Raw genomic sequence first — 60,948 nt, 5'->3', positions numbered from 1 at the left:
ACTATAAAAACCTAGAGGAAAGAAAAAATAATGTAGAAGAAAACAATAAAGCCCTGGAAGAAAACAATAAAGCCCTGAAAGAAAATCATGAAAAAGCAATGAAACAGATGAAGGAAACAGTCCAAGATCTGAAAAGAGAAATAGAAAAAATGAAGAAGACACAAATAGAGGGAATGCTGGAAACTGAAAATCTGAGTACACGAACTTCAGATGGAAGTATAACCAACAGAATGCAAGAGATGGAAAGAGAGGATCTCTGGCATTGAAGATACGGTAGAAGAGATAGATTCATCAGTCAAAGAAAACACTAAAGCCAACAAAGTCATGAACCAAAATATCCAAGAAATTTGGGACACCATGAATAATTTCGGACCCTACAAATAATAGGGATAGAAGAAGGAGAAGAATACCAACTCAAAGGCACAGAAAATATATTCATCAAGATCACAGAAGAAACCTTTCCCAACTTAAAGAAGGAAATGCCTTTGAAGATACAAGAAGCCTATAGAACACCAAACAGAATAGACCCCCCAAAAGAGTCCCCTTGCGACATAATAATTAAACAACTAAACACACAGAATAAAGAAAGAATTTTTTTTTCTTTTTTGGTTTTTCGAGACAGGGTTTCTCTGTGTAGCTTTGCGCCTTTCCTGGGACTCACTTGGTAGCCCAGGCTGGCCTCGAACTCACAGAGATCCACCTGGCTCTGCCTCCCGAGTGCTGGGATTAAAGGCGTGCGCCACCACCGCCCGGCTGGAGAGATGGCTCAGCCGTTAAAGGCTAGGCTCACAACCAAAAATATAAGAAAGAATTTTAAGAGCAGCAAAGGAAAAAGGCCAAGTGAATTATAAAACCAAACCCATCAAATAACAACCGATTGCTCAATGGAGACTTTGAAAGCCAGAAGGACCTGGACAGATGTAATGCAGACACTAAGAGACCATGGATACCAGGCTAGACTAATATACCCAGAAAAACTTCAATCATCATAGACAGATTGAACAAGACATTCCAAGACAAAGTCAGATTTAAATAATGCTAATCCACAAACCCAGCCCTACAGAAAGCACTAGAAGGAAAATTCCAATCCAAGGAAGTCAGATACACCCTCAAAAACAAGGCAATAGATAAAGCTTTAGTAGTAAACCCCAAAGAAAAGAAGTACACACACACTACTACCAAAAAATAACAGGAATGAACAATAACTGGTCATTAATATACCTTAATATCAATGGACTTAATTCATCTATAAAATACATAGGCTTACAGAATGAAGATGAAAGCAGGACCCATCTTTCTGCTGCATACAAGAAACACACCTCAAATTCAAATGTATACACTACCTAAGAAAAAAAGGCTGGGGAAAGACTTTCCAATCAAACAGTCTTAAGAAATAAGTGGGTGTAGCATTCCTGATATCCAGCAAAATAGACCTCAAACTAAAATAAATTAAAAGTGATCAAGAAGGGCATTACATACTCATAACAAGAAAGATCCACCAAGATGAAGTTTCAATTCTGAACATTTATGCCACAAACACAAGGGCACCCACATATGTAAAAGAAACATTACTAAAGCTTAAACCACATATAAAACCCCACACATTAATAGTGGGAGACTTTAACAACCCACTTTCACCAATGGAGAGATCTCCCAAATAGAAACTTAACAGAGAAATAAAGGACTTAACTGATGTCATGACTCAAATAGCCTTAATCAATATCTACAGAACATTCCACCCCAACAAAAAAGAATATACCTTCTTCTCTGCACCCCATGGAACCTTCTCTAAAATCGACCACATACTTGGCCACAAAGTAAATCTCAACAGACACAAAACAATTGGAATAACCTCCTGTGTTCTATCAGACCACCATGGTTTAAAGTTAGATTTTAACAACAACAAAAACTACAGAAAACCTACAATCTCATGGAAACTGAATAATGCTCAACTGAATCACCAATGGGCTAAGGAAGAAATAAAGAAAGAAATGAAAGACTTCCTAGAGATCAATGAAAATGTAGACACCACATACCCAAACCTATGGGACACTATGAAAGCAGTGCTAAGAGGGAAATTCATTGCATTAAAGGCCCACATAAAGAAGTTGGAGAAATCTCACACTAGTGACTTATCAGCACACCTGAAAGCTCTAGAACAAGAATAAGCAAAGTCTCCCAGGAAGAATGGATGCCAGGAAATTATCAAAGTGAGAGCTAAAATCAGTAAAATAGAAACAAAGAGAACAATACAAAAAAATCAATGAAACGAAGAGTTGGTTCTTTGAGAAAAACAACAAAATATACAAACCCTTATCCAAACTAACCAAAAGACAGAGAGAACATCCAAATTAACAAAATCAGAAATGAAAAGGGGGACATAACAACAGACATTGGGAAAATCCAGAAAATCATCAGGTCATACTTCAAAAAACTTTACTCCACAAAACTGGAAAATCTAAAAGAAATGGATAATTTTCTGGATAGGTACCACACAGCTAAGTTAAATCAAGACCAGATAAACTATTTAAATAGTCAAATAACCCCTAAGGAAATAGAAAGAGTCATTAAAATCTCCCCACCCAAAAAGTCCCAGGACCAGTTGGTTTCAGCGCAGAATTCTACCAGATTTTCAAAGAAGAGTTAATACCAATACCATAAATTGTTCCACACATTAGAAACAGAAGGAACATTCACAAACTCTTTCTATGAGGCTACAATTACCCTGATTCCTAAACCAAACAAGGATACAACAAAGAAAGAGAACTACAGACCAATCACCCTCATGAACATTGATGCAAAAATACTCAATAAAATACTGGCACACAGACTCCAAGAACACATCAAAACAATTATCCACCATGATCAAGTAGGCTTCATCCCTGGGATGCAAGATTGGTTCAACATTCATAACTCTGTCAATGTAATATACCATATAAACAAACTCAAAGAAAAAAAACACATGATCATCTCACTAGATGCAGAAAAGGCATTCATTTGACAAAATCCAACACCCCTTCATGATAAAGGTCCTGGAGCGATCAGGAACACAGGGAATATACCTTAACATAATAAAGGCAATTTAAAGCAACCAACAGAAAACATCAAATTAAGTGGAGAGACACTCAAAGCAATTCCACTAAAATCAGGAACGAGGCAAGGCTGTCCGCTCTCTCCATACTTATTCAATATAGTACTTGAAGTTGTAGCCATAGCAATAAGACAACATAAGTAGATTAATTGGATACAAATTGGAAAGGAAGAAGTCAACCTTTCCCTATTTGCAGATGACATGATAGTATACTTGAGTGACCCCAAAGATTCAACCAAGGAACTGATACAGCTTATAAACACCTTCAGCAACATAGCAGGATACAAGATCAAATCAAAAAAATCAGTAGCCCTCCTATATATAATTGACAAACAGGCTGAGAAGGAAATCAGAGATACATCACCCTTTACAATAGCCACAAATGATAAAAAAATACCTTGGAGTAATACTAACCAAGCAAGTGAAGGACATATATGACAATAATGTTAAGTCCCTGAAAAAAGAAATTGAAGAAGATGTCAGAAAATGGAAAGATTTCCCATGCTCATGGATAGGCAGGACTAACATAGTAAAAATGGCAATCTTACCAAAAGCAATCTACAGATTCAATGTCATCCCCATCAAAATACCAACACAATTCTTCACAGACCTGGAAAGAATAATATTCAACTTCATACGGAAAAACTAAAAACCCAGGATAACCAAAAGAATCCTGTATAATAAAACAGCCTCTGGAGGCATCATGACCCCTGACTTCAAGCTCCACTGTAGAGCTACAATAATAAAAACAGCTTAGTACTGGTATAAAAACCGACATGTGGACCAATGGAATCGAATTGAAGACCCAGACATTAATCCACACATCTATGAACATATAATTTTTGACAAAGAAGCCAAAAGTGTACAATGGTAAAAAGAAAGCATTGTCAACAAATACTGCTGGCATAACTGGATATCAATGTGTAGAAGGCTGCAAATAGATCCATATGTATCACCATGCACAAAACTTAAGTCCAAGTGGATCAAGGACCTCAACATAAATCCAGCTACTCTGAACCTGTTAGAAGAGAAAGTAGGAAGTAGTCTTGAACGAATTGGCATAGGAGATCACTTCTTAAATATAATACCAGTAGCTCAGACAATGAGAGAAACAATCAATCCATGGGACCTCTTGAAACTGAGAAGCTTTTATAGAGCAGAGTATATGGTCAACAAGGCAAAGCAACAGCCTACAGAATGGGAAAAGGTCTTCACCAACCCCACATCTGACAAAGGACTGATATCCAGAATATATAAGGAACTCAAGAAATTCGACATCAAAATGCCCAACAGTCCAATTAAGAAATAGGCTATAGAACTAAACAGAGAATTCTCAACAGAGGAAACTCAAATGGCTGAAAGACATTTAAGGAATTGCTCAACATCCTTAGTCATCAGGGAAATGCAAATCCAAACGACTCTGAGATACCACGTTACACCTGTCAGAATGGCTAAGATCAAAAGCACTGAAGACACCTTATGCTGGAGAGGATGTGGAGCAAGGGTAACTCTCCTCCACTGCTAGTGGAAATGCAAGCTTGTACAACTACTTTGGAAATCAATTTGACGCTTTCTTAGAAAATTGGGAATCAATCTCCCCCGAGATCCAGCTATACCACTCCTGGGCATATATTCAAGGAATGCTCAATCATACCACAAGGGCACTTCCTCAGGTGTGTTCATATCAGCATTGTTTGTAATAGCCAGAACATGGAAACAACCTAGATGCCCTTCAACTGAAGAATGGATAAATGAAATGTGGTACATGTACACAATGGAATACTACTCAGCAGAGAAAAACAGTGACATCATGAGGTTTGCAGGCAAATGGATGGATCTAGAAAAAATCATCCTGAGTGAGGTAACCCAGACTCAGAAAGACAAACATGGTAAATACTCACTCATAGGAGGACACTAGATGTGGAACAAGGATGACTGGACTGCTACTCACAACTTCAGGGAGGCTACCTGGAAAACAGGACCCCAAGAAAGACACATTGATCACCCAATGATGGAGAAATGGATGAGATCTACTTGAACAGCCTGGACGTAAGTGGGGGTAATGAAGGGCAAGGGTCGAGCAAAAGAGAGCTTGGGGAAGCGGGGATCCCACCTGGATCAAGAACAGAGAGGGAGAACAAGGAATGTTCATGGTAAATGAAGAGCACATGAGAATAGGAAGAAGCAAAGTCCTAGAGATGCCCACTGAAATCCACAATGATGCCCCCACAATAGACTGCTGGCAATGTTTGAGAGAAAGCCCAAACTGACCTACTCTGGTGATAGGATGGCCAAACACCCTAATTGTCGTGCTAGAAATCTCATCCCATCACTGAGGGAACTGGAATCAGAGATCCATGGCTAGGCCCCAGGCAGAGCTCCAGGAGTCCAATTGGCAAGAAAGAGGAGGGTTTATATGAGTGAGAATTGTTGAGACCAAGGTTGGATTAAACACAGGGACAATTAGGCAAACAAATGGAAACACATGAACTATGAACCAATGGCTGCGGGGCCCCCATCTGGATCAGGCCCTCTGAATAGGTGAGGCAGTTGATTGGCTTGGTCTGTGTGGGAGGCATCCAGGCAGTGGGACCGGGTCCTGTGCTCAATGCATGAGTTGGCTGTTTGAACCCTGTGGCTTATGCAGGGATGCTTTGCTCAATCTTGAAGGAGGGGACTGGACCTGCCTGGACTGAGTCTATCAGGTTGATCTCAATCCGCAGGGGAGTCTTTGCCCTGTAGGAGATGAGAATGGGGGTAGACTGGGGAGAAGGGATGGGGGCATGAGTGGGGAGAACAAGGGAATCCATAGCTGATATGTAGAATTAAATTATATTGTAAAATAAAATAAAATAATAATAAAAAGATACTTCCTAGTGTCTCTTCTGGTATGTTCAAATACAAAAAGGAATTTGGGTTGTATTCTCTCTTTTCTGTTGTAGACATAAGGAATTTCCTCCATAGTCTCCTTCATGCCTATATCTCCTCGGTATTTTGATGTTTGGAATGTTAGTTCTGCAAGAGAAAGATTATATAATAGAGGATTGAGAGAATATTTGATGGGATTCTAGAAGTCTAGACATGCTCCTGTGAGAAGGGATGATGTCACTAAAGGTAGTAACTAGCAATTTCCTTGTGTGAGGCTATAGTAACAAATACTGTCTCGATTGCTGCAGAAGATTACAGAGCATAATGTAGGAATTAGACACTGGGAACTACTCCATGCATTAGAAATGCTTTCATCTGTCTCAAATCCTTCATCTAACATTTAATATTTGTATTATCTGATAATGTACCATGTTCACCTGTTTGTTGCATATATAATTTATCCCATGTATATTTTGCTCATTGTTATGAGTGTGTTTCTGTGCGCACATTGACTTGATTGGGACTCTGAAAGATGTTTCTAGGCATTCTCAAAGAAGCAAGATTAAGGCATAATGTCAGACTAGTCAGCTTGAATATATTCGGTCCTGCTAAAGAGAAATAATCAGGTATGTTAGGTTTTGAAAGAAGTCGGGTATATTTTATCCCAGGATGACATGCCATAGCTGGAGGTAACTATATAATAAGTATCAGAAAATGAGAAGTGCAGCTTACACTCAAGCCTGTACTCATCAAAGGCAACATGGAATATATATTCAGGAATTAGGTTGGAAGCAATGGATGGAAACCCAACTAAAACAAATACAGGACAGATGGATTGTTGTCCATGTGACATTACTGTGACTGCTGAAATATGACTGTGGAGTAAGTGAGTGGGGAAGAAGAAAAATGTTCAAGTGTGAAATGTCATTTGACATAAAGGATATTGTGAAAGGTTTAGTGTGAAATGGACTTACCAAAGGTAGCCAGGAAAATTTAAAATTTTTAATTTAAATAAAATATTCTATGGAAGAGTCAACTGGCTCCAGGGAACATTGCTTACTTCATGCAAGGTTAGAGTGCTGTATGGTCTACCAGACACTGGATCTTGCATGCTAGGAGACTCCTCTGCTTTACAGCAGATGGTGTCCCTGTTCCTCCCTGTTCCTCCTCTTCTCCTCTGCTCTCCAATCCCAGCAGCTCAGGCACCACTCTGAATCAGCCTGAATCTCTCCTCAGGTTCTACAGCAACAATCCCATGCAAGCAGAGATCACACTTGCAATTACATGATCTCTCTGTGGCTGGCTTGTCTAACATGTGCAAGAAGAGAGTGCTTTGTCAATGTGATTTGATCTCTGTGAAGTCAGAAAGAAACTAAAATAAACTTTTAAAAGCTATAAGCATTTAACATATTTGATTAGACAAGCCATTTTCAATTTATACTTTCAATAGAGAGTGAGACATTTGCAAGCATATGCACTTCAAGGCTCACAACCACTTTCATGCTTTTGATAAAACTTTTTACATAGGTGTGAGGAACTATGTGTGTAATTTGAAAGAGCAATTGTTCTGTCATTCTCCAGTTGAATTTCCTCACTGTGACTGAATAAGCATATTTTTCTTAATTACCATAACTACAAAACACCATAAGTCATAGAGCTAGCATTATTTTATATGACACTAATTTTGTATAATCTAATTTTCTAATTGGATTTTACTTTAATGTCAAAATTAAGAAGATAGTAAAGAATATTTGATAGGTACTGAATAATGTCTAATAGGTACAATATATGTCTACCATTGGATTAAGGCAGATTAATCTACATAAGTACATGTTTATGTTCTATGGTGATATTTTATTTGTACTGAAATGTGATTTTATTTATATGTTAATAAATAAAGTTGCCCGGGGGTCAGAGCTATTAGCAAGCCATAGCACAATTTGGGTGGTGGTGGTGCATGCTTTTAATCCCAGCACTTGCTAGGCAGAGCTAGGTAGATCTCTGTGTGTTCAAGGCTACAGCCTTTAATCTCAATATCAACCATAGAAGACCTGGAGGTCTGTACAGACTGACAGTGACTAGGAGGTCATGTGGTTGGGTTTATAACCAATGAGAAGGCAGAACAGAAACTCTATTAAAAAAAAGACAGACACAGGAACTAGGTCTCTTTTGGAGAGGTACAGCAACAGTGAAGGGTAAGGTTTTTAGATCTTAGCTATTGCTCTGACCTCTTGGCTTTCATCTCTGTATTGGCTCTGTGTTTCTTATTGAATAAGATGGTTACTTCTACAATGTACACTAATAGAATCTTTATGCATGGTCATTAATTTCCCTGCATAGTAATAATGACAGTTTTCCACTCTGTTTGAGTACTTTTCCTTAACACTAACTTAAAAATATGGCTGACTTAGTATGTTCAAGTTGCATTGTCTCAATTATGTGTACATTTGTATATTAATAACTTGAAACAATTGATGTATTAAAACAATATGAAAAGTCAGATTTTAAGATTTTTATTCTATTTTACTGGGGATATATTTCAATTGATACTTTTTTAATTAAAAGACATAAATATCTGCTCACTGGCCATTTAAAACTATTTTTACAAGGTATTATTTATTTTAATATTTATATTATGTCACACTTAAAGTGTAAAATAACACAAACTTTTAGTTGTACAAGGTCTATTTATCAGTTATCAAAACTATTTTTCAGAAATGGAACAGCTTTCATGCTTTGCTCCAAAACTATTTTCTTTAAGCTTTGCATTGTCATAGTTATCAGTAATATTTATACATGTTCATTTATCATCATGACAATGGTATCAAGGGGCTAGAGGATGATAATTCATCATATATAAATATGTGCAGTGATTAAACTATAGAATTTAACATATCTTTCTTTTCAATTTTATTCGTATTAATTATCCATTTTATAACAAGCCATATTTTATCAGAACCAAGCATCTTACTGGATATCATAGTGGTGCATGCCAATAATCTGAGCATTTGTGAGTCACAGAAAGATCAACCTATGTTTTCAAGGCAAGCATTGACTACATAGAAATTCTGGAACATGCAAATACATATATTGAGTACTCTTTGAGAAATACCTTTTCAGATTCTCTTACTTTACTAGAACTATTAAAACAACATAGTTTGTAAAAAACTTTCAGTGAAAAAATTCATGTGTAATAGTATTTCGGGAAGATATATACCCCTCTTGAGTTACCCACAGTGTGTTTGAATCTTGGTTCCCAGGAGAACAAAATGCCAAGCTCTAAGTCTGTATTCTCACAATGAGATGGAAAACCATCATCCCATTTAGTTTTGCATTGTTGTGTACATAGTGCATATAAACATAAAGGAGTCCTTATTGAAATCCTCCAGGCTCTGTATATGTAAAATGTTTTTAAACTAATATATTTTGTATTTAAATTATCTGCTCACAATTTTGAGCTTCATATTCCATTGGTGCCAGAATGCTCATATTTTGAGGATATTTTGAAAGTATTGTTTTATGTTGATGTATTATTTAAGGCTGCTGTGTGCATAGTGGACAAAGAGTACTTTCTGTAAATACGTTCTCTATCTAGAGGTTTACAAGTCAACCAGGTTTGTAAAATATAGAGTTAAAACTGACTTATGATGTCATTTATCTTCAGAATACCTCTATTTACTTTTTTCATGTTACCTGTCTGTTGCTGAAAGTGGAGTATTGAAATGACCCACCATCTCTGTGCTGGGGTTGATCTGTGCTTTAAATCTAAGACTCTTCAATTAGTAAAGTTGGGGCCTCCTGTATTTGATGTGTACAAGATTAACATTGTAATACCCTATTGTTGGATTTTTCATTTAATGAGTACAAAATATACTTCACTGTCTCTTCTTAATAGGCTTTGTTGGAGTCTGGCCATCACTTCCCTCACATCTAGTAACCACTTATGAGTGAGTACATAGCATGTTTGACTTTCTGAGTCTGAGTTACCTCACTCAGGATATTTTCTAGTTCCATCCATTTGCCTGCAAACCTCATAATGTCATTGTTTTTCTCTGCTGAGTAGTATTCCATTGTGTATATGTACCACATTTTCTTTATCCATTCTTCAGTTGAAAGGCATCTAGGTTGCTTCCAGGCTCTGGCCATTACAAATAATGCTGCTATGAGCATAGTTGAGCGTGAGTCGTTGTGGTATGATTGAGCGTTCCTTGGGTGCACATCCAAGAATGTTATAGCTGGGTCTTGAAGGAGATTAATTCCCAATTTTCTGAGAAACGGCTATACAGACTTCCAAAGTGGCTGTACAAGTTTGCAACTGGTCTGTGTGATGCCTGTATGTGAACCAGGACTTCATGAACCATGTCTGAGAAAGCCAGATCAGTCAGGAAGACAAGAATAAATAATAATCCATGAAGAAGCTGGGGACTGGCACACACTCTTATACACACAGGGGTCCCAAAAGAGGAAGATGATGCCTCATGTGTCTCTAAAGCCCCAGGACTCTTCCCATGATGCACTTCCCTCATTCTCATGGAAATTCACTTTGTTCAGTTGGCTGCTCCATTCAAATAGTGTGTGTGTGTGTGTGTGTGTGTGTGTGTGTGTGTGTGTGTGTGTGTGTGTGTGTGTGTGTGTTTGTGTGTGTGTGTAAAAGAAAAAAATGTAATAAAATCAAATAAGGGAAAATTTTTTTAATCTCATCATGGAAGCTGCAGTGTGAGACAATGATTCACGAGGTGAACCCCTTTTTGCATTTATCTTTACTTGTAAGGGTTCATTGCAAAGAGTCATTAGTCTGGTTCAAGGCCTTTGGTTTCTACTATCTTATCAATGCTGGGCCCTAACTAGGGCTCCTCCTGGATATCCTGTTGTTGCCCTGTGTTTTAGAAATCTTGAAACTTTAGGTCTACAGTCCAGGTCCCTTCACAAGCTCCAGCAGACCATAGATGGGGTGGATTGTGGGGCAGGCCAAGTCCTATCCTTGGGTCTGGCCCTGGGAAGCTGAAGGATTGGTCTACCAGATGTCAAATGGGGATAACTGTTCCACGTTTACAACTTTGTGGCTGGCCCACACATACCTGCACTAACAAGGATGGATCAATTGTGAAATGCAGGGCCTGCTATCCCAAGTGTCCCAGCTGGTGGGGGTCAGATATAGATCTCCTATGATATGACCACAAAGCCAGCTGTATCACTTGCCCCAAATATTGATGGGCATAGGGGAAGAGGGTAACGCTCCTCCACCGATGCTACCTCAAGACAGATGCACAATTGGGACAGATCTCCCATGCTCACAATTTTTCGGCTGTCTAATCCACAACCACACTAACAAGGTTGGCTATAGTCTGCTTTTCTCATGAAGTATAGTATTTGCTCTCCCAAGTGTTGCAGCTGCTGGGTGTCACGGATAGTTCTCCCATTCCTATGACCACAGGACATGCTCTGCCTAGTACCCATCTGTCTGGTGTTGGCATGGGATGGGCATGATCTTGCTTCCTCCCCCTTCCCTCACCCAGCAATGCCTGGTTCATGTGGAAGAGCTGGCCCTGTGGTCTGAAGAGCTGGCCCTGTGGTCTTAAGCACTGAAGGCATTCTTTTAATTGATGTCCCCTCTTCTCAGAGACTTTAGATGTGATGACTCAGATGTATCAAGTTGTTAGGAAACTATCCAGCACAATTAACATCATATAATTTGACACACAAATACATCACTACAAAGCTACCTTTCCTTTCCCATTCATCCCCAAGATCTCACATTAAATTTTAAGTAGGGGCTGGAGAGATGGCTCAGCATTTCACAGCACTGGTTATTCTTCCTGAGAACCCAGGTTCAAGTCCCAGCACCAACATGGCAGATCACAACTGTCTGTAACTTTAATTCCATGGGATCCAATACCCTGACACAGATAAACATTCAAGCAAATCACCAATGCATATAAAATAAAAATAAACAAGTATTTTTAAAAACGTAAGTAACTTTACATGTCCCACAGTTTTAAAAGTTCCACAATGGAACACACTAAAATTTCACTCAGAGGTTAAGAGTACTGGCAGATCTTCCAGAGGTCCTGAGTTCAACTCCCAGCAATTGCATGTTGGCTCACAACCAGCTATGATGAGAGTTGGTGCCTTATTCTTGCATCCAGAAATACACGCATGCAGAACACTATACATAATAAATAAATCTTTTTTAAAAATGCAGTCCTACTGGGAAGTGGTGGCACACACCTTTACTCCCATCATTCAGGAGACAGAGACAGTGGATCTCTGTGATTTCCAAACCATTCAGATCTACAGAGTGAGTTCCAGGCCAGCCAGTACTAAGCAAAGAAACACTGTCTCAAAAAAAAAAAAAACAGAAAAATCAGTTCCTTTATCATATCCAGTCTCTTTTAAAACCCAAAAATGTTTTTAAACGTTTGAAATCTCCCAAGTGTTGTCTCCTAAAAAATAAAAATTAGGTTAAATAATTCCTTACTTTTAGAGGGAAAGGCACAAGGCAAAGTCTTTCCAATAAATAAAATCCACTCTCCAACTGTGTAATAGTTTGATTTCCAATGTCTGGATCCACTTACTATCTTCTGGGCTTCTCCAAAGGGCTTGGGTCACTTCTTCAGCTCCATCCTCTGCAGCACACACAGCTTGCCTTCCAGTCTCAGGATGGCTCCACTCTATAGCTGCTTCTGTTCTTGTCAGTCACCCCACAGTACTGACATCAACCAAAATGGTGGGTCTTCTGCTGCAACATAACTGCACTTTCATCAATGCCTCTCATGGAATCTCTTCATGGTTCCAAGTCTCAAATTCTCTGTATGACTCCTTTAATTCTGGACCTTCAAGTGCTAGTGTACTTCCACCTTTACCAATGGCATCTCCTGGCTTCTCACAGTACCGAGCCTTCACTTGAATCCATGACCAATTCATGCCTTCAAAACCAGTACCACCTGGGTGACTCTCACACCACCAAATTTGACTGCCAGCATGAAATGCAACTGCCTCTGGGACACAGCATCCGTGTGCCCTCAGGAACCACTTCTGAGAAGATTTCAAGTCAGCAATGCTGGGCTCCTCTTTTTTTGAATTTTTTTAGTTTGTTTTTCAAGACATTGTTTCTCAGTGTACTTTTGGTGCCTGTCCTGGAACTCAATCTATACCCAGGCTGGCCTTGAACTCACAGAGATCCACCTCGCTCTGCCTCCTGAGTGCTGGGATTAAAGGCATGCACCACTGCCACCACTGTGGGCTCATCTTAATCACCACTATTTTCTCAACTCCAGCCCACCAGCATCCAGTATCTCAGTAAAACATATGTTTCAATTTAGTAGTTCACATATTTTGTTAATCATAGCTGATTATTCAGCCCCAGCTAACCTGGGCCACAGAATCTTAATTCAAAATAACAAATCGCCCCAACAGAGACTTCAAAATTCCCTCTGAAACTTCATAAGCCATGTTCCCATCTTCTGCATTACCCTCAACATTCTTATATTCCAAGCTACTACAGAACAGCTCACCACTAGGTAAACACTCAAAGGATTTTCTTACACATTGTTTCAAAGTCCCACCAAAATCCTCCTACAAAACAACATGATCAGATCTGTCAAAGCAAAACCCCACTCCTGGTACCAATTTGTCTTAGTTAGAATTTCTATTGCTGAAATAAAACAACATGGCCAATAACCAAGTTGGAGAAGAAAGGGCTTATTTTGCACACACATTTACATTTGAGTCCATTGTAGATGTATCCAACCTTCTTATTAAATAAGAAACACAGAACCAATGCAAAGAAGAAAGCCAAGAGGTTAGAGCTAAGAGCTAAAACCTTACCCTTCCTCCTACGGTGGTCCTACCTCTCCGAACCAGAGCTACCCCTGTGTTAAAGTCTTTATATAGAGTTCCTGTCCTGCCTTCTCATTGGTTGTAAACCCAACCACATGACCACCTCCTCACGGCCTGTCTGTATAGGCCTCCAGGTTTTCCATGATTGGTATTAAGATTAAAGGCATGTGTATCCAATAATGGCTGTATCCCTGAACACACAGAGACTTACCCAGCTCTGCCTACCAAGTACTGGAATTACAAGCGTATGTCACCACTGCTCTGCTTTCCTATGGCTTGCTAATAGCTCTGACCCCCAGGCAACTTTATTTATTAACATACAAATAACATTTAATACAAATAAAATATCACCATATTTCCCCTTTTCTATTTTAATAAAAAGGAAAAAAAAGAAAAAGCTTATAACTAATATAAGGAAAACTATATACAAAAGTACAATAACTATATACAATATATATAAGTAATAAATACCTAAACAATGTCTAGTCCATTTGTATTTGACAAATTCAGAGAAAATAATTTCATTATCTAGCCTATTTTGGTAAGTCCAAAATGTATCCTAATTAATCTTCAACTATAACTAACTAACCTTCAACTATAACTAACTAATCTTCAGCTATAACTAACTAAACTTCAACTATAACTAACTAATCTTCAACTCCCTCAGAGACCCAAGAAGGAAATAATATTAGCTAACAAAAATAAAAACAGGAAGTGCATGCAAGCAACTTCCAAAATATTTGTGAGTTGACAGAAACAGCCAGCTGTCTGAACAGTCACCTGAGATTTCTCCGCAGTGCTGGGGCATCATCTTCAGCCTATAGGCTTAGCATATCTGACAGACTCATTTGTGAAGTAGGATGTACACAAGGTCAACAGTTCAACCTCACATTGAGTGAGAGTAGTCCATGTATCAGAAACACCTGAATTCCACTAGTGTCATGTCATGATTCAGGATTTTAAATTCTGGAAATTGTTGATGGTTTTTTAATTCAGCTGTCCATTCTCTTGGCTGTGTATATATGGCTTCATCTCAGCATCCCATTCTTCTCCACATCCCTCTATCAAATGCCAGTCTACTATTGAGAGGCATGAGCTTAGTTACTCTTCAAGAATAACTGTTTCAGCTGCTGTTCCATTGCACATCAGAGGCCATCGGCCCACTGCCTGTTCAGCTGCCTTCGAAGAAAAGGGCACTGTACCTTTTCCGAATTGCGAAGGCCACTTCAGGGATGGTGCCATACTGTCCTGGCCTCTGAAGATGCCTTTTGATAAAGCCATAACTACACTTGTTTTGGCAACAATCAGTAGTCCTTTGTTTTATGTCCTGTCTGTCCATTTTGTCCTGTTGATTCGAGGATACTTTGTTGTCCAGTGGCTAACTTTTGCCACAATGAAAGTTAACTCCATATGCAGTTTCTTCAATGCCCATATTTTCTCTGAAGTAGATTGGTACTGCCAGGAGCCGACATGTCTCATAGTCATAACAAAAAAGAAAAATTTTCTAAGTTATTAAAACATTTTAAATGCCATATTCTGTAGATCTCTGAAGGGTTTGAAGATAACCTGTCTATCTAAAATATATCTACTCAATCTTGAAAACATACCTAATATAACTACAAGTTCTATTATAATGTCTAACTACTAACTTTCATTTCTTTATATCCTAATAGTTGGTAATAACATTCAAGGATCAGAAAATTGCATTACATTGTTAGATGAACTGTACAATTAGAAAAATATATATAACATTTTCTAACAATATCAATTTCAATATATATAATTTGTATACAATATAAAACAATCCAATTCAATGTAAAGTATTTACATTTTTCTTTTCTTTCTTTTTTTTTCTTTTTAAATAAGAACCTTAAATCTAATCTCCTTTGCTTAGCCTTTTTCCTAACCCTTGACAACAACTTGTAACCAACCCCCCTAATCAATGAAAATTATCCCAGACCCAAAACCCATTAAAAGACCAAAAAAACCAATCGCCCCACACAACCTCTTTGGGAATGTGGGCATCGTATTCTTGAAATTGCTTCCTGCTGGGTATGGGTGAAGGTATCTTTATCCTGAAAGAAAAATTTTAGGTTAATTGTCAAATTCTAGGAAAGGTAAATATATCCTTTGTTATCCAGTCCTTGTATAATGTCAAAATTCAGGGTTTATCTCAAATCCTTATTCAAGTAGTCTTTGAGACTGGATCATCTCAGCTAGCTCTCTCAAAATTGCTCTGAGCACTTTGTAGTTCAAAGCTGATCTGTAGATGATGTTTGTCAGCTTAGTGATGTTATTATTGTCCACGTGGAATTGTTGTTGTGGGGCCCCATCTTCTTCCTGGAGACTTCAGTTGATGTTAGGCCTGACCGTGATTTTCTGCAAAAAACTGATAAGAGACTCGAACACAAAGACTATATATGCGACTTTTTAGAATTAGTTAGTACTCTATATATAAAATTCATACTTTAAGAAAAGTTTAAAGAATCAGAATAGAATCAAAGAGTTGAGATTAGTAATAGAATAGTCCCTTAAATAATTTGGCTTTTCTCCTGTCCCATAGCAGAAGATGGCTCTTTTCTTTTGGCATGATACATTGAGTTTGCATTTTCCTTTTAACAACATGCTTGAGTTTAAAGAAGGAGAGAGCCATTCTCCAATTCCAAAGTCAGCTTTAAATTTTAATTGAACTGGGACTATTAGAAGTTAAATATGTTAAATCTTTAAAGAAAAGCAGAACCAAACATTTAGGAAGACATAAAATTTTTTTAGATAACATACCCATACGCCATTTCACTCTGTTTCTTAGGATAGATGATTTGTCCCGTTTCTTCAGTTGTCTCATTTGTCCAGTGTTCTTCAGATTCCTTAATCTTCATTCTCCTAAAAGACAAAAACAAAAACCTTTCCCCCAGGTTTTTTGGGGATGTTCCTTTTTGACAAGTTATCTGATTAAATGAAAAGGCATGTGTTACTGGTGTAAGTTAGTTTAAATTGGATATTTATGATAGTTGATGAACTATCACCTCCTCTAATTAAGAGGTCTCTCTTGTTCAAATTGAACCTTTATCAATTTTGATGGTACCCACAGCTTATCTTCTCCTGTAGAAATAAAAGCAAAACCTCGTCCCCAATGTAACACATATCCTGGTTTCCATTCTGAGGTCAGCACATCCTTAAAGTATATAGGTTGATTTAATTCGGTAGTTTTTTCTATTATCCAATGTCTCTCTGCAGCTGTTGTTCCTTTCTCATTGGCATTAAGAAAATTCAAAGTTAATAGAGCATATGCAGTCTATTTCTGGGGGTTTTTGTTACCCCTTTCTATTTATTTAGCATATCCTTTAGAGTTCTGTTTGATCTTTCTATAACTGCTTGACCTGTAGGATTATGTGGTATACCTGTAACATGGTTTATATTATAATAAGCAAAAAACTGTTTCATTTTAACAGAGACATATGATGGAGCATTATCAGTTTTGATTTGTGCAGGTATACCCATAATGGCCATAACTTCTACAAAATGAGTGATTACAGAATCAGCTTTTTCAGAATTCAAAGCAATTGCCCATTGAAATCCTGAATAAGTATCGATAATGTGGTGTACATATTTCAGTTTTCCAAATTCTGCAAAGTGAAACACGTCCATCTGCCAGATTTCATTCCTCTGAGTACCCTTTGGGTTACATCCTGCTGGTAATAGTGTTTGATTGTAGAAGGAACAAGTAGGACATTTCTTTACTATTTCTTTGGCTTGTTGCCAGGTTATGGAAAAATCCTTTTTTAAACCTTTACTATTTACATGATGTTTTTTATGAAATTCTGAGGCCTCCAGCACATTTCCTATCAATAATTTATCATTCTCATCATTGCCTTGTGCTAGAGGGCCTGGCAGACCAGTATGGGATCGGATGTGAGTTATATATAAAGGATGACTCCTTTTTCTGATTGTATCTTGTAATTGAATGAATAATGAAGTTAATTCTGAAGCATCGTGGATAAATTCTGCAGTCTCAATATGTAATACTACTCTTTCAGCATACTGAGAGTCAGTTACTATATTGAGAGGTTCTGAAAAATCCATTAATACCAACAGAATAACATACAATTTTGATTTTTGAACTGAATTATAAGGACTTTGAACCACTTTACTTAAATTTTCTGATTTGTAACCTGCTTTTCCTTGTTTGTTGGCATCTGTATAAAATGTACGAACTCCAGATATGGGTTTTTTCCTCACAATTTGAGGCAAGATCCAATCAGCTCTCTTTATAAGATCAATTCTATTGCTTTTGGGATATTTGCTGTTAATTTCTCCCAAAAAAATTACTACAAGCTTTTTGCCAAGCTTCATTTTCTATCCATAATTTTTCAATGTCCTCCTTAGTTAAAGGTATGACAATTTCTGCTGGGTCTATTCCTGCTAATTGACAAAGTCTCAATTTTCCTTTCCAAATCAAGTCAGAGATTTTTTCCACATAAGTTTTTAATTTTTTATTTGGTTTATTTGGTAAAAATATCCATTCCAATATAATATCTTCCCTTTGCATTAATATTCCTGTTGGGGAATACCTAGAAGGTAAAATAACCAAAATGCAATCCAGCTTTGGATCAATACGATCTATGTGCCCTTCATGTACTTTCTTTTCTACCAAGGCCAATTCTTTCTCAGCTTCTGGTGATAATTCTCTTGGACTATTTAAGTCCTTATCACCTTCTAAAGTTTTAAACAAATTATTCAGTTCATCATTTTTTACCCCAACAATAGTTCTTAGATGAGAAATGTCTCCAAATAATCTTTGAAAGTCATTAAGAGTCTGTAGTCGATCTCTCCTAATTTGCACTTTTTGAGGTCTAATTTTTTGAAGTTCTATTTTATATCCTAAATAATTAATAGAATCTCCTCTTTGTACCTTTTCTAAAGCAATTTGTAATCCCCAGCAAGGCAAAATTTTCTTTACTTTTTCAAACATTCTTTCTAAAGTCTCTGCATTTGAATCAGCTAATAAAATGTCATCCATATAATGATAAATTATAGATTTAGGCAATTTTTTACGTACCACTTCTAATGGCTGTTTTACAAAATATTGGCACAAAGTTGGGCTATTCAACATTCCCTGTGGGAGAACGCTCCATTGAAATCTTTTAACCGGTTGAGAATTATTATAAGTAGGCACTGTGAAAGCAAATCTTTCTCTGTCTTTTTCTTGTAAGGGTATTGAAAAGAAACAGTCTTTTAAATCAATAACTATGAGAGGCCAGCCTTTTGGTAACAGAGTAGGTAAAGGAATTCCAGATTGTAAAGAGCCCATTGGCTGAATTACTGTGTTAATTGCTCTAAGGTCTGTTACCATTCTCCATTTACCAGATTTTTTTTTATAACAAATACAGGAGAATTCCAAGGGCTGGTTGATTCTTCAATATGCTGAGCATTTAACTGTTCTTCCACCAGCTCTTGTAAAGCCTGGAGTTTCTCTGTTGTTAAAGGCCATTGCTGAACCCATACAGGCTTGTCTGTTGACCATTTTAAAGGTAGAGCTGTTAATGTTTTTGGAAGATTATCAGTTGTTGTGCCCTGTTCTTGTATGACATGGATGGCTGGTGAGCACTCATTAGAATAATATCTTTTAATATTTCTCTCAGAAACATGTACTAATTTATGATTTGTTTCTGAGATTGGAGGGATATTAATCTGAGTATTCCATTGTTGTAACAAGTCTCGACCCCACAGGTTCATAGCTATGTTAGCCATATATGGTTTTAATTTTCCTTTCTGTCCTTCTGGACCTATACATTCAAGCCATCTTGCACTTTGTTTCACTCTAGATAATGTCCCAATTCCTAAGAGTTGAATGTTTACCTCCTGAAGAGGCCAAGTTGGATGCCAAAATTCTGGTGCAATTATGGTAATGTCAGCACCTGTGTCTACCAGACCAGACAACAAAACACCATTTATTTTTATTGTTAGTTTTGGTCTTTTTTCATTAATAGAAGTTTGCCAAAAAATTTTCTTTATGTTTTTTCATCTCAACTAACATGATTTATTCCAATAGACATTTGGTTATTTAGTTGCTTTGAGTAGGGGTTTCCTCTACAACTGCAGGAAAGGTTTGAACTGGATTTACTGTAGGGGCCTGCCTGAGGCCCCTCTGGGAGTTTCCCAAAGCTCGACCCAGAGGGTTACCCTGTTTGTCCCTTGTTGATCTACATTCGTTGGTCCAGTGTTTTCCCTTACCACACCTTCTGCATACTCCAGAAGGAAGGGGCATTCTGTTGCCAGTGTTCCTTGAAGAAACATTATTTCTAGGAATGACCTGTTTACAATCCCTGTTCAAATGTCCTTGCTTTCCACATCCAAAACATCTAACATTGCTCAAACCTTTTGAAATTGCTTTTCCTACCCACATATCATCATGGTCATAAGCCTCTACATTAACTGTATCTCTAATCCAATCTTCCAAAGGTGCAGATCTTGCCTTTAACGGCCTGATTATTCTTTTGCACGCTGCATTTGCATTCTCAAAGGCTAAAGATTCAATTATTATTTGACTAGCCTCTGAATTCGGGACCATTTTCTGTACTGCTGAAGTCAATCTTTGTAAGAAATCTGTGAAAGATTCTTTGGGGCCCTGTATAACCTTTGTAAATGACTCAGTTTTTTTTCCTGGTTCTTCAACTCTGTCCCATGCATTCAAAGCTGCCGTTCGACATAGAACTAGGGTTTGGACATCATATGAACATTGTGTTTGTACTGAAGCATATTGGCCTTCTCCAATAAGCTGATCCTGGCAGACTTGTATTCCGCTATCCCTCCATTGTCTTTCTATATTTTTAGCCTCATTATTGAACCACATTTTCCACTGGAGATTTTGTCCGGGTTCAAGAACAGCCTGTGCCAATTCCCACCAGTCCTTTGGTAGAATCCTATTACAAGTTGACCAGGTGTTTAACATTTGCTTTACATATGGGGAGTGCATGCCATAAGATGCTATTGCCTCCTTAAATATTCATAAGTCTAACATTTCAACTGGAACCCAAGTATTTTGTTCATTCTCTTCATCAGGTAGCTGCTGTACGGCTACTGGATAAATTAAGGGTGATTGTGTGAAAACTGGCTTTCTTTCTGTAACCTTATGATCCAATTTTGAAACAACTTCACTATTTATTTCTTCTGTCTGAATTTGAATTTCTCTATAATTCATTTTTACCGGTTTAACAAGTTTTTCTAAGACTGTTATCCTGGCACTTAAGTTGATGATCTTTTTAAATAGTAAAATGAGGATAAGAAAAGTAATAAACTGAATAATTCATTCAATATTAATCTTTTCATATAGTTGTTCCATTGTCAGAGTGCCTAAAAATTCTCATTTAAATAGATATGTTAATTGACTTACCAAGTCTGGGTAGAACAGTAGAATCCCAGGGAATTTCACAGCCACCTGGTGTTTGAGGTGTGAATCCAGCTAGAGAGAAAGAGAGAGAGAGAGAGAGAGAGAGAGAGAGAGAGAGAGAGAGAGAGAGAGAAAGCGTAGCCACTTGAGCCGAGTCAAGCCTTCGCTTTACAGGCAGGGGCCCTGTTCGGCTGGGCAGGCCTGAGTTGTTTGTAGCAGTTGCAAGTAGCTCCAGCTGCAGGTCAGTCAGGCCTGGGCCCAAGCTAGGCAGCCGGGCCGCCCAGGCCGGAAACCGGACCTGCTGCCAAGCCAAGCCAAGCGGTTTTTAATGAATTCTTGTCATGTTGGGCGCCAAATGTAGATGAATCCAACCTTCTTATTAAATAAGAAACAGAACCAATGCAAAGAAGAAAGCCAAGAGGTCAGAGCTAAGAGCTAAAACCTTACCCTTCCTCCTGCGGTGGTCCTACCTCTCCGAACCAGAGCTACCCCTGTGTTAAAGTCTTTATATAGAGTTCCTGTCCTGCCTTCTCATTGGTTGTAAACCCAACCACATGACCACCTCCTCACGGCCTGTCTGTATAGGCCTCCAGGTTTTCCATGATTGGTATTAAGATTAAAGGCATGTGTATCCAATAATGGCTGTATCCCTGAACACACAGAGACTTACCCAGCTCTGCCTACCAAGTGCTGGAATTACAAGCGTATGCCACCACTGCTCTGCTTTCCTATGGCTTGCTAATAGCTCTGACCCCCGGGCAACTTTATTTATTAACATACAAATAACATTTTAATACAAATAAAATATCACCATAGTCCATCATTGAAGGAAGCCAGGACTGAAGTCAAACAGGGCACAAACCTGGAGGTAGGAACTGAGGCAGAGCCCATGGTGAGGTGCTGCTTACTGCCTTGCTCAGCCTGCTTTCTTACAGAACTCAGGACCACCAGTCTAGGATTGTCACCACCCACTTTGAGCTGGGCCCTCCCAGTCAATCACTAATTAAGAAAATGCCCTGTAGCTGAATCTCATGGAGACAGTTTCTTTTGGTGGGGTAGGAGGCATCAAGACAAGGTTTCTTCTTGTAGCCTTGGCTCTTCTATAACTAACTCTGTAGACCAGGCTGGCCTCAAACTTACAGACATGTGCCAGCCTATGCCTCCCAAGTGCTGGGAATAAAGTTGTGTACCACCACCGACAGCTGAAAAACATTTTCTTAATTGAGGTTCCCTCCTCTCAGGTGAGTTTAGATTGTGTCAGATTGACAAAAAAACTCTCCAGTGCAGGGTACTTGAGATGAAAGGAGAAGTGGACAAAGGCTTCATTCTTAACCCAGAAGCAATATCCAGTTGATAGCCAGCTGCTAATGAAAGTTTAGTTTCCTCCAAGGGAGTCTCACTGGGGAAACCAACTACTTTAGAGGGTAGGGTGCATGAGCAATAGTAGATGGCCATCAGAAAATGAACTCAATGGCTTCTTTGGATATGTCTTGTCTCACAATATCATGTTGGGGTCTTTTATTTTCTTGTTTGTTCTTTGTTGTTTTTAACCTTTTTTGTTGTTTTGTCTTCTTATTTTTTTCTGCTCTTACTTTACCCTATTAGTTTCTTTGAGTATACACAATGGCTACCACTTTAATTTTGATGGGATTGAGAATGTGCAACCAAGTGGGTCTCTGATTCATCTGAGTTTTCTTGGGCTACTTTCTTTCTCTTTGTTCTTTTTGTTCAATCTAATGTGTTCTTTTTTGTTTTATCCTAGTATATTTTCTGTAATGTATTTTATATTATTATTATCCCATAGAAACCTCTTTGCTTTCTAGTGAGAGACAGAAAGGTGTTAGATTCAGATGTGTGTGTTTGTGTGTGTGAGATGAGTGTATTGTTATGTGCATGTGTGTGTATAAGTGTCCTTGGAGGCCCTAAGAGGGCATTGATCCCTCAGAGCTACCATTACAGATGGTGTGAACTACATTTTATGAGGGCTGTGTATTGAACTCATCCACTCTGTAACAGCAGCACACGATTTTGTCTGCTGAAACATCTCTCAGGCTTCTGCAACATTCTGCAATATCTGTTTATCAAAACATCCCTCTATCTCATGAGTTCTACTCCAGTAACTCCCAGGATGCATCAGGATTCTCTAGTCTTCCCCCTATAAGGGCTAGCATTGTTTTGCCTTCATCTGCAAACATGAGTTCACAAACTTCCTTCAGATTCTTTCAATATTCATGTGCTGTCAAAGTCTTACATTCACTAAGATATCAAAAAGAAACCTCAGATTTTATTTCAAATCTTATAGTATATACGAGACAAATAGAACATTACCCCAATGCACTAATGTAGAACAGCCATGTCTTGTAAAAATAAGTGGCTAAGTGGAAGATTGTGGGAGACAATGTAGATAAAAACAGTATACATGACACTGATAAACAAAACCATTAGAAGAAACAGTGAGAGTCGCGAGCTAACGAATAATCTTTCTTCATATCCTAATAGGTTGTTCTGTACCAACTTTGCATGTGTCATTTAAAATTTATGAAATGTGAGTTCTGGAAGATGATCTCTCCCTTAACTTTTGAAGAGAATTTCTCTCTGGTCTTAACAAAATGATGTAGCACTTGGGGACAAAGACACATCCCAACAAGCCTGTACTGGAGGCTAAGATAGAGAAGACCTCCACAGCCACCATGACCTTGCCCTTGGTGCTGTGGTAGACAGGGAGAAAAGTGACCCAGACGCTGCAGAACAACAGCATGCTGAACGTCAAGAATTTGGCTTCATTGAATGTGTCTGGGAGATTCCTGGCCAGGAAAGCTACAGTGAAGCTCCCTAGGGCCAGAGACCCCAGGTATCCTAAGACAGAATAGAAAGCAGTTACTGAGCCCTTGTTGCACACAATGATGATGTGGCCATGCTCAGAGTGTGCATCAATGTCAACAGAGGGAGGAGATGTTCCCAGCCAGATTGCACAGAGAATAATTTGGATGATGGTGCATATGGGAATAATGTAGTTAGGTATCCCTGATACCAGGAGCCACTTTATCCTTCTTCCAGGAGTAGTGACTTTGAAAGCCAAAACCACAGTAATTGTCTTGGCCAACACAGTGGAAACAGCCACAGTGAATGAAACACCATACGTTATTTGCTGCAGGATGCAGGTGACTGAGTTGGGATGGCCAATGAAGAGCATTGAACAGAGGAAACAGAAGATGAGGGAGATGAGCAAGATGTAGCTGAGAGTGAGGTTATTGGCCTTCACAATGGGAGTGTCTTGGTGCTTCACAAAGATCCCAAGAACCAGAATGGTAAATGCAGACAAACACAAGGCCATACTGGACAGAGTCATCCCCAAGGGGTCATCAAAGGCCAGAAAGGTCACATCTTTGTACAGGCAGTGGTTCTGCTCTGCATTGGCATACTGGTCCTCTGGACACTCTGTACACTGAGCCATATCTGAAGCAGAAAGCAAAAGTATTGTTAGTGCAACTTCAGCATTTCTTATGGACAGGTCATGCCAGTGTATTTTGGGAACTTTACAACATCCACATACTTTATTGATAAAGATTTGAGACTTTTCTGAAGAGCAATGCTTCCATTTCATAATGCCTATCTTCTACAAGGACAAACACAGATCACTATAACATGTATCTTTCTGTCTGAATTAGAAGTGATGCCCTCATGAGAGATGGAGATTTGGTCTTATCCAGGATTAAACTTCTTATAGCTTTTTTTATTCCCATATTATCATCACCAAACACATGAGTACCTGAGCAACAACAAATAGAATCTATTGTGTGTGTGTGCATGCAAGTGCATGTGTATGAGAAAGCAGTAAATGAAAAAGAATGTTTGAAAATAATAAATGAAAAAGAGCTCATGAGTTTGAGAGATTTTCTTGCATGTGGTGTGTTGGAAGGAGAATGAGGAAACAGTGAGGTTTTATAATGACATATGAAATTCTCAAGAAAAATTAATGAAATATAATGCCCTTAGTTGTATCCTCATCAGGAAGTAGGGATACCCAGCAATGTATAATATGAAATAACCCTGCTGTTAAGGTGGAAAACTCTATACACTCATAGCACCCAGAAGTCTTGTATCTCATATAATCACCTTTGTGAGCACAGAGCACTTACTTCCTTCCCTAATTTCCTTCTATATGAGACCTGTGTGGGGACCTGCCACCACATTTTCCCCCTGGGTATTCTTGGGGAGTGAGGGATAAGAGATTTAGATAGAAATATAGAGGGAAGAGAGAGAGAGAGAGAGAGAGAGAGAGAGAGAGAGAGAGAGAGAGAGAGAGAGAGAGAGACAGGATAGCATCAGAGGCCTAGATCTTAATCCACCAGCCGTGAACTTTATTCCAAAGGGCTTTTTATATCAATGCCAAGGGGGGAGGCAAAAGACATCCCACTTACTAGATACAACTAAATGTAGACGCTACCAAATACCTAGTACCCAGGCCTGAGGTCCAAACATCCTCTTATGCCGCCCTACTGGGAAAGCAAGCACAGATATCACTAGGAAACTTCTGTGGGCTCCAACAGACCTGGGTTCTACTAATGTACTCAATGGTGAAGTAGTTGTTGGTAAAACAGCAGGAACAAGACAACATGAGAACTCTCAAGTGAGAGTGGTAACACAGAATATTTGAATTGAACAATAATACCCCATTCATAAGTTGCAATTTCCACCACAGCAAATAAGGGAAATATGATTGTAATTGTGCTAAATTGTGTATAATAATGGAGAACAATAAAGTGCTGTCAGGATTTTAAGTCACTCCATGAACAAAACCAACCTAGCATTTATGGCCAGCTATGATTACATTTTTTGTTTGTTGTTCTTTAAGGGGCTGGAAAGATGGCTATGTGTTAAGAACATGACCTGCTCTTACAGGGGGCCTAAGTCCAGTTCCCAGAACACATGAAGAGCCATATTACTACCTGTAACTCTGGTAAAAAGGGCATCAGATGCCTCCAGTGGCCATCACATGGACCTGGCCCTGTATGGACTTACTACTCTCTACATATGCCTAATTCAAATATATATAAACATAAAGTTTTTGTTTATTTTTGTTGGTATTTATTATTATAAATGCCCTTAATAGTTATTACCTTAAATCAATTTTATTACATTCTGTTTATTTTTTACACATATGTGTGAGTGTTTGCGTGTGTGTGTGTGTGTGTGTGTGTGTGTGAGTGTGTGTGTGTGTCTGTGTGTGTGTGTGTGTGTGTACAGTACAAAGTGTCAAGAGGGCGTCTTGTAGGAGTTGGCTCCATCTCATTTCAATGGGCTTCCTAAGATGAATTCAGGTCATCAGAATTGTGGTAAGGGATTTACCTGCTAACTCTCTCACTGACCCTAAATACCCTTTTTTTAAGATTTAGTTATTTATTATGTATACAGTGCTCTGCCTTCATGTATGCCTACACACTAGAAGAGGGCACAGTACAAAGTGTCAAGAGGGCGTCTTGTAGGAGTTGGCTCCATCTCATTTCAATGGGCTTCCTAAGATGAATTCAGGTCATCAGAATTGTGGTAAGGGATTTACCTGCTAACTCTCTCACTGACCCTAAATACCCTTTTTTTAAGATTTAGTTATTTATTATGTATACAGTGCTCTGCCTTCATGTATGCCTACACACTAGAAGAGGGCACCAATTCTAATTACAGATAGATATGTGCCACCATGTGGATCTCAGAATTGAACTCAGGACCTCTGGAAGAGCAGTTCATGCTCTTAACCGCTGAAAGACCTCTCCAACGCCCTAAAGGTCTTCTTTAATTGTTCTTTGCATTATAGACAATGACTGGCAATAAAAGTCAAAAACAAATCTGGCCACACCTTTGAATTTGGCCATCTCCAAATTAATAACCAGTTGACTTATATGGATTATGTATGCCACACTATAACTGGAATAACTGTGGCTGATTCTTTTCACTACAAAACTATTTTGTTTATTATATTGTGACATTATTCATTACTACTGTGTACAAAAATCTTTAGTAGGACACCTGTCTTTCTCAACATCACGTGTCCACACTTTCCCCTCTTTTTTGATATGAAATTATATTGACCTTGTAAACAGGAACACTAGAAAATGCATGGCATAGAGCTTTCTCACTATAGCTTTATCTAGTAATTTTGCCCACAATTACTAATCTTTAGTCACAACAACCTATAATGGCATCAGTCTCAAAACTCTCTTAAAACCTCCCTCACGTGGAAGTAACAGCACTTGCATCATCACAGAGTTTCCTTTTTGCATCCTTATGGTACCACCCTGAATTCACATCTTCATGCTGTCTTCCCCACTCTCCTGTCAGTTAAGTGACAACACAAAATACTAGCCATTCATCCAATGCTGTATAAAGGGCATGCCCACCACCACACAATACTTATTTACCATCCCAACACACAGTGACACAACATCTCCCTTTGTCAGCAATGTTTGTGGACAGTGGCAAAAACAAGTTTTGTAGCATTCATGACTTCAGTGGCAGGAGATGACTCAACAGTTAAGAGTGCTTAAAGCTCTGCAGAGAACAAGGGTTTGGACTCAGCATCCATGTGGAAGCTTATACCTGTCTGTAACTCAAGGTCCAGGGGCTTGTATGCACTGTTTTGGCCTCCACAATCTCCTGCACATCAACTCACACAGAAACACACACATACATTCAAGGAGGATAAATGAATAACCAAATATTTATAAAGACTCATGACTCCAATCTAGTCTACATGTACCTTTACAGGGACATAATCATTGGGAAAGATATAGGGTGGAATTACATCACAGGGCTGTTTGATTTTTCAAAACACTTTCTTTTACAAAATACTAACAACAATGATTTTACAGTGAGTCAAAGATGTATGTGAAGGCACAGGTTTTTCTTTATAAGGACATGATTATTGATCACATACTTGGAAAAACAAAATTAAGAAAGGAATAGATTTTATTTGTGCAACTAAAGGGCCACAGAACTTAGTAGGTCCCCAGAACCTCCCTAGCTCAACTGACTCCATGATAGAAGTGCCACTCAGACTATAAAACTCACCACCAAGCAGAAGCACCTGACAAACTGAAGTAAAGGCCAAATCCATCATACTCCTTATAGTTCTGGGAAAGTCTCAAAATGTACTAATCTTGTTTTTTAGCTTCTGTAGATCTGCTTTTGGCTTACTGTCCTTGGTAACTGAAGTATGTCAACCCAGAACATGGTTCTTTTGCTTCATATCTCACCCTGAGAAAGGCTCAGTGCTACACTGGGGTCCTGAACATCAACTGTAGATGACATCCAGCTAATGAAGACATTACTTGGCTTAAACCTATGTCTGAGCAGTCTTCTCTTGCGAATATCACACAGCAGTGCAGCACCCTTCCAGGCCCCTTCGAAAGTGCAGTTTGGATAGCAGAAGTCATATCACAGTTGGATAGAAGAAGAAAGTCAATCTAAAGGATTTCTCCCTACTGTAAACACTTACCTGTCTCATTGGAAATCTCATTTTCTGGGCAGGGGTTGCAATCAAAACAGCAGGCTGCCATTCCTTCTTGATGAATTTTTCTGAATCCAGGGGGACAATCAACACTGCACACAGCAGAGGGCATCTGAGGAAAAGCAGACAGATGCTGGGCCAGGAGTTTGACTACTCCTTCAATAGTTATAGCATCTCATCATGTTGAGTAGTTAACAAGTTTTCTTTCTATACTTGACCTGAGTGAACACATTTCTTTCATTACATTGTACAAGTCCACACATGAATATATGAGAATAAATTGATGAAGTGTTGAGGTGCATCTGAACTACTAAAAGTTCAGGAAGATCTAGGAGTATATGTTGTGTCACCACTGGAATGCCTGAAGTGAACACCCCACCCACCCACTGTGTAGCTTAGTTTTGTCAACTTGACACAAAGCAGAGCTACAACAAAAAAGAGAGACTTAATTGACAAGTTGTCTCTGTCTAATTGGTCTTTGGTCATATTGTTGACTAAATTTTTAGTTTTTCATTAATTCTGAGAAACACCACCACACTTAATTCCATTTCTGAATTTAGTGGAAATGCTTTAAGTTTCTCTCCATGTAGTACAATATTTTCTATGTTATGTTTTATAAAAAACTTATTTCATCAAAAAATTTCCTTTCTATTTTTCAAATGTATTTTTTATGTTTCTTTGTTTGCTTTCTCGGAAGGGATGCTAGACATCGCTCAAGACCTATTCTGTATCTTTTTCAAAGAGCATATAATTTCTGTCCTAGCATGTATTTATGTGACATATTATAATTGATTGATCTGCATATGTTAAGCCAGCCTTACATCCCTGTAATATAGTCATTTTGTGTATAGGGATTGATCTTTCTGATGTGCTGTTGAGACCTGTTCGCCAGTATTTACTTGAGAATTTCTCCATCCATGTTCATTGGTTGGACTACAGCTTTCTTCTTTCTGATTCACTTTACCTGGAATGGTCTTTTTCCTGTACTGCAGAGACTCTATTCTTTTTTATGAGTGCACTAGCAAGACAATATTGTTTGATTTTTTTAAAAAAATTTCCTTGTCTGTGTCCTTTGATTAGAGAGTGAGATTCTTCAAATTCATTTATTAATGAAAGTTATTTGTGATTATTGTCAACTTGTGTTTTTGTTTGTTTTGATGTATTTCAAACCTTTGCTTTTCTGTCTAGTAATCTAGTGTAGTCTACACATTCCTGTGACATTTACTGATTAACTTAATATTCATTGTAAAGGAGTGTGTAATGTGTAAAGACACTGTGGGAGTGTCTTCCTTAATGATGTTCCAGTAGCTAAATATTCCTGCAATTTGGGTTGACCATTACAAGTTTTTCTATCTTCCTGAAATTATGAAGGATAGTTTTGTTGGGTATAGTAATTGAAGTTGAAAATTTTGTCTCTGTTTGAAACACATAATTGATACTCACTCATTTTAAAGTGTCTATGATTAAAGCTACTGTGATTATGATGAGGACTTTCAATGATTTTGACCTTCTGTCTTTTAACCTAAAATTCCTCTGTATTCTGCATAATGGAGATTTTAAGTAATATTCTAAAAAGGCAGGTCCTTTTATGAACCAGTCTGTTGGGCACTGGGACTGTCTCCTGTATCTGAATGGCCATATTTCCCCAGCATTTGGTAAAATTTTGGCTGTCATTTTATTAGAAATACCTTTGGTCCTTTCACATGTTGTCCTGCTCTTGTGCCTGTGCTTTCTTAATTTGGTCTTTTATTGATGTCCCCTAAGTCTCTTGTGTTTTCTTCATCCTTCCTTATTGTTTTATCTTTGTCATCATTTGAATTATAATTCATCTATCTTCTTTCAAGTCTCAATAGCCTGTCTTCCACTTGAGATATTCTCTTAGTAACATGTTTTGTACACTTTGCTGCGTGAATTGTTGTGTCTTTCATTTTCAGAATGTTAGTATGAATTCTTCATCACTATTGTAACTTTATTGAATTTTTGTCAGATCTTCACAAAATTCTTTATTATTTGCAAGTGTTTGTGACCTAATTGGATTGTCTTTAGATGTAATTTGTATGCTCTTTGATTTCTAGATCATTCTTATAATTATTCTTTGAAGTCTTTGTTTAGTATGTCATTGAGTTCACTGTCATGTAAGCCTAAGATTGTATCATTTGGAGTCTTGCTTCCTCACTGTTTCAAGTTTTATTTCTGCTTACAATTTGCATATCTAGAATACAGCACATATTGGTCTATTTTTAGTCCTCCCTATCCTTTTGGTGGATGTTTTTGTAATGTTCATTCAACTTAGGCCTGATAGAAGCAGACTTGTGATTTCATTGCTCACCTCTGATCTAGTGGTACAGGCTAGTACCTAAACTTCAACCCTAAAGCTTAAACTTCAACCCATTTGGTCTGTTTTCTGAGAATAATTTTCTCATCACTGTGAAAATAGAATATTAAATCTTGATTAAACTCTATCATAGCAACTTGAGATATCACTTCAGATTAAGGTTCCACTCTTTCTAGAAGTAAACACCTTTCAAATGCAGCAAATAATATTGTAGTAGGCAATGTAGTTCAGATACTATAAAACTAGAAATATCAGAATCAATAACTATGATATATCTGGGGACACATAATGGGATATTTTATTTTTATATTTTCTCAAAGCCAAATTATAATTATGAGTGCCTGTCCAACCAAAGAAAAATACAATACAAATCTTTCTGTTCATTTTTTAATTTGTTTATTTTTTTTGAATAGTTATGCAAGAATTAAGGTAAAAAAACAATGCTCTTCTAGTGAATTATTCATTTAGAAATTATGATTGAGGGCTGGAGAGGTGGCTCAGCAAAATATCACAATTGCTGCTCAATCCACCAACACCTACACACAGGCACAAAATGGTCTTCAGTTCCTGGGTATCATAACCCCTCTCCGGGCATACTGACATACCTAATACTCATATGAAACAGATATATACAGGCAAAACATCCATATACATAAAAATTCTAACAAACAAATTTTAATTAATAAAATATCTAAAGTGGCCCGTGAAAATATGAATGCATTGTTAGACAAGTAGGCACTTTAGGACCTCCTAGTCAATGTACTTGAATACATTTATAGAATATAAATTAATGACTTGCATATCTGTTTCTAGTTCCAAATCTTTCCTTACAAATAGCTTCAGTCTTTCCAGCATGTGGATTAGAGATTCAACAGAAGAAAAGAAAATCAATGGGCAGCAATCAATGGAACCAAGAGAATATTGATAAATTTACTGGAAATAATATCAAATTTTAGTCATATCTACTTTTATATTTGTATATAAATCATAGTGTTTCTGATATGATAAAAATATATCATATGTTTGTCTTAGATTTTCAAAAACTTACCCTCCAAAAATCATATTTTTAAAATCTGAAGGGAAGAAACATCATCTAGACGTTTAAAATTGAGTCTTTACATGACCATCCTTCTAATTTCACTAAGTCACAGAGCAACCCAAATGGCCTCACTTAACAGTGGCTACATCTCTGAAGTGTACATCAATACATTTTGGTCAGACCCACCTGTCTACTTCCTGTGGACCACTCTATCATATCTTCATATAAATGGAGCTGGTGACCATGTGGAAAATATGGCTTAAACTCTCCTATTTTCACCTTAAGTCCAACACCATGGGGGAAATTAGAAATGTGGTAAATGCCATAGTCTGCTTGCAGTTTTTCTTTCTGATTCATATTTATTACTTCTCCAACAGGATTAACAAAGTGCATCTTCTTCAGAAATAGGTGAAGCTGAAAGATAGGCAATATTCTTTATTCTATATTCCTTTAAGTCTGAAAATGATTTTATTTTATCCTAAGGCAAATTCACTGAAGCTGCCCAAGGGAGAAACTCAATGAAAGCATGTGAATAAATAAAATCATTGTGTTCCTAGAATTTTAGTTCTCTCAGGGGAAACCATCAAACACAAACAGAGACAAACACACAAACATCCAACATAAATATGCACCATAAACACACACACTCACACAAACAAACAATCAAACACTTCCACACAGACACCCATGCAGAGGCACACACATAACATAGCCACACTCATTAACACACATACACACTAACACACACATACAGACAGACCTAAGCAATCAAATACTGACACAAACACAGAAAAACATAGGCTCATAAAGACAAAAACACACACAGAGAGACACACACTGATAAAAACATTCACAAAGAGACACACAGAATAAATATATGCTCAGATACACAGTCATGAAAAAACACAGGAGAGAGATATTCATACATGCAAAGTAGCACATCTATACACATGCACACAAAGTCACAGAAATGTGTCTAGGACACCCACAAAGACACAAACAAGTACACAGAAACAAACACAAATCATACAGAAAATCAGTCACAAATATACTTCCACACACAGGTACACAAGTAACTACTAAACTGAATCAGCAGTGTATCCTGTAATATAGCTATCAGAGACTCATGACAGATAAGGTCCCCAGAGCCTACAGTGGTGTCAGAATCAGGTGAGTACACTTATGCACACCATCCCTTATAGTGAACAACATATACATGACAAATATTGATTTCAGCATGTGAGACACTCTTTAAAGATTATAACATTGATGACACCAAGTACCATCCATTGAAAGATACAGTACCTGTGAGCAGTCAGAATCCAGTTCTCTCAGAGTGTTGATTGGCTGGTTTTCTACTTGTTGAAGAAGCATTTCATGGAGAGCATGGGCCACAGCATACACAGCATTGTATATATCATAAGCATCATCACTAAAGGCCATGTCAAAACTCTGTAGCTTTAACCATTCCAGTGAGGCAATGAATGAGCAGTTCTCCAGTATTTTACAATTAGATGTGGAGGCTTCACAGCTAAAGTACATCCACCCCAGTTGTGCCAGGAATAGGTCTGTGTATTTGGAAGAGTTCAGTGTCTGAACAAAATTTTTAAAACCAGAAATCTCAGCATGGTGGTGTGCAAAAGCAAGAGTCCCATGGAATGAGTCAACTGTGAAGTCTCTCTCACTTGTAGTGACATCCCACTGTGAGGTGGTGACCCATATTCTCTGTATACCCTGTGATACCCACATTCTGAAGCACACAGCTAGAGTACTGTCTGTGTCACCATAAATGATAACAACATTTGTGGATGATGTCTCAATTTGGTTGTTATACACTTCAGCTCTTGACATGTATAAGTCCATGTTGACTGGGATCATGATCACAAAGGCTAAGCAGACTCTTTGGACTTCATTTTCTCCTCTCAGATCTGAGAGAAATTGGAGACCCTGGTCATCATCTGAGATGGCCAGCCCTACCCAGTTCCAGTTGATGCGAATCATCAAAGAGACCATGGCCAGGGCCAGAGCTGTGTCCTTGGAGGCCATCTGATACAGACATGGAAATAGTTCACGATCACTCAGGATAGGATGGAAAGGTCCATAGGTGAGCTGAAGGACATAAAACACAGGGAGCAGCATGAGGTAGAAGACTGTCAGAAATCTCAATGAGAACCTTGAGGTGTGTGAAACACCAGTTGGAAATGACAGGAAGGGCAATTTTTCCCTATTACTACAGTTATACTACACTGTTAGAAACCTGCAGAAAATCACCTTTCTACAATTTGTTCAAGGAAAATCACCTTGACTGCTAATTCTTCTTCTCATCTACATATTAAATGATGATTTGGGAATGAACCATTGAGTGGCTGATTAATTACACTTGAACTTGATTTACATTAATGTGAAGCCAATCTCCCCCTTATGCTCTCCTCAGCATCAGGCTTAGCCAAAAAATGAGAAATATTCATACCTTACCACCCAAACAACCTCACCTGTGGATATCTGTAGAGTTCAAAAAATTGTGCCAGGCTCATGGATGGTGTTAACATTGGTCCTGTAATCATTACACGACATTTGGTCTTATGTTTACAGATGTAGTTAAGAAGAGGTCTATGCCTTTTTGCAGTAATGTATATGAACTTTTGAAATGCTTGTTTATCATGAAAAAGGTCTGTGAAGAAGTAAAATATGAGAGACACATTTGGTAGAAGATATAGATTCCTGTTGATTTCGTCCACAGCAAAAGCCAAAGGCAGAGCAAACTGTTGGTTTGCAGGTGGTATTCTGAAAATAAAGGCATGGGTTTTAGTATGGATCAGGCATGATAGATGAATGCTTTGTAGTTAATACAAGGATTATCATGCATTCGATGTCATTTTCATATATAGCTTGACAAATTCCCCTGTGTTGTAAAGTTGGAAAAACAGGAGATGCTTGAGAGCTTGAAAAAAACCTAAATGGTTGATGAGAGTGGATGTCACAAAAATGAGAAATGTGTTCTTGTCCACTTTGACAGAGAATTTGATCTTGGCAATTTGAGTAATGGATTCACATTTGATAAATGATATGTGTGTGTATGTGTAGGAAGCTTGAGAATGCAGTTTTCTGGGGGCCAGAAGAGGAAGCTGGATCCTTGCAGAGCTGGAATTTTAAGTGATTTTGAGGTGCCTTTCAACATGGGTGGTTGAAACTGAACTCAGATCCTTTGACAGATCAGCAAGTGCTCTTAACTAATGACTCGTGTTTACAGCCCCAGTTTATTGCTACTTTCTATATTCTAGATATTCTTCAGTCCAGTATGTAGGTAGAGTTTTCCTGCCTGACCCACAGTCAGGGCAAATCTCTCTCACCTGCCAGTCCCACAGCCGTCAGACCCGACCAAGTAAACACAGAGACTTGTATTGGTTTCAAACTGTATGGCCATGGCAGGCTTCTTGCTAACTGTTCTTTCAGCTTAAATTAATCCATTTTTATAAATCTATACCTTGCCACATGGCTCGTGGCTTACCGGCATCTTCACATGCTGTTTCTCATCGTGGCGGCTGGCAGTGTCTCTCTGACTCAGCCTTCCACTTCCCAGCTTTATTCTCCTCCTTGTCCCGCCTACACTTCCTGCCTAGCCAATGGCCAATCAGTGTTTTAATTATTGACTAATCAGCAACACATTTGACATACAGAACATCCCACAGCACCAGTACAGCCAGTAGATATTTTTCCTCCTGTGTGTGAGCTGCCTCTTAACATCCTCATAACATATTTGAATGCAAACAAAATTAGGTTTATGCAATCACACTTGTTAAAATGTGGTCTTATTTCCTGAGTTATTCTATATATTTAGAAGTTTTCTCCATGTTTTCTTTATCAGATTCATGATTTCTGGACTTACACTAAAGTGTTTGATCCATTTGGACTTGATTTTGGAACAGGACAATGGTTGGAGATACTTCTTTTCAACCTCTGGTTGGCAGGTTTTCCACTAGCATTTCTTGAGGAGGCTGTCTCTTCTCCACTTTACCTATGTGGGGATTGCCTATTAAATTGAATTTGTTCCTAGAGTGTTTTTTGATAATGTTTTTCTCTTCTCCCAAGTACTTCTGGGTCCTCCTCAACTACCTACCTACCTCCCTTTATATTGTTTTCTCCTCTATTTTTCTTTAAAAACAAAACCAAAAAGAGGAGAAAAGTGGAGAGAGAATACCACAAGGGGGTTTAGGGATTTAGCTTAGTGGTAGAGCACTTGCCTAGAAAGTGCAAGGTCCTGTGTTTGGTTCTCAGCTCTGAAAAGAAAAAAAAGGAAAAAAATGCATAAAATGAAAATTAAAATAAACATCAAAAACCAAATAGACATCTCTTTCCACAAGTTGATGTGTGAAGTGTCTCTTATAACAATTGGTCTAGACATCAGTTTATGACTATAAAGGGATACCATTTGGAGTCATTCCATGGACTTTTTTTTCCATTCTTGTTTGGATCTATCCTAGGTCTCTGGGATATCCTGATTCTGAGTCCTGGTCCTCAAGGGTTATTACCTCTCATGGTATGGGTTTCCAGCTGTTCCATTTATCTGTTGGTCACTCCCACAATTTCTGCACCACATTTACCCCAACATATCTTGTATGTGGGACAAATTGTAATAGTCAAACATTGAACAGAGCATGGGGAATACTGCAGAAGAGGGAAAGCAAGGATTGTAGGACCTAGTGGTGTCAAGACCACCACATGAAATCCCACAGAATCAACTAACCTGGGCTCAGAAGGGCTCACAGAGACTGAAAGGACAACCTGGGAACCTACACAGGACTGACCAAGACTCCATGCCTATATGTTACAATTATGTAAATTGGTCTTCAAGTAGGACTCCTAGCAGTGAGAGCAGTGGGATGTCTCTCACTCTGTTGCCTGCTTTTGGGACCCACTTCTCCTGCTGAACTGCCTGATCCAAACTTGGTGGAAGAATGGTTGCCTGTTCTCACTGCAGCTTGATGTACCAGGACTCACTGATATCCATGGGATTCCTTCCTGTATCTAAAGAGTAACAGTGAAGGAAGATTGGATGTGGTGAGATTGGAGAATAAAGGAGGGGAACCTAGGAAGAGGGTAAGGAGGGGAACCTTTGGGTGGAATGTAAAATCAAGAAAATAAATAAATAAAATATAATAATAAATATAAATATTGAAAAATAAACAAATACACAAAGAAGACAAAGGGAAGAAAATTAAGACAAAAAAAAGTCTACAAAAACACCATTCTCTCCATTTTGTGTTATCCAGCTACTTCTGTGCATGGGACTGGTCCTAAAATGTGTCTAATAATATGCTCAGTGAGACTCCACTGGAGAAAAAATATTTTCCCTTTCAAAGCAAGCATCAATTTCAAATAGCTTCTTTTTTAGGGGTGAGAAGTTGTGTGCACTTGCTCCTCACAATTATGAGACACCATATGAACCTGTATCATTTGAAACTCAACAGGCCTTCAGCATGCTCATACAGTCTGGGTGAGCTTATATATGTAACAGTGTGTGGAAGACACTACTTCCTTGGAGTTATCTACCACCGTTGACTCATAATTTTGTCTGTCTCCTCTTCCACTTAGATCTCTGAGCTTAGAGATGAAGGAATTGATGAGACAACTCACTGAAGACAATGTGCTCCAAAGTTCCTCATTCTCTGTACACTGTTCAGTTGTGGATTTCTGGGTTAGCTCCCATCTACTACAAGAAGCATCTTCTCTTATGAGAGTTGAGTGATGCACTGATCAATGGTATAGCACAATATCATTAGAATTCAATTTATTACTGTGTTCCTTAAACAGAATAATAGTACGAGATTTCCCCTATGTCTTTGACATGTATACTCTGAGGTTCAGGGAATCTTTATCCATGTCAGGTCGAGTTCCATTTCATGGAGTGGACTTTAAATCCAGTCAAACATTGGTTGGTTAAACCCCTAGTATTTATGCCATTATTGTACTTATGTATCATACAGGCAGGTCATCACTGTAGATCACAAAGTCTGTAGCTGGATTGGTGGTTACAATTCTCCTCTGGTAGAATGCAGAATATCTTCCAGTACTATGAATGCAAGTCAGTGGTGGTGAAGGCTTTAGAGAGCACTAGCTTGACTTCTCCATGTTCATTGAAATAACAAGTGGTGTCTTCTGCAATACAGCCTTAATAGAAATTTATGTAGAGTAACCCATAGCCTTGGGAACAGCCAATGATGTTTCGTAGTTTCGATGGATCCAATTTGGCTAATGACTCAACAAGATATGTAACCTGTTCCTGGCATTAGATAAATATTTGGTGCAGAAAATGTCTAGCTGGGGCACTGTTCCCCCCTTTAGTTGATGATTCCATTCAGACTCCTTTACACATGTAAATACTTTAGGAACCTTCCAAGTAGCAGTTTATAAATAATTATTTATTATTTTATATCCTGACCACTGTTTCCCCTCCTTCCTCTCATCCAAGCCATTCCCCAATCTCATTTCTTCCCCTTCACCATCCACTTCTCCTACTTTCCTATTCAGAAAGGGTCAGGCCTCCAATGGTTATCAACAAATTATGTGATATCAAGTATCAGGAAGACTAAGCACCTCCCCTTGTTAAGGCAGCCCAGGATAAATAGTAGGGTCCCAATGCCAGCAAAAGTGTCAGAGATAGGCCCTGTTCGCACTGTTAGGAGTCCCACAAGAAGACAAAGCTACAAAACTGTCACTACCATGCAGGCTCCCTGTTGTTGGTTCAGTCTCCGTGAGCCTCTATGATCCCAGGTTAGATGTTTCTGTGCGTTTTCTTGTGATGTCCTTGATCACTCTGCATCTTACGCTCCTTGCTCTCTCTCTCTCTCTCTCTCTCTCTCTCTCTCTCTCTCTCTCTCTCTCTCTCTCTCTCCAGTAGGATACCCCAAACACAGAACAGTGTCTGATGGTGGGTGTAGATGTAACCAACCATCTTATTAAATAAGAAACATAGAACCATAGAATACAAAGAAGAAAGCCAAGAGGTCAGAGCTAAGAGCTAAATCCTTACCCTTACTCCTGCGGTGGTCCTACCTCTCCAAAAGAGAGCTACTTCCTGTGATAAAGTCTTTACATAGACTTTCTATTCTGCCTTCTCATTGGTTGTAAACCCAACCACATGACCCCCTCATCACTGCCTCTCTGTATAGACCTCCATGTCTTCTATGGTTGGTATTGAGATTAAAGGTGTGTATCCAATGCTGGCTGTATCCCTGAATACACAGAGACTTACCTAGCTCTGCCTACCAAGTGCTGGGATTAAAGGCATGCGCTACCACCGCCTGGCTTTCCTATGGCTTGCTAATAGCTCTGACCCCCGGACAACTTTATTTATTAACATACAAATAACATTTTAGTACAAATAAAATATCCCCATAGGTGGCCCTCTGGCATTGTTCAGGAATTCCTTTAAAAAAATAATTACAACTGAAAAAAAAAAATCTCATAGTCAAATGTGCTATGATATCATTATCCATTCCTCAGTTGATGAGGTTCTAGGATGCTTACAATTTCCAACAATTATAAATAAAACAAGAGTGAAAATGATAAATAAGTGTCTCTGTAGCAAGATGCAGAATACTTTGAGTATGTGCCCAAGAATAATATCGCTGGATCTTGAAGGAGATAGATTCACAACCTCATGAGGAATTGTCACACTGGTGTCCATAGTGGCTGCACATGTTTTTTACCAGAACAAGCAATCGATAATGTTCCCCACTCCTGGAATCCTCACCAGCATGTGCTGTCATTTGTTTTATTGATCTTGGCCATTCTGACTGATGTAAGGAAATTTTCAAAGGAGTATTTATTTGCATTTCTGTGACGGCTAAGAATGTTTTCTTTAAGTGTTGTTCAGACATTTGTGTTTAATCTTCTGAGATCACACTGATTAATTCTTTACCCCATTTTTAATTTGGCTATTATTTGCTTGATGTTCTTATACATTTGAGATACTAATCCTTAATGTTCAGTTTCCTATAAATATTTGTTGAGGAGACTGAATCTTCTACACTGGTTGTTGCTGAAAAAATTGTCAAAGCCCAGGTGACTATTCTCATGGAATTGAATTATGAGTTTCCCATTTTGCTTTCTTGAAATATTTATATAATATGGAGTTAGCACTGTGGTCCTCTGTTGCTATTGCCCTAGGTTATAACATTGTGATAACTCCAGCATTGTTTCCTTTCTTCACCTTTGCTTGGTCTATCTGGAGTCTGATTTTTATGGGAAATTTTGCTTTGATTTGCCTGTTTTTTAGTTATGTTTCAATGGAATTTTGATGGAGATTGCATAGAATCTTAGATTATTTTGGTAATGTAACCAAGTATTAATGTACACATTGATTGTGCAAACCCATCAATATGTCAGATAGTTTCATCTTCCATTGTCTTCTCTTTCTTTCCTTACAGTTACAAAATCTTCACCATGAAGACCCTTGAGTTCCTTGGTTGCATTTTTCTCAGGTATTTTATTGTGGGAAGCTATTGTAACTGTGGTTGCTTTCTTGACTTCTTTCTCAGTATCATCATTCCTTGCACACAAAAATGATATTTTGTATTTTGATTTTGTATTCTCCTCTATTCCTGATGGTGTACTTTAGGTCTAAAACACACTCAGGTAGGTTGACGACCTCATGTACAAGTTCATACTATCTACTGGTAAAAAAGTTTGACTTCTTTTCTTGATTCATTCAGTTTTTTTTCTGGGCTTATTGTTTTAGCAGAATATGAACAAGACTTACTTTTGCGATACATGAATGAGCATCTTTCCTCCTTCTGTGTTTTTAAGGAAAGGTTCTCAGATATCCTCCATTTGGTATAATGCTGGACATAGGTTTGTCCTGTGCAGACTTCATCCCATTGAGACATTATCCTTCTATCCCTAAAGTTTTAGGGATACTGTAGATTGTCAGATGCCTTTTCTGCATCTGTTGAGATGATCATGTCATGCCTGCCTTGTCTATTAAAGCTATCTGTGACATTCACTGAGTTTTGGTGTTAAACCATCTTTCCAACCCTGGAATAATGCTACCTAGTCCACAGTCGATCTTGCTGATACATACTTGAATTCGGATTGCATGTATTTTCTGGAGAATATTTGGTTTCAGTACATCAGTAATCTTTGCCTATGATTGTGTTTTCCTTTATTCTGTTTTAATGATTCCTTATCTGGTTTTGGTGTCAGGGACATACTGAGTTTTTAAAATATCATTGTTTCTATTACTTTCCTTTCAATTTCTGAGAATTGTTTGAATGACATTCTTGTTGCATTTTCTTAAGGTATCTGTAGCTGGAGTTTTTTTGCCTGGTCCATTGTCAGGACAAATCTCTGTCATCCGTCAGTCCCACAGCCGCTCAGACCCCACCAAGTAAACACACAGAGACCTATACTGTTTACAAACTGTATGGCTATGGCAGGCTTCTTATTATCTGTTTTTATATCTTAAATTAACCCATTTGTTTAATCTATACCTTGCCACGTGTCTCATGGTTTACCGGTACCTTACAGCTCACTTGTCATGGTGGCAGCTGTCAGTGTCTCTCTGCCTCAGCCTTCCACTTTGCAGAATTTTCCTATCTGCTTGTCCCACCTATACTTTCTGCCTGGCCTCTGGCCAATCAGTGTTTTATTTACTAACCAATCAGAGAAACACATTTGACATACAGAACATCCAACAGCTGGTATCTGTTAGAAAAATTAAAGCAAGATGTGGCAAACACCTTAAGCAAATCTGCTCTAATGATTGAAACAGTAATAAAAAATCATCTTCCAACTAAAAACCCACCAGACTAGTAGTAGTCACTACTAGATACAAATAAATCTTCCAATAACTAACACCAATGCTATTGAGCTATTCAATTAGTCCATTCAACAGAAACGAATGAAGTACTTTCTAAATATAGATATGAAGGCAGTGTTGTTCTGATATCCAAACAAGATTTATACAAAACAAAACATATGATCATTTAATAAAGCGCTCTTATATCTTTTTGAGACAGGGTCAGTTATGTCTTCCTGGCTATCCTGTAATTCACAATGTAGACAAGGTTGGTCTTGAAATCACCAGAAACTGCTTATGTCTGCCTCCAGAGTGCTAGGATTACAGACATGCTCCATCATGACCAGCTATTTGTAGATTCTTAATATAGTACTTTAAAACCAATTAAAGAACACCTTAGAATAAATCATTCACTGTGATCGTAGGCTTCTTTCCAGAGATGCAACAATGGATCAGGATAAGGAAATCTATAAATGCAATGTATTGCATAAACGGCTTAAAAAATGAATCACAGTGTCATCTGCTAGATGCCAAAAATACTTGGGACAAAAATTCAACCTCTTTTCATATCAATGAACACAATAGAAACCAACAACAGGCTTCCATATTTGAGATCCTAAACACTCCACAGAAAATAATTTACATCAAAGTGACAGAATACAAAATTACCACAAAACTCAGTTGCTTCCCTACATACAAAGACCACATTTGGTGAGAAAGAAACTAAAGAAACCAAGTTCACTATTGCCTCAGAAATATGGTAAAATAAGCTTAATAAAAACTTGAAGGACATCAATAATGAAAAATTTAAAATAATGAAGAAACTGAATATATCATTAGTAGATGGGGAAATCTTACACACACACACACACACACACACACACACACACACACACACACACACACATATATATATATATATATATATACATACATATATATAATTGGAATACTCTATATTGTGAAAATGTTTCTTTTAAAAACTTAATTGAGAGAACATACGAGAACGGCATGGTCAAACTGGAAATGGGAAGGAGTGGGAGAGCAATGAAAGAGATACCATGATAAAGGGAGACATCATGGCGATAGCTAGAAACTGAGTACTGGGGAAATTCCCAGGGTTCCACAAGAATACCCCAGCTTAGACTACTAGCAATAGTGGAGAGGGTGCCTGAACTGCCTTAACCCAGAGATCACATCAGTGAATATCATAACTGTCATCATAGAGCATTCATCCAGTAACTAATGAAAGCACTTGCAGAGATCCACAGCCAAGCACCAGGCCAATCTCCAGGGCTTCAATCAAAGAGAGAGAAGAGAGATTCTATGAGCAAGGCGCATCAAGATCATGATAGAGAAACCTACAAAGAACACCAAACCAAACTAGTGGGACCTCATGAACTTTGCCCAAAAGCTGTGGAGCCTCCATGAGACTGGACTACGCTCTCTGCATAAGGCAGACAGTTGTGTAATGATCTGATTAATGGGCCCCCTGGCAGTAGGATCCGGATCCATCCCTGGTGCATGAGGTGGATTTTTGGAGCACACTATAGATGATGGAACAACTTTTACAGCCTTGATTCAGGGAAAGGGCCTTGGGCCTGCCTCTACAGAATGTACCAGGCTCTGCTGATTCTCCATGGAAGACACCTTATTGGAGGAGGGAATGAATAGTGGTTTGGGGAGGGGAGAAACCTGGAGGTATGAGAGGAGGGAAGAGAGGGAGTACATGGTTAGTATGTTAAATTAATAAAAAAAAACTTCCTTAATAAAAAATGAATCAAGAAAAGGAAGAATAGAGGTGAATGTAAGTATCAGAGAATAAAACATTTAGACTTCAAACAGCAGACACACACAGCAGACACACACATCATTTGACAGTAGCAGAGATGACCCAGTGTCTCCATCCCAGTTCTCAAACTTTGACAACTACCAGCAGGCAGCACCTGTCGCTCTAACAAGTGAGAAGGGGAGTAAGGAGTCACCACTCTAAGTGATATCCTAGCTTTTTCTGCATGAAAACACAACATTTGAAATGCAGACATTCCTTTTTGACTTTGAAGACAGAGACAGACTTGACCTTTGCAACCCCTAAAAGCCTGTGACTGTGCATGTGTTCAAGTGAGGGAGGACAAAGGACACACCCAAATACCTGACAGTAGACAGATCTCATACATCCTTCTCATCACAGCTTCAGAGGTATGGAGTGATCACATACAGAGTATCTGAAAGCTAAACGAAATGGTTACATGGATACTCTCCCAAGTGAGGAGTGGCACAAATATTAGAGACCCTGCCTCTACACTAGGAGTCACACACTGATACAGGTGACCTTAGAAGTCTCGGAAAGAGACTTGAATTCACCTTGTGACTGCTGAACTCATTGTAGTTGTCTCGAGTTTCTTGTCTTAGGACACCACTGTCTACCTCACAATGAGCACCTGTGAAAAGGAAGACTACCTATGGTAGAACAAAGGAAAGAATGCTGTTTTCAACTTAGCTTTCGGCCTTGTAACTGGAGACTAATTGGAAAAAAATTTAAAAATCTCACACCTTGATAGTATAAAAACAGTGACTATTGAAAATCAAAACATATTTTGCATCAGATCTTGGAATAAGATTGGGAGAAAAGGATGGACGATCACAGCATTGCTCTGCCCATTCACGCACCTATCACTGCATTATATATCATGACATTTATATGAAAAATCCAAATACACTTACATCACATCCAGGGCATAAGTCTGAAATAGACCTTTTAAGTCCACATCTGCACTTCACTGCTCTGCGCTGCAAGAAGGTAAAAGACACAACCTGCCACCACGTCTCCATGCTTGTCTTCATTCTGCTTCATTCTCCAAAAGCACTTGGGGATGAGTGAGGTTGGACAGTGAGGAGGGGGGATGTTCACGAGCCAGAAGAAGAAATGCAGAGTGAGCATCAGGTCCTGCTTCCAAATCTCTAAGCCGGTAGTGTGGTCTGTGGATGCAGAACCGTTTATCAAATGGATAACCAGCGTATACACATCTGCTTTTATGTCTGCTACCTAATGGAGAGTTCACTTATGTGGATGAGATGCCTTGCTCTCCAGGTGACTCCACTACCCTGGAGAAATGTCAAGCACTCCCTGACCTAGGGCTCTACAGTTGCGGTCCACAGCAGATGTTAAAAAATATGGGTTGGAAAACAACCTGAGGACATCTCAGCCTCAGGTCCTATGACATCACCTCATATCCCTGGGTATTGAGGTCCATGGGAGAAAGCAATGTTGGGCAGATTGGTCCCAGGACAGTGTCAATGAGTTATTTGTTAGAACACCATTAGAAATGATCTCAGTAGAACATATCAGAAGATCGACACTTAGGTGTGAAGGTAAAGAATTGAAACGACCCATGACAGTCAGAGTTCATGTGGACACACTGTGTGTTCTATTCCCAAGTGCAAAGAAGAGAGACTCAGTCTCATGTGTATGGCATCCACCATTCATAGATCATGGGCAGTATGGACCATGCTACATCAGTCACAGAGACAAAATAACCAACCAGTATCCCTGCTCTCCATTGTGTGATGCTCCAATAATCAGGTCAAATCCACAAATTTCTTGGCTTATACTGTGTCCAGAAATGCCCAGGCCATCATTCTCCATGAGAAACTAAGTTGAGTATTTGGTTATAAAACATGATCTCCTTCTCTGAATTCAGTTCCTTCTGGTGACCTATTTCTTCAACTTTATCCTTCATTATGTATTTGCTCATGCTTATCTCAAAACTGAGTAGTGACTCCAAAGCACCACTGTGTCCAGTAGCTTAGAACACATTAGTAACTGGGAATGAAGCCTGTATTCAATGTGTAAGCTGTTCTTATTCCATTGTCATGCTCATAGAACTTTAGCTGCATTCTAGAATATGTATTGCCAGTGGGAGAGCTCATTGATTTGTGTGGGCTGAGGAAACACCTTTAGATTATATGGACCATAAAGCAAATAGCACAAAAGTACGGCAATTACATGGTGTGAGGATGGTAGATGTTATTTATTACTGGCGATGAGGTACACAGGGCTGCTATTCTCTGGATCTTGTGGAATATTTAAAAATCAACATTTAACACATGCATGGCCCCCTGGTTCTGTGTGATGAGCTGCCTAAGACTGTGTAAGATGTGGATATAGACAGATGTGATGGGAGAAGATGTTCATATGATAATGAGAAAATTCATGTTTCAAAACTGAATCTGTATTGATCACAGCATTCAGGATTAATGCTTTCTATCTACTAATTATTATTAGTTTTTAAATTAGAGCATAACATAATGGGGACTTAGTGTGGCATTTTCATAGGTGTATACCAGTGTACTTTACTGGTGGTTGCTCCTTTATTACCCACATTTGTCACTCATTTTACTATTGATTTTTTTACTCAGCACAAGTAGCTGTGTTCTGAGTTCATGTCATATGTGTGTATGTGTTTCATATGAGAGAATATGTGGTAAATTTGAACATTGGAGTGTTACTCTGTTGTTTAAAAATGACATCATCAGCTGGGCAATGGTGGTGCATGATTTTAATCCCAGGACTCAAGAGGAAGAGGCAGAGGGATCTCTGTGAGTTCATGACATCTAGGTCTACAGAGAAATTTCCACTTCAACCAGAGATACACAAAAAGACCCTGTCTCAAAAAAAGACAAAAAAAATGGCATCATGAAATTTAGAAGCAAACGGATAGAACTAGAAAAAGAAACATCTTGACTGAGATAACCTAGGCCCAATACGATAAATATGGTATGTGTTCCCTTATGCGTGGGTATTAGCCATTAAATAAATGATAACCTACTTATAATCCATAGACCCAGAGAGCTTAGGTATAGAAAAAGGCTCTGGGAGAATGCATGAATCTTTCAGGGGGGAGAAATAGAATAGAATTAATGGGTGGAATGAGGGTGGGGGACAGGAATGGGGTGTCAGGTGGGCAGGGTGAAGAGAAATGGGCTTGAGGAAGGGAATCTGGGGAGAGACAGCTGAAATTGAGGAGCAGTTGATGGATGGTATAGAAACCTAGTGTATTGAAGACTTCCTAAAATATATGAAGGGGATCCTCATGAGGTCTCCTGATAATGGGGGGAGACTAAGTCCCTACTGGCGTGGCTATATCTTGTTACTAAACAATGTAACAATAATCTTTTTTAATATTTACTTTATTGGGGGTGTGACATTGAATTTGCAATATCCTCTAGGTATGCTGAAAGTCATACAGACCTGCTCAGCTCATCATTTACTCTTTAGTTAAAAATTTTGGACTATCTAACCATTATAGTTTCATCCAGTGGAAATAACAAATTTATTTTTCCCTTCACAATAAAATTTTCTTTTCATTACCTGATTAAATTAGAGTGTTGGGTAAAAGTGGAGATAATGGGAATTCAGGTTCTTTTCCCCAATTACCCCAAGTTGTTTTTGTTGTTACCATTTGATCATTTAGCATGACAATTTTTCTGGTAGGTTTTTTATGAAAGACTAAGAAATCACACTCTTAATATTGTATGAATTTTAATTTTTTATTATGTTTTATTTTGTGTGTATGTGTGTGTGTGTGCATGAAAGCACACATTTGTATGTCAATACAGACACTTAAAGTGTGGGTGTGGAAGTCAGAGTGTAGTTCTCAGAATCTATTCTCTCCTGTCACTGTGGGATCCTGGGGTTGGTCTCAGAGCTTCAGGTCTATCAGTGTCTCATGCCACCAAGACATCTTGCTGGCCTTGGAATAAGTTTTTAGTACATCTGCTGTTGTTACTAAGAATTGAAGTTGATCAGAAAGATGGCAGCTTAGAAGCCATGCTAGAACCACCAATTGATTATAGTTAGGGAAACAAAGGGAATAGGAATACTTCAACACTCCATCATCTGCTTCTCCAGTCCCTAGGATATAATTACTCAATATCCCAGTATCAACAGTGTCAGCACTTGTTGCCAACAATAGTCTGAAAATATTTAATGGAAAAATCCCAGATATAAGTCATTTGTGAGTTCCAAGTTAGTGTCATTTTAAGTAGCATGATAAAATACTGTGTCTTTTCATTCTTTCTTACTTGAGACATGAATAACTTTGTCCAACATGTCCATATTGGACAAACTACCCACTAATTAGCGTCTTGACTGTCAGACTGACGGTCATGGCATCTGAATGCTTGTGTTCATGTAACACTGACTTCAAGTTTTTATTTGAGAAAAATCAGAGTGGCTGGCATTTCCTCTAGTCATCAATTTTTCTTTTCCTCTAGTCTCCAATTTTTTTTATGTGGTTGTATTTATAGATTTTCTGTTCTGAGAATTCTAATTCCTCTCATAAAGGAAAGTGTTTAAAACTACATAATAGTTATATTAGGATTTTTAATGAAAAATTAAGGAAACCACGGTCTCCATTTCACATTTAATTTAATCATTTTCCCCATTTTTTGTATTAAGAAATTTTCTACTCACCCTACATACCATCCACAGGTCCTACCTCCTACCTCCTCCCACCCACAGCCCTCATTCCCAAACCATCCCAGATCTCCATATCCTCCAAATCAAGGTCTCCATGGAGAGTCAGCAGAGCCTGGCACACCCAGCTGAGGCAGGTCCAAGCCAATTCCCTCCTCCCAAGGCTACACAAGGTGCCACAGAGCAGGCACTGGGCTCCCAAAAGTCTGTACATGCACAAGGCACCAATCCCAGTTCCCCCTGCTGGTTGTCCCCCAAAGAGTTTGAGCTAAACAACTTTCTCCCATATCCAGAAGGTCTAGTCTACACCCATGGGGGCTCCAAAGCCACTAGTCCACAATTCATGGATCTCCACCATTATGACCGGTCATCTCTGTATGTCTTCCCATCATGATGTCCCGGTCCACCCCTACCCAAGGAATCCCTCCTCTCTCCCACCGACTGGATTCCCGGAGCTCAGCCTGGTGCCTGGCTGTGGAACCCTGCATCTACCTCAATTAGTCACTGGAAAAAGGTCCTATGATCACAGTTAGGGTATTCACTAGACCGGTCACCAGAGTAGACCAGTCCAGGCACCCACTCCATCACTGCCAATAGTCCAAGGTGGGGTTATCCCTGTGGATTCCTGAGAGCTTCCCCAGCACCCTGCCTCTTGCCACTCACATGATGTAGGGCAAGGGATGGCAGACTGCAGCCTATAGCTTTGGAGAGGCTAGCTGACAGGGAGGGACACATGATTCGTCCAGCAAAGAAGTGGATGGGATCTGCATGAGTGGGCTAGGGGTGGAAGGAGTTATGGAGGGCAAGGAAAGGAGGTGAGAACAGGGAAATGGGAGGGTCGAGCTAGAGTGTGGACTGAGTGGGAGAGCAGGGAAGGAGATACCATGATGACTTGAAACTTTAAAGAACTTCATGAATGAGAAAATTGTCTCTGGAAGAAATTAATCCTATAATTAAATATTATTAACTAGAAACTATGCCTTATATGAAAATAAAAATATGGATGATTAGACTAATATCTCATCTTTTATTGAAAATTCAAAATTCAAAATTACTGATTGTATTCTCTTAAAATGCCTCCAGCATTTTATCCTCTGTATTTTATGTAAGCCACTGTGCCCTATGTGTTGCCCATACACTACTGGCTGTGAGGTCATTTACTACAACATGGTTGATCTAGCAGGTGCCATACCTTTAATAAAAACTGATTCTCCTTCTGGAGGCTTTCACAGTTCAGTAGCTTCTCAGTTAGCCATGGGGATTAAGGAGCCACTCCCATCTCCATTCCTGGTTAAATGGATTGCTCATCTACAGGCTTTGTTCTGGCAAACACAGTGGTATTAGTTCATGAGTACCACAGTCCAATTTGGTACAGAAGATATTGTTTTGATCAGTTGATTCCTAACCTCTGATTCTTGAAAACCTGTTCTTGTCTTCCTTCATGGTGGTCCCTGAGCCTATGTCAGTGGGTTGATATATATTTCCAGATGTGGCTGACCATTCTACTGTCACTTGTTCTCTGCACTCTGATGACTTCTGGGTATCTGTGTTAACGACTGTCCACGGCACAAATGTGCTTCGCTAATTAAGTGTAGAGTTGTACTAACCAGGGGATAAGAAGATGAGTTTAGAGCACTGTTTGATACCAAGTTCACTTAGATAATTAATGGGAGTGATTTGCCCTTGGGGATCTTGGCCAGAATATGTCACCAGGCATGTATTTCTGTCTACTGAGCACACCTTAAATCCAATAAGAAAGCAATTGCTTACCAATATAACGTTTGTGCCACAACTACAGATAAGGCATATCCTGCCTTGCCAGTTGTTACCATATCTAACCTGCAGAGGATTACTTTCATTTCTATGTTGATGACTTTGATTTTAATTCATCGTTATATAAATTTAAATTTTCTAATAAAAGAATAAAATCAAACACAAAGAAATCCACAACCCCTCAACTATGTGTGAGAATCATAAAACAATTACCCTTTCCATGATAAAATTGCTTACTTTCTTGATCTCTTTGAAGCCTTATACACATAACCACGGTTATTATTCATTCATGTATGTAGCAACCATGTGATGTCTAGGAGCTAGTCACATTTGTCTTCTCACACTGATAGACGAACTTGGTTTTAGGATACATATGACTGAACATGGAACATATTATCGAGTTCTGAGAGCTAAAGTTAAACAGCTAATTTCAAACTCCAAACAGGAATGCAACAATAACAACAAATGTCCCATATTGTATTGAAGGAATTGAATAAGGCATGTCATTCTCAAAATCAGTCTTTCATGAACTCACCCATTTATTTACTGATATTCTTTTTCCAGCATGATTTAACACAGAATTAAAAATTTGTATCTTCTTACAAAAGACGATAGACCCCATGATCCTGGAACATTGAGAATAAAAAGGTTTCACTGTGTCTTTTATTCTCTGAAATGGATGGAGAAAGAATTGTCTTTTCGAATTCACTACAGACAATCTTAGACACACTTGCATTGTTGTTACAATACTTTATTCTTTATCTAAGCCATGAAATATGCTGTAATTTATTAAAGAAACCAGATAATGTGAAGCCCATCCACAGTTTACCTATCCTTATTTGATTACTTCAAAAAACAACCAATATCTAAAGAAGAATTATAGGATACAAGGGATTAGATTATTATTAAAACATGCGGTGAGACACAATAATCTTCCTCAAGATACAGGAAACTGAATGCAAGGTGACAGTTAATGCTGAGTGTTTTTCAGAATAAGAACCCTCTCACCATCTGTACACAATGATCTATAGAGAAGCTGCTGTAGTGTTCACTAGGGGAGGAATACCATCTGCATTTTATTTTATTGTTCTGCAAAAGAGCCAAAGGAAACTTTTACCATCGTGTCATGGAACAAAACCCACAGACAACCTGATCTCAAATAGCAAAAATCATGAAGCAACACCACTGATGTCAAGAAGAGGACAGAGATGCCCACTATCCCCACTCCTTTACAAAACTGTGGTTGGAGTACTACCTGGAGCAATAAGGCAAGAGAAGAAAGCCAAAGAGGGCACAGAAAAAAAGAAGTCAAACTATCTATATATGTGAATGACACGATGCTATACATTAGATATGCCAAAAGTTTTACAGAAAAAAATCTAGAAGTTACCAACTGATTCAGCAATTTGGGCATATAGAGAGTCAACTTGCTCGAATAAATATCTTTTCAATACATAATGCACCGAGAAGAAATTCATAAACATGCCCCCATTTACAAGAGTCTCAAAAACTATCTAGTAATAAATCTAACCAAAGAAGTGAATATACTCTATGACAAAAACTTTAAACCTCTTCAGAAAGAAACCGAGAAACACAATATAACCAGATATTCCATGCTCATGGACTGGTAAAATTAACATTGTAAAAATCACCGTTTTACCAAAAGCGATTTGTAAGAGCACCCCAATTAAAATCTGCATCTCCCCCTTCACAGAAACAGAAAAATATTATCCTAAAATTCATATGGACCTCAGACAAAAGACCCCAGATAGTCCAAATAATTCAGAAGAAAGAAACAATCCTGGGGTATTATTTTCCAGATCTTATGGTAAATTACAGAGCCATCGTATTAAAAATATTATTCACTGGCAGGAAAACAGACATATTGGACAAAGATGTCACAAACATATGCAGCAGAAAAAACAAACATCTTCAACTAATAGTGCTGAGAAAACTGGATGTCCACATACAAAAGAATGAAGTTTGAATATTGTCTGTCACCTACATAAAAATAAACTCAAAATTGATTAGAGACCTAAACCTGAAACTTCTAGAAGGATGCACGGACAGTACCCCCACATGATATTCAAACAGGAAAGGACTTTCTGAATAGGCCTCCATTAACACAAGAATAATAGCCAACAGCCTACAAGTGGGATTTCATAAAACTAAAGCTTCTGCATGGCTAAAGGAACAATCCACCAGATGAAAAGAAGTCCACAGTATGGCAGAGAATTCTTGCCAGCTAGATATCGACAGAGAATTTAATGTCCAAAATATACAAAGACCCAAGAAACAATAGTCAAAAAAAATGAAAAAGAAAAAATGACCAATTCAAAAATGTGGGCCTGGGAACTGTACAGAGAATTAGAAAAAGAAGAAAAAATTGCCAGGAAACCTCCAAAAAGATCATCATTCTTAGCTATTAGGGAAATGCAAATCAAAAGAATTTTGATAATTCATCTTAACCCTCACAATGGCAAAGATTAACAAAACAATGGACAGCAAATGTTGGTGGTAGTACAATTCTATTCAAGCAATGGAATCCTCCGGGAGTGGAGGTAGGGTGGAAGGAGGGCTCCTGCAGCTGGACTGTTGTTAATGTAGAGGAGGGCAAGAACGATAGTGAACCTCACTTAGCTGTGTCCTAGTCCAGTAATACTGATTCATCACTATCAAGGAGAAGTCATTGTTTGCACAATGATTCACATTCTACTTTGTGCATAGTTTTTATTGTGGTCACCATTATGTTAACACGTATCATGGCTACAGTGCCACTCACACACTGGAGTCACTGACTTAACTAATCCCCGTGCTTTTGGAAACAGAGCCCTTCTCCTAACATCTTGACTCAGTGTTTGGAGGGATAAAAACCTAGATGTATTTCTAAAGTATTATATTTCTTTATGGCACTATGTTCTCAGATACAGATAATTAGTGGGTGGACTCAATGTTATGGAATTGGCCATATGATGACAATTCATTGGTTCATGGTGGTTAAAAGAATATTACAGAAAGTCAAAGTTCAGATTCAAAAAAAAACTTGATTTCTGCATTAACATGAAGTTGATCATTTGGAAATCAATTCAGTAGAACCATTAGTTTCATCAGAAAGAGACATAAACTGTTTACAGAAGGGCATGAACATAATATTGGCATTCACAGATACATCTGTAGAAAAAGGAACATTCTGTAACTCCTGGAAAACAAAACTAGGATGGAGAGTCTCCAGTTCTACAGAACATGGTGTCTGCTATTGTGACTTGGTCAGACCTGCCATGGGCCTTTATGGCCCTTTTCCATTTTGTTTACCATGGCATCATTTGGTATAAAAAAGTTTGTATCACCATAAATGGATTAACCATGAGCAGTCTCTTGGTTCACACTTGTGGCAGAATCCACTAAGAGTATTTCATGTCTTGGGAATTGTTCTCTATGCTCTTGGATGAAATCATACTGCTTGTGGCTGGAGAAGCATCTAACAAAATATTTTTATGCATACTGTTTGTTATTCTGAAAGCAAGGCCTCAGATTCAATGCCTGAGGGAAGTAATCATTGGGTAATTCCACAGAGGAGGTGTGAAGAATCCTTTCAGAAAGAACTTGGGATCTTTCAAGGGATAACTCCAGTCACCAATAAAATTATAAACAAATACTTACATACATGAGCTATGTATATAAGTGCTGGACCCTGCAGAGTCCACCTTACTATACTCAAGGGGGGGCAGATACTTTGTTAATATGCTGTGCTCTTGGATTTTTATCTCTTGCTTTCTGCAGATTCTTTTTTTTTATTTTGCAATACAATTCAGTTCTACATATCAGCCATGGATTCCCTTGTTCTCCCCCCTCCCGCCCTCCTCACCTTCCACGCAGCCCACTCCCCATTCCTACCTCCTCCAGGGCAAAGCCTTCCCCGCGGACTGAGATCAACCTGGAAGACTCAGTCCAGGTAGGTCCAGACCCCTCCTCCCAGGCCAAGCCAAGCGATCCTGCATAGGCCCCAGGTTTCAAACAGCCAACTCATGCAGTGAGCACAGGACCCGTTCCCACTGCCTGGATGCCTCCCAAACAGATAAAGCCAATCAACTGTCTCACCCATTCAGAGGGCCTGATCCAGTTGGTGACCCCTCAGCCATTGGTTCATAGTTCATGTGTTTCCATTTGTTTGGCTATTTGTCCCTGTGTTTTATCCAACCTTGGTCTCAACAATTCGTGCTCATATGAACCATCCTCATTCTCACTAATTAGACTCCCAGAGATCCACCCGGGACCTAGCCATGGATCTCTGCATCCAGATCCCTCAGTACTTGGATGAGGTTTCTAGCATGACAATTAGGGTGTTTGGCCATCCCATCACCAGAGTAGGTCAGTTCGGGCTATATCTCGACCATTGACAGCAGTCTCTTGTGGGGGTATCTTTGTGGATTTCTATGGGCCTCTCTAGCACTTTGCTTCTTCCTATTCTCATGTGGTCTTCATTTACCGTGGTCTCCTATTCCTTGTTCTCCCTCTCTGTTCTTGATCCAGCTAGGATCTCCCACTCCCTTAAGCTCTCCTTCCCTTGACCCTTGCCCTTCATTTCCCCCACTCATGTCCAGGCTGTTCATGTAGATCTCATTCCATTTCTCCGTCATTGGACGATCCCCGTGTCTTTCTTGGGGTCCTGTTTTCCAGGTAGCCTCCCTGGTGTTGTGAGTAGCAGTCCAGTCATCCTTGTTCCACATCTAGTATCCTCCTATGAGTGAGTACATACCATGTTTGTCTTTCTGAGTCTGGGTTACCTCACTCAGGATAATTTTTTCTAGATCCATCCATTTGCCTGCAAACCTCATGATGTCATTGTTTTTCTCTGCTGAGTAGTATTCCATTGTGTATATGTACCACATTTTCTTTATCCATTCTTCAGTTGAAGGGCATCTAGGTTGTTTCCAGGTTCTGGCTATTACAAACAATGCTGATAGGAACATAGCTGAGCAAGTGCCCTTGTGCTATGATTGAGCATTCCTTGGGTATATGCCCAAGAGTGGTATAGCTGGTTCTTCGGGAGATTGATTCCCAATTTTCTAAGAAAGCACCATATTGATTTCCAAAGTGGTTGTACAAGCTTGCATTCCCACTAGCAGTGGAGGAGAGTTCCCCTAGCTCCACATCCTCTCCAGCATAAGGTATGTTCAGTGTTTCTGATCTTAGCCATTCTGACAGGCATAAGGTGGTATCTCAGAGTTGTTTTGATTTGCATTTCCCTGATGATTAGGGATGTTGAACAATTCCTTAAATGTCTTTCAGCCTTTTGAACTTCCTCTGTTGAGAATTCTCTGTTTAGTTCTATAGCCTATTTCTTAATTGTACTGCTGGGCACTTTGATGTCTAATTTCTTGAGTTCCTTATATATTCTGGATATCAGTCCTCTGTGAGATGTGGCGTTGGTGAATAACTTTTCCAATCTGTAGGCTGTCGCTTTCCCTTGTTGATCGTGTCCTTTGCTCTACAAAAGCTTCTCAGTTTCAAGAGGTCCCATTGATTGATTGTTTGTCTCAGTGTCTGTGCTACTGGTGTTATATTTCGGAAGTGATCCCCTATGCCAGTGCGTTCAAGACTACTTCCTACTTTCTCTTCTAGCAGGTTCAGAGTAGCTGGATTTATGTTGAGGTCTTTGATCCACTTGGACTTAAGTTTTGTGCACAGTGATAGATATGCATCTATTTGCAGCCTTTTACACATTGATATCCAGTTATGCCAGCACCATTTGTTGAAGATGCTTTCTTTTTTCCATTGTACACTTTTGGCTTCTTTGTCAAAAATTATATGTTCATAGGTGTGTGGATTAATGTCAGGGTCTTCAATTCGGTTTCATTGGTCCACATGTTGGATTTTATGCCAGTACCAAGCTGTTTTTATTACTGTAGCTCTATAGTAGAGCTTGAAGTCAGGGATTGTGATGCCTCCAGAGGCTGTTTCATTATACATTAGTCTTTTGGCTATCCTGGGTTTTTAGTTTTTCCATATGAAGTTGAATATTATTCTTTCCAGGTCCGTGAAGAATTGTGTTGCTATTTTGATGGAGATTGCATTGAATCTACAGATTGCTTTTGGTGAAATTTGTAGATTACTTGTGATAAAATTCCCATTTTTACTATGTTAGTCCTGCCTATCCATGAGCATGGTAGATCTTTCCATTTTCTGACATCTTCTTCAATTTTTTTTTTCAGGGACTTAAAGTTCTTGTCATATAGGTCCTTCATTTGCTTAGTTAGTGTTACCCCAAGGTATTTTATATCATTTGTGGCTATTGTAAAGGGTGATGTATCTCTGATTTCCTTCTCAGTGTGTTTGTCAATTGTATATAGAGGGCTACCGATTTTTTTTTAGTTGATCTTGTATCCTGCTATGTTGCTGAAGGTGTTTATAAGCTGTATCAGTTCCTAGGTTTAATCTTCGGGGTCACTCAAGTATACTATTATGTCATCTGCAAATAAGGGAAGCTTGACATCTTCCTTTCCAATTTTGTATCCCCCTTAATCTCCTTATGTTATCTTATTGCTCTGGATAGAACTTCTAGTACTATATTCAATTAGTATGGGGAGATCAGACAGCTTTGACTCATTCCTGATTTTAGTGGAATTGCTTTGAGTTTCTCTCCATTTAATTTGATGTTGGCTGTTGGCTTGCTGTAAATTGCCTTTATTATGTTTAGGTATGTTCCCTGTATTCCTGATTGCTCAAAGACCTTTATCATGAAGGGGTGTTGGATTTTGTCAAATGACTTTTCTGCATCTAGTGAGATGATCATGTGGATTTTTTCTTTGAGTTTGTGTATGTGGTCTATTACATTGATGGGCTTTTGTATGTTGAACCACCCTTGCATCTCTGGGATGAAGCCTACCTGATCATGGTGGATAATTGTTTTGATGTGTTCTTGGAGTCTGTTTGCCAGTATTTTATTGAGTATTTTTGCATCAGTGTTCATGAGGGAGATCTGTCTGTACTTCTCTTTCTTTGTTGTATCCTTGTTTGGTTTAGGAATCAGGGTAATTGTAGCATCATTGAAGGAGTTTGGTAATGTTTCTTCTGTTTCTATTGTGTGGAACAATTTAGAGAGTATTGGTATTAACTCTTCTTTGAAGATCTGGTAGAATTCTGCGCTGAAACCATCTGGTCCTGGGCTTATTTTAGTTGGGAGATTTTCATGACTGCTTCTATTTCCTTAGGGGTTATTGGACAATTTATATAGTTTATCTGGTCTTTATTTAACTTAGGTGTGTGGTACCTATCCAGAAAACTATCCATTTCTTTTAGATTTTCCAGTTTTTTGGAAAATTTTGATGATTCTCTGGTTTTTCTCACTGTCTGTTGTTATGTCCCCCTTTTCATTTCTGATTTTGTTAATTTGGATGCTCTCTGTTTGTCTTTTGGTTAGTTTGGATAAGGGCTTGTCTATCTTGTTGATTTTCTCAAAGAACCAACTCTTCATTTCATTGATTTTTTGTATTTTTCTCTTTGTTTCTATTTTACTGATTTCAGCTCTCACTTTGATAATTTTTTGGCATCCATTCTTCCTGGGAGACTTTGCTTCTTCTTATTCTAGAGCTTTGAGGTGTGTTGATAAGTCACTAGTGTGAGATTTCTCCAACTTCTTTATGTGGGCATTTCGTGCTATGAATTTTCCTCTTAGCACTGCTTTCATAGTGTCCCATAGGTTTGAGTATGTGGTGTCTTCATTTTCGTTGATCTCTAGGAAGTCGTTAATTTCTTCCTTTATTTCTTCCTTAACCCATTGGTGATTCATTTGAGTATTATTCAGTTTCCATGAGATTGAATGTTTTCTGTAGTTTTTCTTGATATTGACATATAACTTTAAACCATGGTGGTCTGATAGAACACAGGAGGTTATTCCAATTGTTTTGTATCTGTTGAGATTTGCTTTTTGGCCAAGTATATGGTCAATTTTAGAAAAGGTCCCATGGGGTGCTGAGAAGAAGGTATATTCTTTTTTTTTTTAGGATGGAATGTTCTGTAGATATCAATTAAGTCCATTTGAGTCATGACACCAGTTAAGTCCTTTATTTCTCTGTTAAGTTTCAATTTGGGAGATCTGTCCAGTGGTGAAAGTAGGGTGTTGAAGTCTTCCACTATTAATGTGTGGGGTTTTATATGTGGTTTAGGCTTTAGTAATGTTTCTTTTACATATGTGGGTGCCTTTGTGTTTGGGGCATAAATGTTCAGAATTGAAACTTCACCTTGGTGGATCTTTCCTGTGATGAGTATGTAATGCCCTTCTTGATCTCCTTTGATTGATTTTACTTTGAAGTCTATTTTGCTGGATATCAGGATGGCTACACCCGCTTGTTTCTTAAGACCATTTGATTAGAAAGTCATTTCCCAGCCTTTTATTCTTAGGTAGTGTCTATCTTTGAATTTGATGTGAGTTTCTTGTATGTAGCAGAATGATGGGTCCTGCTTTCATATCCATTCTGTAAGCCTATGTCTTTTTATAGGTGCATTAAGGTCATTGATATTAAGGGATATTAATGATCAGTGATTGTTTATTCCTGTTATTTTTTGGTGGTAGTGTGTGTGTACTTCTTTTCTTTGGGGTTTACTGCTGTAGCTTTATCTATTGCCTGTGTTTTCGAGGATGTATCTGACTTCGTTGGGTTGAAATTTTCCTTCTAGTGCTTTCTGTAGGGCTGGTTTTGTGGATAAGTATTGTTTAAATCTGGCTTTGTCTTGGAACGTCTTATTCACTCTGTCTGTGATGATTGAAGTTTTGCTGGGTATATTAGTCTAGGCTGGCATCCATGGTCTCTTAGTGTCTCCATTAAATCTGTCCAGGTCCTTCTGGCTTTCAAAGTCTCCATTGAGAAATCGGTTGTTATTCTCATGGGTTTGCCTTTATAAGTCACTTGGCCTTTTTCCTTTGCTGCTCTTATTATTCTTTCTTTATTCTGTACATTTAGTTGTTTAATTATTATGTGGCAAGGGGACTTTTTTGGGGTCTAGTCTGTTTGGTGTTCTATAGGCTTCTTGTGTCTTCATAGGCATTTCTTTCTTTAAGTTAGAAAAGTTTTCTTCTATGATCTTGTTGAATATATTTTCTGTGCCTGTGAGTTGGTATTCTTCTCCTCCTTCTATCCCTATTATTTGTAGGTTTGGTCTTTTCATGGTGTCCCAAATTTCTTGGATATTTTGGTTCATGACTTTGTTGGCTTTAGTGTTTTCTTTGACTGATGAATCTATTTCTTCTATCGTATCTTCAATGCCAGAGATCCTCTCTTCCATCTCTTGCATTCTGTTGTTTATACTTGCATCTGAAGTTCCCATTTGTTTACTCAGATTTTCAATTTCTAGCATTCCCTCTGTTTGTATCTTCTTCATTTTTTCTATTTCCCTTTTCAGGTCTTGGACTGTTTCCTTCATCTGTTTCATTGCTTTTTCATGATTTTCTTTCAGGGCTTTATTGTTTTCTTCCAGGGCTTTATTGTTTTCTTCTACTTCATTTGTCCTTTCCTCTAGTTTTTTATAGTGTTCTTCCCATTTTTTGTTTGTCTTTTTCTCTATATAAGCCTTTAGCTTCTTCATGATGTTATTCACAAGGCTGTTTTCTTCTGCTTCTTCCAATTTTTGATGTTCAGATCTAGATGTTGGAGGAGGGCTAGGTTCTGGTGATGCTGTATTGCTTTTCATTTTGTTGTATGTATTTCTGCCTTGATGTCTGCCCTTCTCCTTGTGGTTCGTTCTTGGTCTTATCAGTGTACTTGGTTCAGACAGAGCTGACAGATTCAGGATGTCTCTCTCTCTCTTGTCCAGATGGGAGCTCTCTTGTCCAAATTGGAAGTCCGGGGCAGGATGGGAGCTCTGGTCCAGACAGGAAGTCCGGGGCAGGATGGGCGCTGGGGGCCGGTCTCTAAGTCTCAGTAAGTGGCTGGGGTCTCGGGTAATGATGGGTGTGGGGGCAGGCCTTGGAGATTGTATATTAATAACTTGAAACAATTGATGTATTAGAACAATATGAAAAGTCAGATTTTAGGATTTTTATTCTATTTTACTGGGGATATATTTCAGTTGATACTTTTTTCTAATTAAAAGACATAATTATCTGCTCACTGGCTGTTTGAAACTATTTTTACAAGGTATTACTTATTTGAATATTTATATTATGTCACACTGAATGTGTAAAATAACACAAACTTTTAGTTGTACAAGGTTTATTTATCAGTGATCAAAACTGTTTTTCAGAAATGGCAGAGCTTTCATGCTTCGCTCTAAAACTATTTTCTTTAAGTCTTGCATTGTCATAGTTATCAGTAATATTTATACATGTTCATTTATCATCATGACAGTGGTATCTAGGGGGTAGAGGATGATAATTCATCATATACAAATATGTGCAATGATTAAACTATGGAATTTAACATGTCTTTCTTTTCAATTTTAATCGTATTAATTATCCATTTTATAAAAAGCCATGTTTTATCAGAACCAAGCATCTTACTAGATATCATGGTGGTGCATGCCAATAATCTGAGCATTTGTGAGGCACAGAAAGGTCAACCTATGTTTTCAAGGCAAGTATGGACTACATAGAAATTCTGGAACATGCAAATACATATATTGAGTACTTTTTGAGAAATATCTTTTTAGATTCTCTTACATTATTAGAGCTATTAAAACAACATAGTTTGTAAATACCTTTTAGTGAAAAAATTCATATGTAATAATATTTCGGGAAGATATATACCCCTCTTGAGTTACCCACAGTGTGTTTGAATCTGGGTTCCCAGGAGAACAAAATGCCAAGCTCTAAGTCTGTATTCTCACAATGAGTTGCA

General features: G+C 38.5%; 1 protein-coding gene across 3 annotated transcripts; it reads right to left on the bottom strand.

The window, feature by feature from the left end:
* Nucleotides 1-23,724: 23,724 nt before the first annotated feature.
* On the bottom strand, nt 23,725-34,825 carry LOC128125233 (vomeronasal type-2 receptor 116-like). Of its 3 annotated transcripts, XM_052762403.1 has the most exons (6): nt 34,707-34,825; nt 34,614-34,676; nt 33,372-34,239; nt 32,253-32,480; nt 28,681-28,804; nt 23,725-24,644 (listed from the first exon to the last, which is right to left on the bottom strand). In XM_052762403.1, exons 2-6 carry the CDS (start codon nt 34,628-34,630, stop codon nt 23,725-23,727), a joined length of 2,157 nt encoding a protein of 718 aa, XP_052618363.1. In that variant the 5' UTR covers nt 34,631-34,676; nt 34,707-34,825. The 3 variants fall into 3 exon arrangements, with proteins under 3 accessions (XP_052618363.1, XP_052618362.1, XP_052618361.1); XM_052762402.1 differs by having other exon boundaries at nt 33,372-34,186; nt 34,561-34,809; XM_052762401.1 differs by lacking the exon at nt 34,707-34,825 and having other exon boundaries at nt 33,372-34,227; nt 34,614-34,645.
* Between the last annotated feature and the right edge of the window lie 26,123 nt (nt 34,826-60,948).

This window comes from Peromyscus californicus, unplaced genomic scaffold, assembly GCF_007827085.1.
Source record: "Peromyscus californicus insignis strain IS unplaced genomic scaffold, ASM782708v3 Scaffold_4__1_contigs__length_199733344, whole genome shotgun sequence".
In the NCBI taxonomy this organism is placed as follows: Eukaryota; Metazoa; Chordata; class Mammalia; order Rodentia; family Cricetidae; genus Peromyscus; species Peromyscus californicus.
This window is presented reverse-complemented; position numbering and strand designations above follow the sequence as displayed.

Excerpts from the sequence above, each read along its gene's own strand:
- LOC128125233 (XM_052762403.1), bottom strand. Across the intron at positions 32,481-33,371 it reads TGGATTCTGACTGCTCACAG|CTTCACCTATTTCTGAAGAA; the intron begins GTACTGTATCTT and ends CCTATCTTTCAG. Across the intron at positions 28,805-32,252 it reads GGTCCACAGGAAGTAGACAG|ATGCCCTCTGCTGTGTGCAG; the intron begins GTGGGTCTGACC and ends GCTTTTCCTCAG.